At 37.5% G+C, this 72,089-nt stretch overlaps 1 protein-coding gene across 4 annotated transcripts; it reads left to right on the top strand.

Moving 5' to 3' along the window:
• Positions 1 to 13,476: 13,476 nt before the first annotated feature.
• On the top strand, positions 13,477 to 49,888 carry LOC100813099 (protein FAM91A1). 4 transcript variants are annotated; one of them, XR_420436.4, is made up of 12 exons: positions 13,477 to 13,707; positions 13,820 to 13,985; positions 18,907 to 19,024; positions 19,863 to 19,959; positions 22,473 to 22,579; positions 22,895 to 23,017; positions 23,150 to 23,303; positions 26,863 to 26,923; positions 27,018 to 27,379; positions 45,895 to 47,503; positions 49,083 to 49,445; positions 49,745 to 49,888. XR_420436.4 is itself a non-coding variant. In XM_003556887.5 (11 exons), the coding sequence occupies exons 2-11, from the start codon at positions 13,858 to 13,860 to the stop codon at positions 49,327 to 49,329; spliced, it is 3,006 nt and encodes a 1,001-aa protein (XP_003556935.1). In that variant the 5' UTR covers positions 13,477 to 13,707; positions 13,820 to 13,857; the 3' UTR covers positions 49,330 to 49,610. The 4 variants fall into 4 exon arrangements, 1 of the variants encoding a protein (XP_003556935.1); XR_420435.4 differs by having other exon boundaries at positions 49,719 to 49,888; XM_003556887.5 differs by lacking the exon at positions 49,745 to 49,888 and having other exon boundaries at positions 49,083 to 49,610.
• Positions 49,889 to 72,089: the final 22,201 nt, after the last annotated feature.

The following is a 72,089-nucleotide window of genomic DNA, read 5'->3' as shown; positions in this document are numbered from 1 at the left end:
AATAAGCAACAATAAATAAAAGAGTTTAAGGGAAGATAAAGTGAAAACACAGTTTTTATACTGGTTTGACAAAGTCTGTTGCCTACGACCAGTCCCCAAGAAATCCGCTTGGGAGTTCCACTATGTCACAAATCCTTTACACCTTCTGAAACACACAAGGACAACCCTTCCTTTGTGCTCAGATTCTTTACAACAAGAGACTCACAGTCTCTTAGCCCTTTTTCAGAAGTAAGAAGAAGAAGAAGAAGAAATGATCTCTCTTGAAAGAGACAGATGTTACAATGAAGCCCTCAATTCCTTATTGAATAGCACAAGTGTTTGGCCAAGGAATGTTTGAAGATAAGATATTTTTGTTTGAGAGGATTATGTCTTTTGTGAACAGTGAAAACTCTAAAGAAAATTCGTGCCCAAGTCACCTATTTAAATTCCTTTGATGGCTATTCAAAAATCTAATGAAAAGTTGTGACTGTTGGCAGATTTTCTCGAAAATCCTCTCTAGTAATCGATTACAGCTTTGGCGTAATCGATTACACAGTTAATTTTATTCAAAATTCAAATGTCCAATGTTCAAAATCTCTGGTAATCGATTACATATGATGTGTAATCGATTACACACTTACAAAATTATTTTTAACCATTTTAAAGCATTGGTAATCGATTACATAGTTTTGGTAATCGATTACAGCTTTGAAAAACTTTGAAAATAACTTTGAAAACATTTCCAGAAAGCTTTGTGGCTACTGGTAATCGATTACAACCTCTGGTAATCGATTACCATAGAGTAAAATGCTTGGAAAAGTTTTTGTTAAGATAGAAACTAACTTGGCCAATCATTTGTGCTTTTCAAAAACTTTTCTAAGAGTCTGTCTTAATTCTTATCTTGAGATCTTTGCTTTGCTTGACATCTTGCTTTCTTCATCCTTGAAATTCATCTTGAATGATCTTTGAAATTCCTTGACATCATCAAAATAATTCTTGAAGCTTTGCTTCTACAATCTCCCCCTTTTTGATGATGACAAGTCCTGAAATCAAGATAGTAGTATATACAAATACTCCCCCTTTCTTTTGGAGATTATACTCCCCCTTTCTTTAAGCTCTCTTGATTTCTAAGTTCTTGAATTTTTCTCCCCCTTTGGCAACATCAAAAAGCCAAAGTGCGGGGCAACATCAAACTCAAGCAATCAGTAAACACGAATGTTTCAATTAACCAATCAATCCTTATTTGTCCAAATCACTAACATCTAAGAGGCCTAATTCTCTCCTAATGGCAAAGAATGTTTCCTTAGGGAGAGGTTTTGTAAAGATATCAGCAAACCGATTCTTTGTATCGACAAATTCTAGAACATAATCTCCCTTCAGAACATGATCTCTTAAGAAATGGTGTCTAATTTCTATATGCTTGGTTCTAGAGTGTTGAATTGGATTTTTGGATAGATTGATTGCACTTGTATTGTCACACCTAATAGGTATATGATCAAGAAGGATTCCATAGTCAGATAGTTGTTGCTTCATCCATAAAATTTGGGCACAGCAACTGCCAGCATAAATATATTTTGCTTCAGCAGTAGATAAAGCAACACTATTTTGTTTCTTACTATGCCATGATACAAGAGCAAATCCAATAAATTGACATGTCCCACTTGTGCTCTTTCTATCAGTTTTGGATCCGGCAAAGTCAGAATCAGAGTATCCTATTAAGTTACATGTTGAGTTCTTAGGATACCATAATCCTAAATTGATTGTTCCTAATAGGTATCTTATGATCCTTTTTACTGCACTCAAATGTGATTGTTTGGGGTTGGATTGGAACCTAGCACACATGCATACACTAAACATGATATCCGGTCTACTAACAGATAAATAGAGAAGAGATCCAATCATACCTCGATATTGTTTCATGTCTATAGACTGACCAGATTCATCTTTATCTAAGTAACAATTAGTGCTCATCGGTGTAGACATGTGTTTTGCACTATCCATCCCAAATCTTTTGATCAATTCCTTGCAGTATTTGGATTGATTGACGAATATACCTTCTTTAGTTTTCTTGATTTGTAACCCCAAGAAGTGGTTTAGTTCTCCCATCATTGACATTTCAAATTCACTTTGCATATCAAGAGAGAACTCCTTGCACAGTGAATCATTAGTGGATCCAAAGATTATATCATCAACATATATTTGAACTAACAGAATATCATCATGTTTTCTCTTTATGAACAGTGTGGTATCCACTTTTCCTCTAGAAAAATATTTCTCTGAAAGAAATTTGCTTAGACGTTCATACCATGCCCTAGGGGCTTGTTTCAAACCATATAAAGCCTTTTTCAATCTATAAACATGATTTGGCTTATCTGACATCTCAAAACCTGGGGTTGTTCAACATATACTTCTTCTTGAATTAAGCCATTTAGAAAAGCACTTTTAACATCCATTTGATAAAGCTTAAAATTCATTATGGATGCATAAGCTAAAAGCATTCTAATGGCTTCTAATCTTGCAACTGGAGCATATGTTTCTTTGTAATCTATTCCCTCTTCTTGATTATATCCTTTTGCAAGTAATCTTGCCTTGTTCCTAATGATTATGCCATGTTCATCTAACTTATTCCTAAATACCCATTTTGTTCCTATGATGGGGTAGTTTTCAGGTTTCTCTACTAGTTCCCGCACATTGTTTCTCTCAAACTGATTTAGTTCTTCTTGCATAGCAACTATCCAATGATCATCTATTATGGCTTCATCTAAATTTTTAGGTTCAATCATAGACACAAAAGTCATATTATTGCATAAATCTTTAAGAGAATGTCTAGTTGTTACCCCTTTTGAGATATCACCAATAATGTTGTCAAGGGGACGATCTCTTGAAGCTTTCCATTCTCTTGGAAGTTCATAATTTGATTTGGCTTCTTCTGGAGGATCTTCATTGCTTCCTTTCCCTTTTCCTTTAGAATCTTGTCCATAAATATGCATTTGTTCTAAAGATTCTGCAATATCATCTAAAATATCCTTTCTTGGGGGAATGGCATTAAACTCATCAAAGGAAACATGAATAGATTCTTCAATAGTCATAGTTCTCTTATTATATATTCTATAAGCTTTACTATGCAAGGAATAACCAAGAAAAATTCCTTCATCTAACTTAGCATCAAACTTTCCTAAGTTTTCTTTTCCATTGTTTAATACAAAGCATTTGCAACCAAAAACATGAAGGTGTGAAATGTTAGGCTTTCTACCATTAAACAGTTCATATGGAGTTTTCTTTAAAATGGGTCTTATTAAAGCCCTATTCATGATATAGCATGCCGTATTAACGGCTTCTACCCAAAAATATTTTGGAAGAGGAGTGTCATTTAATAAGGTTTTAGCAATTTCTTCCAAAGATCTATTTTTCCTTTCAACAACTCCATTTTGTTGAGGGATTCTAGGTACTGAAAATTTATGTTCAATGTCATGCTTATCACAAAATAATTCAAATTCTTTATTTTCAAATTCACCCCCATGATCACTCCTAATAGATATAATTTTGAGATTTTTCTTGTTTTGAATCATTTTTGCAAGTTTCCTAAATGCTTGAAATGCATCATTCTTATGAGTGATAAATAGTGTCCAAGTGTATCTAGAATAGTCATCAACTATAACAAGGGCATAGTAACTTCCTCCAAGACTCATGATTCTAGAAGGGCCAAACAAATCCATGTGTAGTAATTGTAAAGGTTGAGTAGTTGAAACAATGTTTTTGGATTTGAATGAAACTTTAGTTTGTTTTCCCTTTTGGCATGCATCACATAGTCTATCTTTTTCAAATTTTAGTTTTGGCAAACCAACAACTAAATCTTTTGAAATTAATTTGTTTAAGTGTTCCATGTTAATGTGAGCAATTCTTTTATACCATAGCCATGGATCATTATCTTTGCTAAGAAAACATTGATTATTACCTATTTTTTGACTTAAGTCTATCATGTAAACATTATTGACTCTAAACCCTATATGCTTTATATTTGTATCATGTCCATGTTCAATGACACATTTTTGAGAATCAAATGATACTTGATAGCCTTTATCACACAATTCACTAACACTAATCAGGTTGTGCTTAAGACCTTCAACTAGTAGAACATTTTCAATGGAGGTTGAAGAATTTGTACCTATTTTTCCAACTCCAAGAATTCTACCTTTGTTGTTGTCACCATAGGTTACATGCCCGCTTTTCTTGGGAGAGATATGTGTGACCTTTGATGCATCTCCCGTCATATGTTTTGAGCACCCGCTATCTATGTACCACTTTTTCTTCAAGGGTTCCTACAAGATCAATATTGTGACTTAGGTACCCAATCTTTATTGGGTCCTTGAGTGTTATTGTGAACAATGGATCCTTTTGGGACCCAAATCATTTTAATATTGTTGCAATTTTTCCTAAAATAGCATTTAGATATGCCATGCCCTTTTCTTCCACAATAAAAACATGTAATGAAAGGAGAATTATATTTTTGTGTGGAAGAAAAGAAATTTTTATAAAACTTTTGTCATTTTTCTGGTTTATATCCAATCCCTGCTTTATCAAAAATACATCTTTATTTTCCTAATATAATATCTAGGTTGTTTTTGCCACTTGAGAATTTGGCAAGTGAGTTTTTCATATTTTTAATTTCTTCTACATATTTACTACAACATTCACATGAATTTTCTTTTTCAATAGTCATAGTAGAAGCATGAACTTTATCACTTGATTTAGAGATTGACACTTCAGACTTAAGATGATCTAACTCTTTATTTAACTTTGAAATCTCTTTCTCTAAATCTGAAATTGTTTTCTAAGATGAAGAAACAAGTTTTGTAAGTTTAATAGATTCGCTATGTAATTCAGCAAATGCATCTTGTAACTCATCAAAAGAAATAGATTTGTTAGAAGATGTTACCTCTTCGTCACTTTCATAGTTTTTTCCCATTAGACATAGGTTAATCACTTCTTTTTCAGAATCATTAGATGATTCTAAGTCGTTATCATCCCATGTGATGTAGGCCTTCTTTGCCTTCTTTTCTCCAATGTTTTTGTTCTCGGATTTCTCCATTCTTTTCTTAAAGATTGGACAATCAACCCTCAGATGTCCAAGTTGATTGCACTCATAGCATCTTGGAGTTTGAGATGATTCTTCAATCCTTCTTTTAGGTTTGAAGTTTTGTCTTCTTTGAGTTTCTCTCATCCTAAGAAATTTGTTGAATCTTTTGACAAAGAGACTAAGTTATTCATCATTATCCAAGTCAATTGAATCTTCCATATCACTTTCTTCTTGGATTGAAGATGAGGCTTTAAGAGAAATTCCCTTCTTCTTCTTATCATTTTCTTCATGTTGATTTAGTCTTTGCAACTCCATTTCATGTTCTTGTAATTTTCCAAATAATGTAGCAAGAGACATACTAGATAAATCTCGAGATTCTGTGATGGTTGTTACCTTGGGTTGCAATTCTCTACTTAGACATCTCAAAACTTTATTTATTAGATCCTCATTTGGAAATATTTTTCCTAAAGATGCAAGATGATTAACTATGTGTGTGAACCTCTTTTGCATGTCTTGTATACTTTCATTTGCATTCATCCTAAATAGTTCATATTCATGAGTTAATGTGTTTATCCTATATCTTTTAACATTTGTTGTGCCTTCATGTGTTACTTGTAGGGTATCCCACATATCCTTTGCACTTTTACAATTTGATACCCTAAAGTATTCATCCATTCCTAGGGCAGATGTAATTATGTTTTTGGCATTTAAGTTATATTGTACTAGTCTTCTTTCTTCTGTGGAAGCAAAGCTTCATGATGAATCAACAATGATTCAAAGGTGTTTTGATGATAACAATGATGACAACAAAAGATGATGACAAAGGTGATGAACAAAAAGCTCAAAAGATCAAAGAACAACTCAAGTGAATCAAAGAACATCTCAAGTGAATCAAGAACAAGTCAAGAGTTCAAGAATCAAGAAGAATTCAAGACTCAAGAAGAAAGCCTACAATCAAGAATCAAGACTCAAGATCTCAAGAATCAAGATCAAGATTCAAGACTCAAGATTCAAGAATGAAGAAAAGACTCAATCAAGATAAGTATTAAAAAGTTTTTTCAAAACTTTGAATAGCACATGAGTTTTTGACAAAACCTTTACTAAAGAGTTTTTACTCTCTGGTAATCGATTACCATATTGTTGTAATCGATTACCAGTAGCAAAATGAGTTTGAAAAAGTTTTCAAACTGAATTTACAACGTTCCAAATATTTTCAAAAGGCTGTAATCGATTACAATGTTTTGGTAATCGATTACCAGTGCCCTTGAACGTTGAAATTCAAATTTAAATGTGAAGAGTCACATCCTTTCACTCAAAAGCTTTGTGTAATCGATTACACTTATTTGGTAATTGATTACCAGTGTTTGTTTCTGAAAAATCTAAAGATGTAACTCTTAAAAAAGGTTTTGACTTTTTCAAATGGGTTTTAAGTTTTTCTAAAAAGTTATAACTCTTCTGAATGGCCTTCTTGATCAGACATGAAGAGTCTATAAAAGCAAGGCTTTGTTTTGCATTTTCAATCAATCTTTCAAACAACAATCTTGAATACTTTTGCTTTTCCAATCAATCCTTTACAAGCCTTGAAATCTCTTTGAAGTTATTCTTCTTCTTCTTTTGTACCAAAAGCTTTCTGAAGTTTTCTGGTTTTCTAAACCTTGAAAACTTGTGCTATTCATCTTTTCATTCTCTTCTCCCTTTGCCAAAAAGAATTCGCCAAGGACTAACCGCCTGAATTCTTTTTGTGTCTCTCTTCTCCCTTTTCCAAAAGAACAAAGGACTAACCGCCTGAATTATTTTGTGTCTCCCTTCTCCCTTGTCAAAGAATTCAAAACGACACAGTCTGAGAATTCTTTTGATTCTTCCCATTCCCTAATACAAAAGTGTTCAAAGGACTAACCGCTTGAGAATTCTTTTGTATCCCCATTCACAAAGTATCAAAGGTTTAACAGCCTAAGATCTTTGTCTTAACACATTGGAGGGTACATCCTTTGTGGTACAAGTAGAGGGTACATCTACTTGGGTTTGACTGAGAACAAGAGAGGGTACATCTCTTGTGGATCAGTTCTAGTGGAGGGTACATCCACTAGGTTCAAAGAGAACAAGGGAGGGTACATCCCTTGTGGATCTTTGCTTGTAAAAGGATTTTTACAAGGTTGAAAGAAATCTCAAGGACCGCAGGTCGCTTGGGGACTGGAGGTAGGCACGGGTTGTTGCCGAACCAGTATAAAAACTCTTGTGTGTTGGTTTCCTTCTTCCCTACTCTTTTACTTTCCGCTGTGCATTTAATTTTCGCTTTTACTTTTTGTTAAGTTTCTCTTCTACTCCATATTCTCTTAACAACAAAAGTAAAAGCCTTAAAAGAGTAATTTTTAATTGGTAAAGTTTTAGGAATAATTAACTCAACCCCCCCCCCCTTCTTAATTATTCTGAGGCCACTCGATCCAACATCTTCCTCACTCCAATCTCCCTAGGCTTTTCTATTGTTGTATTTCCAGCAACCATGGTGGGAATATAAGGCCCTATTTCTATGGCTTCCCAAATGTTTAAATCTATAGCCTCTATGAAGATTTGCATGCGGATTTTCCAATAGTGGTAACCCACTCCATTAAAAATGGGAAGCCTATTAATTGAATTGCCTTCGGGGAACAAGTAGTTTGATGAGGCCATTAATTCTTGAAGCTTCTAAACTTTGTACAAGAATGAAGCTCTGATACCACTTGTTGGACAAGTGGCCTCAGATATCTTAAGAAGGGGGGGTTGAATTAAGATATCACAAACTATTCCCCAATTAAAAATTCTACATTGATTTTAACCCAAGTCCCAAGATTCCTTTTAAAATGAATTCCTAAATAATTCAAATTAAACTTACTGAATAGAAACAATAAGCAACAATAAATAAAAGAGTTTAAGGAAAGAGAAAGTGCAAACACAGTTTTTATACTGGTTTGGCAAAGTCCATTGCCTACGTCCAATCCCCAAGAAATCTGCTTGGGAGTTCCACTATCTCACAAATCCTTTACACCTTCTGAAACACACAAGGACAACCCTTCCTTTGTGCTCAGATGCTTTACAACAAGAGACTCACAGTCTCTTAGCCCTTTCTCAGAAATAAGAAGAAGAAGAAGAAATGATCTCTCTTGAAAGAGACAGCTGTTACAATGAAGCCCTCAATTCCTTATTGAATAACACAAGTGTTTGGCCAAGGAATGTTTGAAGATAAGATATTTTTGTTTGAGAGGATTATGTCTTTTGTGAACAGTGAAAACTCTAAAGAAAATTCGTGCCCAAGTCACCTATTTAAATGCCTTTGATGGCTATTCAAAAATCTAATGAAAAGTTGTGATTGTTGGCAGATTTTCTCGAAAATCCTCTCTAGTAATCGATTACAGCATTGGCATAATCGATTACACAGTTAATTTTATTCAAAATTCAAATGCCCAACGTTCAAAAGCTCTGGTAATCGATTACATATGATGTGTAATCGATTACACACTTACAAAATTATTTTTAACCGTTTTAAAGCATTGGTAATCGATTACATAGTTTTGGTAATCGATTACAGCTTTGAAAAACTTTGAAAATAGCTTTGTGGCTACTGGTAATCGATTACAACCTCTGGTAATCGATTACTAGAGAGTAAAATGCTTGGAAAAGTTTTTGTTAAGATAGAAACACACTTGGCCAATCATTTGTGCTTTTCAAAAACTTTTCTAAGAGTCTATCTTAATTCTTATCTTGAGATCTTTGCTTTGCTTAACATCTTGCTTTCTTCATCCTTGAAATTAATCTTGAATGATCTTTGAAATTCCTTGGCATCATCAAAATAATTCTTGAAGCTTTGCTTCTACATTCCAAAAACAAGGTTAATAACAATATTCGGAGTCAAATACCCCTGTCAAAACATAAAGGGTTGAGGGGTGTTTTCGGATTCTACTAAAAGGAGACGTCATTTTAAAATTCCTATCACGCCAATGTGACGGGAGTTCAGTGAAGGTCACAAAAATAACATCAATGTTATAAAAAGATAACTTTTAGAATGTCTCATTCTCAAGGGTTTTTCAAAGGAAGTGTAAAAACACCCTATTACAGTACCCAAAGCACAAGAGACACTAAGAGAAACTCAAACTAAATAGGAGAAAGGCTTAGAAGTCAAGATTACCTCAGAGAAGCTACAAAAGGAGGGATTGAGGGAGTTTTCTCCACCGAATCCTTGAGGAGGATTTTGAGGATTCCAGTCCGATTACAAGGTTCTTCTCGGTCTGGACGTTTGGCGGCAAGCAACGATGGCTCGTGGTGGCCACCGATGGTCGTGGGTGGTGGAAAAGAAGGCGTTAGGGTTTGGGTGGGCGTTTGGAGAAGAGGAGAGTGAAAAATCATGATTTTCACGCCGAGGAACGTATTTATAATCTGCAGATCTCGCTTAGCGAGAGCTCGTCTCGCTAAGCGGGAGTCTACTTTTCACGCTTAGCGCGAGAATTCGCACTTAGTGCAACTCCCTCTACCTTAAGTCTCGCTCAGTGCAATTCCCTCTTGGGTTGAAATTGCGCTTAGCATGCCCCTTCTCGCTCAGTGCAATTCTCTCAGGTTGGAATTGCACTTAGCGCGTCCTTTTCACTTAGAGAGACATCAAAATTTATTAGTTTAAAAATCCCAACGGTCAGACTGTGGAGATGTGTCTTAGGAAACTCTAGTAAAAATTTGAAGAAGATCCAACGGTTAACAAATTCGGGATTGTGATTTTAGTGAAATAGGTTTAGGTAAAATTTGAAATCTCATCATTTCAACTTAGCTCAACAAAACTCCACATAACTCAACATCCACATCAAGAAATTCATACATGACTAATTCAAGCCCTACCTCAACTCATTCAAGTCAACCATATGTTCAAATAACACGATAAATACAATTAAACATCGTTTTATAATTAGTAATATTTTAGGGTATTACACTAAAGGTATGGCCATAGATATCTATGATGGTCCTCCTCCATCCTAGGAGTATGTGTGTTTACTTGAAGAAGCATTGCTCAAGACTCAGGAAGGCTTGCTGAAGCTCTTCATGACAGAGCTCACGTTGAAAGAGAAGCCAAGAGGTGGAAAATCTTTTGGAATTAATTCTTTAAGAAGTGTACTGAAGTATGACAAAGAAAATGAAAGAAAAAGTTGCCAAGCAAAAAGGGGAGGAAACTCTTTTGGAATTAATTCTCCTCTGATGACAACTCTAGTGATGAGTTATTTAGCAAGATCGAAGAGAAAGAAAAAGTTGCCAAACAAAAGGGGGAAGAGAATTAATAGTTGGGGAGAGCTATGCAAAGCATAAGAAGTGATAGTTGAAGGGGAGCTATGCAAAGTAGTAGAAGAAGAAAATACAAATATTAAGGGGGAGCTAACCATCATCTGATGGGAAGATTTCCAAAATCTTTAAACTCTTATTCATCTCAATTCTTTATGTAATATATGTCTGATGAATAAATCAATAGCTTTCTAATTGGAAGGACTTTATCTCAAAGTCTTATGATGCATATTGTGTTTTATAATTGTTTTGTTGCATTTGATAAGACTGACATTGCATTTAATTGTCATATCATGTATCATATATATGTCTTCAAGTTTTACATTTGTATTTGTTTGACATCATAAAAAAGGGGAGCTTGTTAAGTCAAAAGACATTTATGTCTTAAAAATGAATTAGGATTCCTAATTATTTTTATTAGATGTAAATAAATACAAATGATAAAAGTTGTGTCTGATGTGTTATTAGATCATGGTCAATATCTTTGGGTCTGATGTTTCAGACAATACATCCATCTAAGATGATGTGACATAACATTAAGTAATTCATTTAAGACCTTCATTTAATATTTTGTGTCTGAGATTCTTTGTTGTAGAAAAAATTCTCCAAGGATTTGTCAAAATCCTATCAAGAATAAATGATGTCTAGGTTCTAGAAGTACTGATTTTCATCAAAATGTGTGTTCTGTTGTGTAGACTTGCTTTGATGGAAGAAGTGACTTTCTACTGAAGTGTAAGACACGCCAACCTATTAGCATAGACTCTACATGAAGAAGGGATGTGCATTTAATCTTCAACGACCACACGACTTTCGACGAAGAATCACAGTGAAGAATCCATCTGTTAAGAAACAATTAATACTTGAAGATAAAGGTTATAAATAGAAGAAGTTTTGAAAATACAAAATACAAATCAACTCGCGCGAAAACATTCTTTCATTCTTTTTGTAAATTTTTTGTAGATACAAAGCTCTCAAAGCACCTGGTAAACCTAGAGAGAAAAGACTAAAAGTGTTGAGTGATATCTTCGTCTGTAAGTCGACCATATCTTAGTCATTGTGCAAACTTCCAACAAATTTTGTTGATTTGTTTAGAGCCAACAGTGTCTTAGTAGGACAAAGAATACTAGGTTAAAGTCAAGTTTGGAGTAAAGGTTGTCTTTGAAAGAGCTAGAAGTGACAGTGAAGAATACTCGTAACTTTTGATAAGTTAGTGAAACTTGGTAGGTTGCCAAGAACTAGACGTAGTCTCGGTGGTAGAGATGAACCACTATAAATTCTTATGTGTTATTCTTCACTACTTTTCTTTGTGTTTGATTGATAAAGGGTTTGAATTTATTTTTAGATCTTTTTTTATCTGATAAAGAAAACCATCATCTAATAAAACTCTTCTCAACATCCTTTATTTGTTTTCTGTAAAACCTATATCAAACGATAAACATGTTTTTGGTTAAAGAAAAAGTTTAAAATTTCTACTAACACAATTCAACCCCTTTCTTGTGTTATTTGCTTCTACAATATTTAAGTCCATAATTAATTAATATTGCTTTGTGGCACTTAATTTTCTACTGGTCAAAAACCTCCTAAAAAATGTTTGGCTGAAGTGTTTAAAGGGTATGAAACAATTTCTAAGGGTTAGAAAACTACCAAAAGTTGCTTCACTAGTGTTTCAATCTTCACTTATCTCTTTTCCCTCTTTTTTGTTGCAAGTGAGCACTGATTGATCAACAAAGTCCAAACCATGCACACATGAATCCAAATCAGGATTTTCTTCCTGCACCTAACATATTTACTTATATATACACCCAACAGTGAGAGGAAAAATAAAAAATACCCTAACGTATAGCCCATACGGATGGGGCTTACAGATTATGGATTGACCATACATTATTAGATCAAAATTAATTATTACAAAATTTATTATGTGAATTTATATGTATTAAATATATATTAGAAATTTTAGTATTATATATAGTGACATTAATTTTTTTTTACATAATTGACCTATTAGTTCATTTGATTAGAGTATTGTGTTAATAACGCGAAGATCACACGTTTGAGACCTAACAAAGAGAGCCTGTGTGAGTGTTGTTCTCGATCTTGTAGTGTCGAGATCGTGATCCTTACGAATAGAAACAACAACATAATCTCGAGCACCACCACTGGAAACATTGTCCGGACCGAAATTCAGCGACCAAAGTCAACTCTATTTTCACCATTGTTGACTTTACCGATCCCTTTTCGTTGCCAGTGTTGTCGTTGTTTGATATTGTCACTCTCTTTATTCTTTTTTTGATACGATTCTATGAATCAATCCAACTCCTCCCTCTCAAATCCATGATTTAGAGAGAGAAAAATACGCGTGTGTGCGATGTTGTTGATGACTTAGTGTTTTCTTTTGAGGAATGCAAGTGAGAACTGAGGTTGTCGATCTTCAATGAGGGAGATAAAGGTGACAACGGAGGAGGGCAAGGCAAAGGTGGAGGTTGAGGAGGCCAAGACAACAACAACAATGGGTGAAAAGATTATTTGTGAATGGTTTAGTTCCTTTCGTAGGTTTGTGAATGCTATTTCAATGAATGGGAAAACAAAATTTCCATACATGCATTTGAGTTTAGAAACTCTCCCACTTGTATTATGGTTGTTTCTAGATAATGGAAAACATTGATTCAAGAATTAGAATGAAAACAATTTTTTGGGTTTAACCTATTCTAAACAAGTCATCCAAGTATTTTATGGGTTTTTATCTGCTAGGAAATTAACTGTTGCAATAAATAAAATAAATTTACATGTGTCATACCCTATGAGTGTCACCTCATCATTTAACATCATACTTGACGATAACGACTAAAAACAGAAACTAAGAGAAACTTTAGGGCCCGCTTGGGTGGTTTTTAAATTTGAGTTTCAAAATTTTTAAAAATAATGAGTTTTTTGGTTTAGTTTCAAAAAATTTTAAACCAATTTTTAAAAAATGATTAGTTTGAAATAAACTCATTTTGAAAGTTTCATATCGTATTAAAATTTGTTTAAGAGTACTTTTATGTGGTGATGTTAGTAACAATGTGAATGATAGAAATTTCACTGATGGTTGAAGAATAGAAACTTAGTTAATGGCAAGAAAAAACACGTTAATTGAAAACCCGAATGTGTAATGAATGATGAAAAGTAAAACGGGTAGCACCGACCACAATAACGGAAACCACGATCTCTGACCGACTGACTGACTACCACGATCTCTGACTGACTGACTATTCTCACTTTCCACCGAATCGAATTCTCTCTCATTCGAAGAAAAACGAACTCAACTGTGTCTGCGAGAACTCCAATTCCTAAACCCTAGCTTGAATCCAACGATTCAGGTTCCGATCATTCTCTTTGGCTTTTGGAGTAAACGTGATCGATTCGTTTCGGATCTTGTTTGATCTTTGTTTTGTTTTGTACGATTTTCTTTAATTGGTTTCGATTTTGCAGTTTCGCTGTTGACTTTTGTGGTGTTTGGGGAGTGAGAAATGCAGCGTGCTCCGGTGACAGTTGAGGAACAGTTGTTACAAAAAGCGATTAAGGAAGAGTGTACATGGGAGAACCTTCCGAAGCGTATTCAAGCTACTCTTTCTTCTAAAGAAGAATGGCACAGAAGGTTAGAGAAAGTGGCTTCTCGTCTGATTCTCGACCCAATTGTACTCTTATTCTCTATTTTGTCACTCTACTTTAAACCGGTTTAAAGGCTTAGAAAGCATATTGGTCATGAAAGCTAAATTGCCCACTTTCTGTTACAAGTAAAAACCTCAAACTTTTCTGTAAGATTTTTAAATAAAAATACATGATTCAAACTGTACCACCCTTTAATGGATTCTTTTCATCCTCTACATGCCATGTGTGTTAGGAGGTAGGATTACACATTATAAGTTGCATCAATGGTACTAAGCAGGCCACTCTATAAAATTTTCATATCTATACCATGCTTTACAGTTAGTATGATATAATGACCCTTTAATCCCCAAGTATGTGTTCTTATGCCCTTTTAGGTGAAAACCTAGTTGTTTGAGGAGGGAGGGTAGGTGATCTAGTGAAGGATCTCTAACATTGTCATCTTAACCCAGACTAAGTGACTGGAACAGGGTCTAGAGTGCTAGTTGAGTTTCAAATTTGTTGGCAAACATATTTTCTTAAAGTAGAGTAGAATAAAATAAATAATTTTTCTTTAGAATGAGGAGATTTTTTAATTTTATTTTGAGAGGCTATTGTGCCTTTAGTGATAGAACAGAAATCTATCCTCATTCCTCAGGAAACAATAAATTTTGAAGGCAAATTCTCATTTAGAAATAATTTTGTTTTTCAAGATTATCACAGTTTGCTACATTCCACTTATTTCAAGGCTCATGTGTCCTTGAATATATATTTTGAAATACATAATCTTTGTCGAGAGGAAAACAAATGAGATAATATTATTCATACTGAAAGTATTCACAAAGATTTACAATTACCCTAATTACTGTAATTACATAGTACTGTATAACTGCCATAACGTCAACAAAAGTCGTATCGTCTACAAACAAGGTGAGATTGACTATATGTATTAGAATAAATGTATAAAAATAACTGTTATAAACAGTTATTGCAGGACAGTTAGTTGTTATAGACAGTTACTATAGGACAGTTAGTTTAAGCTAACTACTTTTCTTTCACTAACAGAATTCTGTTAGTTTATGATTAGCTTAAGCTCTAGAGGTTTATAAATACCTCTCTTGTAACTGTATTGAAAACTAACTTTTCTAAATCGATAATATCAGTTTACTATTCTCTGTTTTGTTCAATGTCCCTGTTCTTGAACTCTGATATGGTATCAGAGCTTGTCTTTGCGTAAAATCCCCTCTTCTGAGTTTATCGAGCTTCATCTTCACGATCATGGCTTCCACATCTCAAGGTTTTAGTTCGCATTCATTTCTGACGACGATAGTGGAAAAACTGGATGATTCCAATTATCTACATTGGTGACAACGCATCGAGCAAATCATCAAATCGCATAAGCTATAGAGATTCGTGGTTAATCCAATCGTTCTGCCCCAATTTCTCACAGAGGATGATTGGATCATGGATCGCGTTAATCTTGAATATGAAGCCTGGGAAGTGCAGGACCAAACGCTACTTGTTTCGCTTCAGTCGACACTCTCGAAATCTGTCCTTTCACGCGTGCTAGGCTCGAATCACTCCTATTAGGTGTGGGAGAAGATTCACAAGCGTTTTAGTCTTCACACCAAGTCTAGGGCACGTCAATTGCGAACTGTGATGCGTGCTGTCTCACTCGAAGGGAAAACGATGGACGAGTACCTTCATAAAATCAAAAATTACGTTGACGAGCTTGGCGGTGTTGGAGTTCCAGTTCGCCATGAGGAGCATGTTGATGCTATTCTTGAAGGTTTACCATTGGATTACGCACCAGTGATTTCCGTGATTGAAAGCAAAAAAACATGCCATCCATTGCAGAGATTGAGGCTCTACTTTATGGCCATGAAACTCGCCTCATTCGATGCAATCGGGACACTCAAATGCTTGTATCTCCATCCGTTAATTACACTCAAGGCTATTCATATGGAAGTTCGCCCAAAGCTAATGATTCCGGTGGTTCCAGAGGAAGTTATGGAAGAAGTAATGGTGGTCGCAACTTGTTGTTTGATTGAGGTGGTGGTTGCTGTGGTTCTGGAAGAGGCCGTGGTGGAGGTAGGTTTGCTAATTTTCAATGTCAAATCTGCCTCAAGTATGGTCACACTGCTAATATGTGCCATTTTTGTTTTGATATGAATTTTCAACCTCACGAGTCACTCACCTTTGTTGATCCAACTACACTCCAATCAATCCCATATTCAGTTGGCCCGGGTAGGACCTCAAACACTTGGGTTAATCCTAACTCCAAATCAGTTGCTCAGCCGACTAGTCAGCCTAGTGTAATGCTTACCAATTCGACACCCCAGGTAATGGCTCAATTAATAGGTACAAAGCTAGACTAGTGGCTAAGGGGTTTCATCAAGTTCATGACTTTGACTTTCATGAAACATTTTCTCCTGTGGTAAAACCAGTTACAATTCGGGTAATTCTAACTCTTGCTCTCTCACAAGGCTGGGAATTATTTCAGCTTGATGTCAACAATGCATTTCAGCTTGACTTTCATGAAACATTTTCTCCTGTGGTAAAACAAGTTACAATTCAGGTAATTCTAACTCTTGCTCTCTCACAAGGCTGGGAATTATTTCAGCTTGATGCAGTGTTGTTAAATGGTGACGCCATGGCTGCTATAGCGTAATGGCATGGTGGATTTTTTGCCAACCGCCATAGTCAATTTGTGAAGGGAAGTCTGCCATGGCAGCACGATAGGTCGCAATGGCATGTTTATATGGCGGAATTATGGCCTTCCGCCATATTCAGCCGTTTGCCACTGATAACATTGGCTTGATGTCAACAATGCATTTCTAAATGGGTTACTTGAGGAGTCAGTCTATATGACTCAACCTGCAGGCTTTGAGGTTGAGGGAAAATCTTTGGTTTGTAAGCTCAACAAGGCTCTCGATGGGTTAAAGCAAGCTCCAAGGCAGTGGTTTGACAGGTTAAGAACAACAATAACACAGATTGGGTTTGTAGGAAGCAAGTGTGATCCTTCTTTGTTCATTTATACACATCAACAACATAATGTTTCAATTATATATATATAATTCATTTATTTTGCTGATCAGAAAAAAAAACATAATGTCTACATTCTAGTTTATGTAGATGACATCATCATCACAGGAAGTTCTATCTCTCTCATTCAACAACTAACTTCTAAATTGAATACAGCCTTTTCTCTCAAACAGCTGGGTCACTTGGACTATTTCTTGGGGTTGGAGATCAAGTATCTTCCTAACAGATCTATTTTAATATCTCAAAGCAAGTATGTCAGAGATCTGCTTCGTAAAACTCAAATGGCTGAGGCACATTCTATCTCTACTCCTATGGTTACAAACTGCAAATTGTCTAAACATGGAGCTGATCTATTCCTTGATCCAACTCTCTATAGGTCAGTAGTGGGTGCCCTGCAGTATGCTACCCTTACTAGACCGGAGATTAGTTATGCTGTTAATAAGGTTTGTCAGTATATGGCTAATCCATTGGACTCTCATTGGGCTGTGGTTAAAAGGATACTAAGATATCTCAAGGGTACTCTATCTCATGGTTTATTCCTTCAACCTGCTTCCGTTTCAAAACCTATGGCACTCTATGCCTTCTGTGATGCTGATTGGGCATCAGACGTTGATGACAGATGTTCCACATCAGGAGCAGCCATCTTTCTTGGCTCAAACTTGATATCCTGGTGGTCTAGAAAGAAGAAATTCATAGCAAGGTCCAGCACTGAAGCTGAATATCGCAGCTTGGCTCAAACATCTACTGAATTGACCTGGATTCGAACCCTTCTAACAAAATTACATGTTTCTTTTAAAACTCCTGTGATTTATTGTGATAATCAAAGTGCAGTGCCCATAGCTCACAATCCAGTGTTCCATAGTAGAACAAAGCATATGGTAGTTGATGTTTTTTTGCGAGAGAACAAGTTTTGGCCAAACAGCTCTCAGTTGTGCATCTCCCTGCCTTAGATCAATGGGCAAATGTCTTAACCAAGCCACTTTCCTCGACAAGATTTGAAGAATAAAGGGAAAAACTCAATGTGAAGCATTTTTCTTCTGAAAAACCTTCCCCTTGAGTTTGGGGGGGGGGGGGGGGGGGGGGTATTAGAATAAATGTATAAAAATAACTGTTATAAACAGTTATTGTAGGATAGTTAGTTGTTATAGAAAGTTACTGTAGGACAGTTAGTTTAAGCTAACTACTTTTCTTTCACTAACACAATTCTGTTAGTTAGTTTGTGATTAGCTTCAAGGTCTAGTGGTTTATAAATACCTCTCTTGTAACTGTATTGAAAACTAACTTTTCTAAACCAATAATATCAATCTACTATTCTCTGGTTTGTTCAATCTCCCTCTTCTTGAACTCTGATAATATGGATCACACGAAGCCATTGGGTTCAATTACAGACCAAATTCTCAAGGATATTGTTCACCATGACTCTTTTGTCTAGAGAGGAAAACAAATGAGAGAATATTATTCATACCGAAAGTATTCACAAAGATTTACAGATAACCTAATTACTGTAATTACTAATTACACAGTACTGTATAACTGCCATAACATCAACAAAATTCTTATCCTCCACAAACAAGGTGACGTTGACTATATGGATTACACAAAGCCATTGGGTTCAATTAAAGACCAAATTCTCAAGGATATTTTTCACCACGAGATCTCTTTTAACAATTTTCTCCAATGTCCTTCTTGGTGTTCTTCTACCCCCTTTCACGGTGTTAAAAACCATGCAATTTACTCTCCACACCTGTGTTTCTGGTAACCTTCTTTGCAGCTGTCCAAACCACCTACATAGCACTGTATGCGTAATTATCCAATTTACTTTCTTTTTGATAATGACAATCTTAATGTTGCCTTTTATTTTTGTTGGCAATGAAAATTTTGTGCAGGATAATTGAAATTTGCATAAAGAAGAGACTTCAATGGAATGGTTGTTTTGCTCGTAAAGTTTGTAAAGAAAGTGAATATTATGAAGAGATGATGCGTTACTTGCGAAAGAATCTTGCTGTATGTCCTGTACTGAATGCTATTTGATTCTGAAACTGTATTTTGAATACAATTATAACATTGTTTTACATGTTCACTAACCAGAAAAATTCGTTGCTAGAATTTTTTTTGGCTAAAATAGATAATTGGTCCCTTATCTACATTTTAAGTTTCAGTTTTGTCCTTTAAGTTTAATAAGTTTCACTTTGGTCCCTTAAAGTTTTTCTATCAGAACAAATTGGTCCTTCGGTTGGTTAGTTTATCACGCTAATTCGGTCAACTTTGTGACCCACGGCAAACTGTGGGGATGCCATGCCAGCCAAAATTGACACTGTTAGTGCCAAAAGCTGATGGAAGGACCAATTTGGTCTAACAAAGACACCAGAAAGGACCAAAGTGGAATTTTTTAAACATAAAGTACCAAATTGAAACCTAAAATATAGATAAGGGACCAAAATTACATTTTAGACAAATTTTTGTGGGAGAAAATTGAAGTTTTAATGCCTCAAAACAAAAATTGCAACATTGTAATTGAAAACTGGACTTTGTTTCTCTTTTGTTTAGGATCAATTTTAGTTAAGACTAAATAATTTAACTATATTAACTTGTTCTTTTGTAAAAGAAAAAAAACTCTCATCTGTGTACTTGGATTGATGAATGCCAGATATAGCTACTACACTACCACTTCCAGGATGTGGGGCATTTCTTTTATCATCAATTTTTTTTTAAATAGAGTTTAAGGGTTACTCTAACCCAATAAGACAAGAAATTCAGAACCTGGATATTAAGCAGTGAGCTCATCTTCTGCTTTTGTTGCAATGTATCTGCATTTAATATGCTTGTTTTTTTTCACTTGCAGCTATTTCCTTATCATCTGGCTGAGTATATTTGCCGTGTAATGAGAGTATCGCCTTTCAGATATTATTGTGATATGATTTTTGAAGTAATGAGAAATGGTAACTTTTACTTGCTTGTTGCATTTCTCAAATGCATTATCTCTTCATGATGAGACCTGATTAATATTGGCTGCATATAGCTTAGCTTGCAATTGAGTGACTTATTTGTAAAATCATGCCTTCTTAACCAGATTGTTGACTACCAAATGAATAGTATTTGTAAGAATATTTTTTACTGTGGGTTCTTTTGTAATTGAATGGTTGGAACTGGAAGAGTTGGTAATTTACTTTGATCTTGAATTGAAAATTATGTTCATAATACAGATTGATTTAGTAAGAAGCATAATGTTGACTTGTAAAAGCTTTTCTATTGGATATAATGTTCTTGGTAAGCCCTTGAAGTGAGGGAAATTGTCTCTGAAATGGTAAAACTCCTTCCCCCTGTTCATAGGAAAATGTTACCTTGTCTAAATTGTGGGTGCAAACTCATCCTACAGGATGAAGTGTGATTAGTAGTGATTATGTATGGTATAGTAGACAGAAAGCCAAATAATATGTGTGTAAACTTGGGGATGAAGTCTGTGCACAATATTTATTAAACCTGATGTGGATCTAAAAGCCAATTTGGTCAGAGCAACTGTTGTTGAGCATTGGCTTTCAGGATTTGTGGTCTTTCTGGGTATGCTCTTGGAAATAAATTAAATATTTGTGTTAGAAGAAAGATAGTGGAGGGGTGTAAGAAGACCACTGTAAGAGGGATGACTAATTGTTGGAAGAAATAAAATAATCATGGAATTAAGGTGGTGTTCCAGATTCTCGGTAATTTGGCAGTGAATAGTGATGGGATAGGCTATAGAGTGTGGTAGCACTTTGATATCATATTGAAATATAAGGTTTTTAGGTGAGGGAGGAGAAGAGAAAATAGAGACCTTATAATTTGAAATTGATTAGTGTTAGGGTTAATCTCAATCTCAATCACAACCAATGTTGTTAATGGCGGATGACGGTTCATGGTGGAAAGCCAAAAATCCGCCATAAAAATATGGTGGATGACATAGCGGCGAATGGCGGACAAAATATATATATATATACATAAATATTAACAAAACAATAGATAAAAAATAAACATAAATAAAAAATTAAAAAAAAATGGATTGCATTCAAATAAACTAAAAAAGTTTCATGAGTTCACACAACCAACACCAAATAAACTCATTCAAGAGTTCAAAATAACAAAAGGATAAAAGCATAATGCAAAGTGCAAAGTAAAGGTTGCAACATTAGATGATGGTTGCTGCCATTGTAATTAGTAGAAGAGGGCTGAACAGAAAAAAAAAAGCAGAACCAAAAATTAAAAAAGAGTGTCAAACAGAAAAAAAAAACAGAACCAAAAATTAAAAAAGAGTGTCAAGCAGAAAAAAAAACAGAACCAGGGTGTTGCCGTCGCAGTCTGTAGCCGTTGCCGTTGCCGTCCGTTGCTCGTGTGTGTGGTGCGTGGTGCTGTCGTCAACTTCGGGTGAGACCGTGAGAGAACTCGCGCTAGTGCATGGTGCTGTCGTCGCTGGTGCGTGCTGCCTGCTGCCTGCTGCTCGCGCTGGTGTGTGCTGCTCGTGCTGGCGCTGGAGTTCGCGTGCTGCGTGCTGCTCATCCCATTTTGATTCGAAAACCGGGTTTAGGGTTGGGTCGAGTCAGCCCAAGACGACCCAATCTGTAATTTTGGAAAAATTTTCAAAGAAAAAAAGTTTCTTCCGCCATAACCGCCATTCCGCCACCACTGTTAAGCCTATGGCAGCCACCATGGTGCCGCCATTTGAAACCCGCAACGCCATTGCTATTTGGTGGCATTTTTTCAAAAAACCGCCACGCCATACCGCCATGGAGCCGCCATAACCGCCATTTGACAACACTGATCACAACAATCTTAGTGTGATGATTGAGGAGATGGTGATAAAAAAAAATTGGATTCAGAGAGTGTGTAAAACCCCTTATTTATATTTATTACTAACAATAGAATACCTAATTAAATAAGGAAACAGATGATGAAATATAACAAAATATGAAAACCACTCCTAAGAGTTCATTTAAGATACTCTAAGATATTCTGACTAAATAATAATATTTATGATATTTTGTATATATTAATTGAGACTAATATTTGATAATAATAGTGTCTCACACACAGCTGAAGTATATTTATATATTAAGAGTTAAAATACAAGCTGTCTCTCTATTACAGATGACTACAGCAGAGAGAGAACACACAATATACAATAATATAAAAACTACATATAATCTAACAATATTCAAACTGCTTATGCTTTTGGGATTTTCGTAAGCTACACAGTTGTGTTAGTGTAGAGGACAATATTCCTATTGGGTTTTATTTAGTTTTTTATTATTGTATTTACATCATAAATACTTAGTCTATGGGAGTTTATATTTTCTTCCTGATCAAAACTCCATCTAGTACTTGTTCACTTGTGTGCTATAGGTTAATTAAGATGCAGAATAATAAACATTTGCTTGCAAATGAGCTGGCCTAAAAATTTTCTGCATGTCTTAATTATTTGCAGAGCAACCTTATGACAGCATCCCAAATTTTAGTGCAGCAGATGCTTTAAGACTTACAGGAATTGGGAGAAATGAATTTATTGATATAATGAACAAGTGCAGATCTAAGGTACTGGATAGATTTTCCCAGACTGTACTAAAATTTGTTTGATTCTTCGATTGTAGTGCCAATATTACCTTTTTAAACTTGCTTTCACGTAATCAGGCAAGGTATTGCTTCTAGAGATGTTAAACTGAATAATATACCTTAATAATTATCTTCATCATTTGACACTTCTTAATTATATGCTTTTGACCAGACTTTCATTTTGTTTCTCATAAATTTGAATTTCATATCGAAGACTTTGTTGCTCCTTGTCTTAAACTGGATAATGATTTTATATATTCTTGCCTTACTCGTCATTTATGCTTTTGGAGTATCCAGAAAATTATGTGGAAACTGAACAAGTCAATTGCAAAAGAACTTTTACCAACACAACCTGTGGATTTTCCTATTGAACCTTGGTGGGGAGTTTGTCTGGTGAACTTTACTTTGGAAGAATTTAAGGTGAGGTCTGCATTTCACCCTTATTAATGAAGGAAGGTTCATTTACAGTAATGTTGTTCATTGTGTTAATTTGGAAATAAGAAGAAATTTAGGTATTCACTTTTTTTTTTGTGTTGTCTTCTGCCTTTATAGAAACTTTCAGAAGAGGAAATGGCCATGATAGATAAAGTATGTAAGGAGGAAGCAAATTCATTTATCCTGTTTGATCCTGATGTTGTAAAGGGTCTTTATAGCCGGGGATTGATCTATTTTGATGTTCCTGTATATCCTGATGATCGGTTTAAAGGTGTGTTTTGGTTCTATTTTTTGCTTACTGGGCTTTACTTTCAAAATATCATTTTCAAAGCTATGGTTCCAAAGCATTCTAAATTTAAAGCTTCTTATTTGGAATACTTCATACCATAATACATTATAATCTAAGGTATGCCTTGGGGGAGGTATGGCTTACAATGTATAGTTGTTCATCAGTTCAATTTGTTCTGTTTAGAGGCATCTGCATTCTAAAATTGAAACTAAACAGTTTGTGGTTTCGCAACTGAATGATACCAAATCTAATAGGATATTGTTTGTTAGCTTATTAGTTCCAATGTGGCTGAATTGCTTGTTTCAGATTTGGTTTTGCACACAAATAGATCATCCATTCATTAGTGAAATGACTAAAAACTTGTCCAAATCAATCAAAACTCAGCACAGGATGCTTGATATTTGATTTTCTAATCATATGCATAACACATTTGGCTAGAATTAAACACAACATACCTAACATCAATATAATATAGCCATATCATCAAGAAAACTCCAAATTAGCCCTTATTAGATTTCATTTCAATTGGGCTAGAAAGCCCTGTAGAAGACCTAAAAGCTGCTAGAGACAATTTAGTTGCTTGAGCACTAGTCAAAAGTGACGAAGTTATCAGCATCAAAACATTTCCTATTATGTCAACTGCATAGAAAAGGTGGAGATTGGAGAGACAAAGTGCTTATTGGTGCAAACTTGGGTGGATGACGATTTTTGGTAAGCGGAGCTAAGAGAAACACAACAACAAGGAGGAATAGCAAGTGTTGCCACTTGCAAATTTGATGTTTTAATTGCAGCAGATTAGTATGGGATTATGCCCATTATTACTAATTATTTTGTAAACCTCATTCAATATAGATGAGAGTATTTCGTGTGGTCTAATACACACAACAGTAAATAATTCTTACATGGTATTAGAGCAGGTTATTCTTGATAGAGGAATAATGAAAATCGTGCTCCACTGGGGACCTACTGTCCTTGGTGGACCTTTTTGCTTGTCGCCCGTCTTCTAGTGATCGGTTTCCGCATTCTAGTGGACCTTTCTGCTCACCATCCCTCTTTTTGACGATTTTTTTCCTTTTTCGGAAGTCGCTCATCCGGCGACCTTTCTGTCTAATGACCCCATCACAGGCATCGCCGTCCACTGATCTACATGATGGTGGTGACAGCAACCTCATCGGAGCTTTGACACTCTCTCATGGGCCCTTCCTTTGCGCGCCAAACTGCATTTGAGCCCCCCCACTATTCCGGCGCGTTTGATTACATTTCCAGCCTTTGTTTTCAATGCTGTTCTCTGAATTGAGGCGCACAAAGTCTAGTCAGTTTCGGGTCATTCTGGGACTGTTTCATTTGCGGGACCTTATTTCCGCCCTTTTTTTGGTTTGCATTTTGTGTTTCTGTTTTCGTTCATCATGGCTTCTGCTGCTTCTTCCCCTCTTTGTGGTGAACAGTGCTGCGCGGATGCTTTGCCCTTGTTTGGCGGACATCCTACACCTTTTCGTCGCCCCTCACCTTCGACCACTGTCGGCCATAGCCGAAGACTGCCACACTGTCCAAGTGTGCAGCCAACACACTGCTGCACGCACCCCACACAGGTCCCCTTTTTCGGCGCTGTGTGGGGCGCATGCAGCAGTGTGTAGGTGCTGCCAATTCTGTTTGCCGGTTAAAAAAGGCTTTATATGGGTTGAAACAATCCCCTCGGGCATGGTTTGTGAGATTCACTAAGGTCAAGATAGCCTTAGGATACAAACAAAGCCAAGGAGACCACACTTTATTCATCAAACACTTGACCTTAAGGGGAGTGACTATATTGTTAGTATATGTGGATGATATCATTGTCAACATCTAGCAAAGAAGTTTGAGATGAAAACTCTTGGGAGGCTGAAATATTTTTTGGAAATTGAAGTGTCCCACTCTAAGAAAGGTATTTTCATATCCCAACAGAAATATGTGCCACAGATTTGCTGAAGGAGACAGGTATGACAGCTTGTAAACCTCTAAGTACTCCCATAGATTCAAACCTTAAATTGGGTAATGAAGATGACAGTGCAGAAGTGGATAAGGAGATGTATCAACGTCTAGTTGGAAAATTCATTTACTTGTCTCACACAAGGCTTGATATTACTTTTGCTGATAGTTTGGTGAGCCAATTAATGCACTGTCCAAGAGAAGTCCACTTACAAGCTACCTATATAATTCTCCATTACCTTAAGAGGACACCAGGAAGAGGAATTTTGTACAAAATAAATGGGAATAGAATACTTGAAGCTTATATAGATGTTGACTATGCAGGATCAATAACTGATAGGAGATCCACTTTCGGATATTGTACCTTTCAAGGAGGAAACTTGGTAACTTGGAGAAGTAAAAAACAAGATGTTGTAGCGCGATCTAGTGCTGAAGCTGAATTTTAGGCTATGGCACAAGTTATTTGTGAATTGATTTGGTTAAAATTCATCTTAGAATAGTTGAAGATTATATGGGAGGGACTCAATTGTGATAATAAGTCAGCAATCAACATAGCCCATAATCCTGTACCACATGATTGAACAAAACACATTGAAGTGGATAGACATTTTATCAAGGAAAAGTTGGATAGTGGTTTGATTTGTATTCCATCTGTGCCTTCACTAGGTCAACTTGCAGATATTCATACCAAAGGATTACGCACTCCAAATTTTGATAGAATAATATGCAAACTGGGACTGGATAACATCTATTCTTCAGCTTGAGGGGAAGTGTTGGAAAGTGGAGCATTTAATTATAATTTCCTTTCCAAGTAGCTTAGTTAATAGTTAACTGGGTTCAATGTATCTTAGGAAGTTGTGATATTTTAATTGTTCTCTTGAAATCAGAATTAGTTATTTATTATCCTTGTAATCATTCTGATTATAAATAAATCAATATGCTGGATGGAAGATTAACCCAGAAAGGCATATTCAAAATAGCTTTTCTTCTCTCACTCTCTTAACAAATAATTTTTCTACTTTCTTCTCCTTTTGCATGCTATCGGTCTTTGGACGCTTATGTCTTGGTTGCACTTGTTGATTAGTATCTCTCTTATGCTCAACACAATTACATATTTCTTTTGCTCATAAGAAAATATTATTTTATATTAATTTTTTTTATATGCAAGGGTAAGGCTGCGTACAATATCCCTCCCCCATACCTTCGCATAGCGAAGAGCCTCTGGGCAATGGGGTACGAAGTTTTATTAATTTTTTTTATAAATGTCATACATGTAAAATTTGGAATATTTTTTCTAAGTCATGATTTTTTTTATATTGGCCCCGTTATATAAGAATCCTGGCTCAGCCAGCCCCTGCCAAATACGTTAACAAAAAATTGGGTGATCACCAGAATTATTTGGAAATCCCAATAAACTAGGAACAAGAACTACAACTAAGTAATTGACTTGATTAATTTTTATACAAGACACCTCCTTATATAATCAGAGCGTGCTTTGTATCTCATGATTTTTGGGATATTTTTTCCCTTGTTTGCTCAACTGACTTGATTAATTTTTATATTTATGGTGCTGGTTCAGTTTCCATGCTTGAAGGTTTTGTTTCCAACAGGGAGCAGTCTTATGAAGATCCTATTGAAGAGTAATGCATTTATTTCAGTCTGTTTCCATCCTTTTTCTTTTCAGATGTTTCCATAAAGTGAGACCATAAGTAACATTGTATCGTTTTTATCTAGGTTATTATACGCAGTTTTTGTTGTTTCAAATGAAAATGCATCTGTTGCTGAATTGGCAACAACCCTACAGGCTGACTTGTCACAACTGCAGGCTGCTGCGTCTTTTGTTTGTCGATTGGGATGGGCGACAAAAGTAATTGATCCAGCATCTATTCTTCAAGATACAAAGATACCCGGGTCTCCTAAAAGTGCAGTCAGTGATGAAGATACTTCTATTGCTAGTCATGGTTTTGATAATATGCTTATTGATAATGATAACAATCAAGGCGATGCCTATGGTCCTCATTCTTCCTATACTCGTGTTGCTTTCATAGTTGATGCTAATATAACATCATATCTTATGATGGGTTCTGTTTCACCAGGTATATACCTTTCTCATTTCCTAAAGCTTAAATTCATTTACTAGACTTTTTTGAAAATTATGTTTTTTACTTTTATTGTAAAGTCTGATATGCTGACATTTGTCAGAATGTGTTTGGAGTCGGTGGTGCTAGTTAAAAAAAAACATATTTGAATAAATTTTTTTTACAATTGTCTGTCACTTTTGTTGGTAGGTGTTATAAAAGTAATTTTAAGGCTTAACTATGTTTTCATACTTGTAATATACCTCTTTTTAAGATTGCTACCTATTAATTTTTTGTTTTGATTTTGCTACCTGACCTTTTGAGATTTTTTCCTATGGTACCTGTCGTTACTCCTAGACCGATAAGTGATGAGGTAACACACAGAATGTCATGTCATCAGTGCCACATCACGCTAAATTTGCTTAGTTGTAATCCTTTATTTTTCCTCATCATTTAACCTGGCGATGGTTTTTGTTCATTAATAGTGGCGGTTAAACCGCCGCTATGTTTAATATTACTTTTAAATTAAAAGTATAATAAAATAAAGTTTTTTGTTCACCTGTTCCAGTAGTTGTGCTTCTCACCGTCCACCCACTGCTATGGCAACCACACCGCACCTCCCTCATTGTCCACAAGATCCTACAACAACCACTACCCGTTTCCAATTCTCTTTCCTTCACCATCAATCCTTGCATATTTCCCCTCAGCAACACCACCACCTCTCTCTCTCTTTGATAAACTGAGAGAGAGTAAGAGAGAAAATTTAGAGAGAACTGATATTATTTTAATCTGAACAAGTTAGTTAGTGTTAGTTACAAAAAAGGTATATATAGACCTTTGAACCTCTGAACTAACAATAACAGAAAACTAACGGCCTAACACCAGGGAGGTGCTGTTAGCAAAAGCTAACAGCCCTTACAAGCATATTACCAGCTGCCCAACACTAGAGAGGTGCTGTTAGCTTTACAAATATACTACAAAAAGACTACAAAACTGTTTTCATAGTTATACAAACACATTCTAATCCCCCCCTCCCCCTCAAACTCAAGAGGAAGAGTTTTCGGAAGAGACATTCTTCACATTGAGTTTGCCCTTGAGAACTTCAAATCTTGTTGAAGAAAGAGGCTTGGTCAGCACATCAGCCCACTAATCTAGAGCTGGGATATGCACAATTGAAAGCTGCTTGGCCAGAATTTTTTCTCTAACGAAGAAGACATCAATTTTCATGTGTTTCGTATGACTGTGAAGCACAGGATTATGAGCAATGGATACAACACTCTGGTTGTCACAAAAAAGAACAGGAACACTCTGGCTGTCACAAAAAAGAACAGGAGTAGTGAAGGGAACTTGCAGTTCTGTTAGAAGAGCATGAATCCATGTTAACTAAGTGGAAGTTTGAGCTAAAGGTTGTCACAAAAAAGAACAGGAGTAGTTAAGGGAACTTGTAGTTCTGTTAGAAGAGCATGAATCCATGTTAACTAAGTGGAAGTTTGAGCTAAACTATGATACTCGGCTTCAGTGCTGGACTTGGCTGTGACATTTTGTTTGCAAGATCACCAAGATATTAAGTTTGGGCCAAGAAAGATGGCAGCCCCTGAGGTGGAAGGCTTGTCATCCATGTCGGATGCCCAATAAACATCACAGAACACGGGAAGAACCAAGGGCTTTGTAATAAGAGCAGGCTGAAGAAGTAGTCCATGAAACAAAGTACCCTTGAGATACCTTAAGATTCTTTTAACTATTGCCCAGTGAGAGTCTAGAGGTGCAGCCATAAATTGACAAACTTTATTGATAGCAAAGCTGATTTCAGACCAACCATTGATCTGTATAGAGTTGGATCATGAAAGACATCAGCACCATGTTGAGATAGCTTGCAATTAGAGACAATGGGGGAAGAAATAAAATGAGCTTCAGCCATGTGAGTTTTGTGGAGTAAATCACAAATATATTTACTTTGAGTCATCAGTATAGAGTTATTAGGTAGATACTTGACCCAAAAAATAATCTGAATAACCAAGTTGCTTGAGAGAGAAGGCAGTGTGCAGTTTGGTTGTGAGCTGTTGAATAAGAGAGGTAGAGCTACCCGTGATGATGATATCATCCACATAGACTAAAAGGCAGAGACAATATGCACCTGTTGCCTTTAAATGAAGAGAGAAGAATCACATTTGCTCCCCCACAAAACCAAACTGAAGTAGAGTAGATTTCAGCCTATCAAACCACTGCCTTGGAGCTTGTTTCAAGCCACAGAGGGCTCTGTCGAGCTTGCAGACTAGGGACCTATCTGCAACTTCAAAACCAGAAGGTTGTGTCATAAATACAGATTTTTCAAGAATCCCATTTAGAAAAGCATTATTCACATCAAGCTGAAATAATTCCCACCCATGTGAGAGAGCAAGTGTGAGAACAATACGAATGGTGATGGGCTTGACCACTGGGGAAAAAGTCTCATGAAAGTCAAAGCCATAAACTTGATGAAAACCCTTGGCTACCAACCTTGCTTTGAACTTGTTGATGGAACCATCAACATTTTCCTTTTCTCTGAAAATCCACTTACACCCAATAGCCTGTCAATTAGAAGGCAAGGGAACTAAGTCCCAAGTTTTGTTTTTCAGCAAAGCATCATACTATTGTTGCATGGCAGCAAGCCAATCTGCATTTTCCAGGGCCTGTTTCATAGCTTTGGGTTCAGAATGAGCAAGAAATAAAGAAGGATGTAGTCTAGGATTGTGAAATCCAGACTTGGACCTTGTCTGCATAGGGTGAGTGTTAATTGGGATAGAGTTAGGTGCTGGAACAGACTCAGAAGAGGGTTCACTAAGGGTTGTGGACTCTGGAGTTTGAGGATGAACAGATATAGACTCAAAAGAAGTGCAGAAGGAGAATGAAAATAAGACAATTGAGAAGATTGAGATGTAGGAGACAGGTTAGGATTAGGACTGAAATAGGAATCAAGATTCTTGATTGACTTAGAAGAGGAGGGAAATAAGTCAGAATAAGAGAGCCTCAATTCATTAAACAGAACATCTTTGGAAATATAAATTTTGGCAGTTGAAGACAAACATCTGTAGCCTGTGAGAGGAGAAATACCCCAAAAATTAAGTTTGTGTGCATGGTAAGGCCTCAGCAAAGGAAAACAGGCCCAACCAAAGGTTTTAAGAAATTCAAAATCAGGATCCTTGTTGAAAAGGGTAACAAAGGGAATGGAAAAATTGAGGGAAGCAATGGGAAGTCTATTAATCAGATAGACAGCAGTAGTAAAAGCATAGTCCCAAAACTGTAAGGGTAAAGAAGCATGATTTAACAATGTAAGGCCCAAGTCAACTATATGTCTGTGTTTTCTTTCAACCACACCATTTTGTTGATGAGTGTGGGGACAAATGAGTCTGTGAGAGATGCCATAGGAGGTTAGGAGAGCAGAGAAAGGTCTGTATTCACCCCCCCCCCCCCCCCCCCAAAATCAGATTGAACACTCTTGATTTTAGTATTAAGTTGTAGTTCAACCATTGACTTAAAAGCTTGAAAAACAGAAAGAGTTTCATCCTTAGATTTAATAGGAAATATCCAAGTGTACCTGGAAAAGGCATCAATAAAGGATACACAGTATTTATGACCAGCATAGGAAGTCAAAGGTCCCCACAAATCTGTGAAGATAAGCTCCAAAGGAGAGTAAACAGAAATAGAAGTGTGAGGTGGTAATCTATGAGATTTTTCCATCAGCAGGAAGAACAAAAATCAGAAAATATTTTAGTAGTTGTGGGAAATATTACAATGATTGAAGACTAGCTTCATTACATGACTATTAGGATGAGCTAACCTAGCATGCCAGAGACTAGCAATACTAGGAGAAGAAACAACAGAATTGGAAACCACAGTAGAGTTTTCATTAACCGTAGCAGCTGTAATAGACAAGCCAGTATCTGAAATTGAAGTAGACAACAGCAGGGGAGAGTTGTCTTGAAACTTGAGGTTATGAAAGGAGTAAAGACCATCAACACCAACAACTACTTGAAGAAGGACTTTATTGATCCCCTGAGATTTTACAAGACACAAATGAGGGTGAAATTCAAAGAAAACAGAGTTATCTTTAGCAAACTGACTCACACTTAACAAATTTTTTGATATTGAAGGAACATGTAATAACTTGTGAAGTTTAAATGTTATGTGAGAATCATTGGGGGACACAAAAGAAGAGGAACCAGCACCAAAGATACTCAAACCTTCACCATTGCCTATGAAGATTTGATCAGGTCCATGAAAGTGAGTGAACTGCTTGTTCTGTGATTCACCACCAGTCACATGGAAGCTGACACCAGAGTCTGGAATCCAGGTGGAGCTAGCATGACCATTTCCATGAGAGGAGAAATTGGAAAGCATAGCACTGGGTTGATTGGATGCTGGAACAGCAGTCTTGGAATTGAGATTAATCTAGGTATTGGAAGTCCTGGCAGAACCAGAGGAGTAGGGAATTGGTTGAAGTGTGGTGGATCAAGAAAGGTGAGTGATTCATGGGACTGAAAACTCATATCAAACCGAAAGTGACATTGGCAGTATGTCCGTACTTAAGGCAAATTTGACACTGAAAGTTGGCAAATTGGCCACCACCACGACCTCTACCAGAGCCACCACCACTACGTCCGGCATCGCGATCAGGAAAATCGCCACACGACCACCACTTCCACGACCATACAATCCCCTAGTACCACCAGGATCACCAGATTTGTGGGAATTAGAGTGAGAATAGCCTTGAGTGTAATTCAAGGATGGAGAACTCAGCACCCAAGCTTCTTTATTATAGTGAGTAAGGCGAGTTTCATGACCGTAAAGCAAGGCCTCAATCTCAGCGATGGATGGAGTATGCTTCTTGCTCTCAATGATAGAGATCATCAGCGCATAATCGGACGAGAGTCCTTCAAGAAGCGCGTTAACGTATTCCTCATGACGGACCGAAATTCCAACACCAGCAAGCTCATCCTGCCTAGGTTAGCTTTGCTATTCTTAGCCGGTCCCAAGCCCGGATAAAAGGAGAGGGTTGTGTTAGGCTTTCGACAGCCAACGTAAAACTTTGTCGAATCTCTATGACATGGATCAATTACGTAATAATGTGAATGCTAGGTCGTTGTCCGGAAGCAACGCGCTGTATGGCTCGAGTACAGTGTCAAAAGAGCAAGGGCCGCTGCATCGTCGCCCGGATGTAGTGAAAAGTAAGCAAGGGTTCCCACATTTTCGTGAACGGGTGTGGGTAAAGAAGCTAGTTCATGACAGGAGGATTCGCTTTGGTACATGGAATATAGGCACACTTACTGGAAAATCTATGGAAATAGTGGATGTTATGGTGAGGAGGAAGATCAATTTTATGTGCCTACAAGAAACTAAGTGGACAGGTGAAAAAGCGAAAGAATTAGACAACTCGGGATTTAAGCTGTGGTATACGGGAAAAATCAAATCAAGAAATGGGGTAGGGATTATTGTGGACAAGGAGTGGAAGAAGGATGTCGTGGATGTAAGAAGAGTAGGAGATCGTATCATAGCCTTAAAATTGGTAGTGGGACAGGACACCTTTAATGTTATTAGTGGGTACGCACCTCAGGTTGGGTTAGCAGAACACTTTAAGGTAAAATTTTGGGAGGATCTAGAAGGGGTACTTCAGGATATACCCCAAGGAGAGAAAGTTTTCCTAGGAGGGGATCTCAATGGACATGTAGGTAGCGTGGCTAGAGGTTTTGAGGGGTTGCATGAGGGTTTTGGCCTAGGGGAGATGAATGGGGAGGGTAAATCCATCTTGGAGTTTTCGGAGGCTTTGGATCTTTCTATAGCCAATACATGGTTTAAGAAAAGAGAGGAACATCTTATCACTTACAAAAGTGGAGGGACATGTTCTCAGATAGATTTCTTCCTTATCAGGAAGTCTGATAGGAAGTATTGCTTGAACTGTAAAGTTATCCCGAGAGAGAGCCTGACTACCCAACATAGAGTTTTGGTTATGGATGTAAGAATTAGAGAAAGGGCAAAGAGAAGAAGTCCTATGGTAGCACCAAGGATCAAATGGTGGCACTTGAAGGGTGAGAAACAAGGAATCTTCCAACAAAAGATATGGGAGGGATGGTGTGGACAATCACAAGGAAGTGCAAATGATCTGTGGAACAAGATGTCCCAAGAGATTATTAAAGTGGCTAAAGAGACGTTGGGTGAATCTAGAGGTTTTGGACCTAGGGGTAAAGAATCGTGGTGGTGGAATGAAAGTGTTCAGAGCAAAGTTAGAGTAAAAAAGGAGTGTTTCAAGGAGTGGTCTAGGTGTAGAAATTCTGAAACTTGGGATAAGTATAAGATAGCTAGAAATGAAACCAAAAAGGCGGTGAGTGAGGCAAGAGTCCAAGCTTTTGACGGACTATACCAAGCTCTAGGAACCAGGGACGGAGAAAGATCTATATATATGCTTGCTAAGGGTAGAGAGAGGAAGACTAGAGATCTGGATCAAGTAAAGTGTGTTAAGGATGAAGAAGGCAAAGTCTTAGTGCATGAAAAAGATATCAAGGAAAGGTGGAAGGCGTATTTCCACAACTTATTTAATGATGGATATGGATATGACTCTAGCAGTCTAGACACAAGAGAAGAGGACCGGAACTATAAGTACTATCGTCGGATTCAGAAACAGGAAGTAAAGGAAGCGTTGAAAAGAATGAGTAACGGTAAGGCGGTGGGGGCAGACAACATACCTATTGAAGTGTGGAAAACTCTTGGAGATAGAGGTCTTGAGTGGCTCACCAAACTCTTTAATGAAATTATGAGGTCAAAACGCATGCCGGAGGAATGGAGAAGCACGTTAGTGCCAATCTATAAGAACAAGGGGGATATACAAAATTGTGCAAATTATAGGGGAATCAAGCTCATGAGTCATACCATGAAATTATGGGAAAGAGTGATCGAACGGAGATTAAGAAAGGAGACTCAAGTTACTGAGAATCAATTTGGTTTCATGCCGGGAAGGTCGACCATGGAAGCGATTTATTTATTACGGCGGGTGATGGAGCAATATCGCATGGACCAACAAGACTTGCACTTGATTTTTATTGATTTGGAGAAAGCGTATGATAGCGTGCCTAGAGAGATTTTGTGGAAAGCTCTAGAGAAGAAAGGGGTTAGGGTTGCATATATTCGAGCTATCCAAGATATGTATGATAGGGTATCGACTAGTGTTAGGACACAGGGTGGAGAGTCAGACGATTTTCCCATCACAATTGGTTTGCATCAAGGGTCAACCCTTAGCTCCTACCTTTTTACCTTAATTCTGGATGTCCTCACGGAACAAATCCAAGAGATAGCGCCGAGATGCATGCTTTTTGCAGATGACATAGTCCTCCTTGGAGAGTCGAGGGAGGAGTTGAATGAGAGGTTGGAAACTTGGAGACGAGCTCTAGAAACACATGGCTTTCGCCTAAGCAGAAGCAAATCGGAGTATATGGAATGTAAGTTCAACAAAAGAAGGAGGGTTTCTAACTCAGAGGTGAAAATAGGAGACCATATTATTCCTCAAGTCACACGGTTTAAATATCTTGGGTCTGTAATACAGGATGATGGAGAAATTGAAGGGGATGTGAATCATCGCATTCAAGCAGGATGGATGAAATGGAGAAAAGCATCGGGGGTGTTATGTGATGCAAAGGTACCGATCAAGCTAAAGGGAAAGTTTTATCGGACTGCGGTAAGACCGGCGATTTTGTACGGAACAAAATGTTGGGCGGTCAAGAGCCAACATGAGAATAAAGTAGGTGTAGCGGAGATGAGGATGTTGCGGTGGATGTGTGGTAAGACTCGACAGGATAAAATTAGAAACGAAGCTATTAGAGAGAGGGTTGGAGTAGCGCCTATTGTAGAGAAGATGGTGGAAAATAGACTTAGGTGGTTTGGGCATGTAGAGAGAAGACCGGTAGACTCTGTAGTGAGGAGAGTAGACCAGATGGAGAGAAGGCAAACAATTCGAGGCAGAGGAAGACCCAAAAAGACTATAAGAGAGGTTATCAAAAAGGATCTCGAACTTAATGATTTGGATAGAAGTATGGTACTTGATAGAACATTATGGCGGAAGTTGATCCATGTAGCCGACCCCACCTAGTGGGATAAGGCGTTGTTGTTGTTGTTGTATTCATCAATTGATTTACTTTCAAGTGAAACCGTGCGCATCACAATTCACAGTTGTCAAGCACGAGATTTTGTATGGAGGCTAAAATACTCATGAATCTTTTCCCAAACCTGATAAGAATGATTCGAGCCAAGGACGCTTAGCAAAACTGATTTCGAGAGAGTGGATTGGAGCCAACCAAGAAGCATTTGGTCCTGAACTTCCCAAGCTTCCTACTTAGGATTCACACGATCAACAATGTGATCATCTTCCATGTGATAGCAAGGCGGAACAACGGGATTGACAACGAAACGCTATAGTGTATACAATTTGATAACCGGTTCTACATGTTGTCACCAGTGGAGATAGCTCGAATCGTCGAGCTTCTCGGTGATGGAGTTTGGAAAGGATTGAGAGACGAAATTCAAAGGAGCGAAAGCTATGGATGAATGGATCTGGAACTTGTGAAGGCACAATAACTACAAAAGGTTGGCTCTAGATACCATCTTTGACAAAGTGAGAGAGAGTAAGAGAGAAAATTTAGAGAGAACTGATATTATTTAATTTGAACAAATTAGTTACAAAAAAAAGTATATATAGACCTTCAAACCTTTGAACTAACAATAACAGAAAAGTAACCGCCTAACACCAGTGAGGTGCTGTTAGCAAAAGCTAACAGCCCTTACAAGCATATTACCAGCTGTCTAACACTAGAGAGGTGTTGTTAGCAAAAGCTAACAACCCTTACATACATACTACAAAACTGTTTTCACAGTTATGCAAAAACATACTCTAGTACTCTCTCACCGCTTCCATTGAACAACTGAACCCCACCTCCTTCTATGCAACTCAAACCTGCAAAAGATCACACTTGATGCATGTGAAATTATAGAACTACCCCCAATACAAAAACTAGTCTAGGTGCTCTAAAATACAAGACCTGAAAAATCCTACATTACTAAGATACCCTCCCTACACTATAGAGTCCTAAATATAAGGCCCAAAAATAATGAAACCCTAATCTAATATGTACAAAGATGAGTTCATACTTAGCTCATGAGTCCAATATCTATGCTAAGGCTCATGAGAATCCTAGGGCCTTCTGCATTTTTGGCTCAATCTTCTTAGAGTCTTCTATCCAATGTCCTTGGGGGTATAATTGCATCACCTGTCCTCTTCTAATGTTTTTCTGTAGTCCCGCCAAGAAATATCCCATCACTTGATCCTTCGGTATAGATGATGAGCCACCTAGAGTTCAAATTCACTTACATAATACTGTGTCGCGACCATTTTCCTCGAATCTTTGCAGCAACGCTGTACAAAAATCCATCCAAGAAGGATTCTTGAATTTCTTGCGCCAAAATTGGAAGTAGTGCACTGCATTCCCTTCCATGTTGATGAAAGCCAACTGGAGCTTCTCTAAAGGTTTGACTTGCTTCACTTTGAAGAACTTTTCCGCCCTCGCTATCTAGCTCAATGGTTCGATCCCCTCGAAAGTGGGTAATTCCACCTTTTTCATCCAAGCATGAGGCAGCGTGCCTTCCTCCTCGTCAGTACCATAACTTTTAGTTTCTGCATCCTCGAAGACATGATTCTTGTTGACTGAGTGGTTATCTCCATCCTCGGAGACATGATTCTTGAACTGGTGATGATGCTGGTTCAGGGTCTTTGTCATTCTTTGTAGGAGTGGAATCCTGCAACAAGGGAAAACAGGACAACTCAGGAATCTCAACTTCTAGATCTCCCTGAAGCGAAGGACTAGTGAAGAAAGACTCTGTTTCATGAAAAGTGACATCCTTGGAAACAATGACACGACGATTTTGAGAGTGATAACATTCAAACCCCTTTTTGTTTGAGGCATAACCTATGAAGACACATTTGATAGCCCGAGGATCTAACTTTTTCCAATGGGGACCATGAACATGAACAAAGACATAACATCCAAAGACACGATTCTAAAGACTGGTCATAAGGGGAACAGACAGATAAAATGTGATCATGAGTTGAGTAGGACTAACACCATTTAAAACACAAAAGGGTAACCTATTTATTAAGTAGCGGTTAGAGCAACTTCCCCCTAGTAAGACTTAGGAACAGACATTTGGAAGAGTAAAGCTCTAACAACCTCAAGGAGATGTTGATTTTTCCTTTCTGCAACCCCATTTTGTTGAGGGGTATCCACACAATTTAACTCATGAACAACACCGTTATCTTTGAGAAAATTGGAAAGGTTTTGATTCACATACTCTCTCCCATTATCAGAACGCAATTTTTTAATTGGGCTCCCAAATTGTGTTTGAATTATACGGTAAAAATTTACAAACAATTGGAAAACTTCAGATTTGTCTTTCATGAGAAATATCCAGGTAACCCGAGTGCAGTCATCAATAAAAAAAACAAACCACTTTGCACCAAAAGTATTACTGATAGGTGCAGGTCCCCACACATCCGAATGAGCAAGATCAAAAGGTTTAGAACTTTTATTAGTACTTGGAAGAAAAGTTGTTCGATAGTGTTTAGCAAACTCACAAACATCACAATGAAAAGAATGGACTGACATTTTTGTAATCAAAAAAGGAAATAAAGAATTAAGGACACTAAACGGAGGATGACCTAGACGCCTATGATGAAGCCATATTTGGGAGAATGACCAAGGTTATGAACTTGTCTGATTATTGGAAGTGAGAGCATTTTATTTGATGCACTCTGTATTGTCCTCATGTTGCAAGTAGTATAACCCACCCTGTTTTTTAGCAATTTCAATCGTCCTCCTCGTGGCAAGATCCTGGAAAACGCAATGAAAGTTGAAAAATGTCACAACACAGTTTAAGTCCTGGGTGATTTTATGAATAGACAAGAGGTTATTAGATAGTTTGAGAACATGGAGCACATTGTTCAAATGAAGGGAAGATTGAAGTTGAATGTTACCACAATCAGTAATGGGGGTATGAGAACCATTAGCGACAGTGATGTGTTGGTTACCAGTTAAAAAGGTGTAGGATGAAAAATAAGAAGAGTGAGGTGTCATATCAGTAGCACTAGAGCCTATAATGCAAATATTTTCAGTACCATAAGCATTAAAGGATAGGAAGCTAGAACTCTTACCAGTCATGGTTAGGGAACAAGAACTAGATGTCTTACTAAGAGAATTCACAAGGGCCCGTAGACGTTCCAATTTGCTTTTGGCTGTCCATTTGGTCTGTAGCAAGTGAATCTTCGTCCCACAAAAGGCACATCCTCAACCTCTAAATCTACAATCCATACATTAAATTCCTTCATAATACCCTCATCTTGCATCCTTTGACAAGTGCCTATTCTTTCTAAGGGTCTTCTAATACAATTGAAATCTCCTATTATGCACCATAAGCCCCCCATGTTTGCATGCCTTATCTGTCTGATCTTTTTCCACAAATTTCTTTTCAAAACTACATCACATGGCGAGTATATATTCACCATCACGATTTTGCCACCATCCGCTTTCCATATCCCTTCTAGGTAAATGAAACCATCGCCAATCAACATGTTTTTTAGTCTGAATGTCTCCTCATTCCATATACATAGTAATCCTCTAGCACTATTACATACTGGTTGTACCTCCCATCCAGCCTCAGGATCCTCCCATAAAGCTTGGCATACCTTATTGTCTATCACTTCCCTCTTAGTCTCTTTTTTTTTTTTTTTGATCAACAAAAATATTAATATATTGATAGAAGTACCAGATGTACTAAGTACAAAAAATTAGGTCCATACTCATGGTTCCAAAATAAAACTAAAGTAGTTTGAAAATGAACCATAGTATGGCTACATAATAAGGTATCTAAATATCTGCTACAACTCCTACTCAGAGCTACTGAAAGCTAATACAAAAATCCCTCTTTGATGTGACTTGACCATTGGTTAAAGTGAAGTTTGAAATCTTTGTCCAAATTGGTGACCCATGTCCAAGCTAAAAATACTGCATCGTCGAAGAGCTTGCTACCACTAAAAGATTCATTGGAGAAGATAATTCTGTTCCGCATCTTCCATATAGACCAAACAACAGCCGTCCACCAACTTTGCCACCTCTTGCTTCTTATACCTTCCACTTGCACAAAAGAATGCTGAAGAAAATGCTGTACAGGATTGGAAGGAAACACACTACTGATATTCATCCAGGATATAGTCTCCCACCAAATAGGCCGAATCTTTGTGCAGTGGAAAAATAAGTGGGAAACCTCCTCATCCATACCTCCACAGAAAGGGCATGATGCATCCATGATCTGCACTTGCCTTCTTTGCAAATTAGTTTTTGTTGGCAGTCTGTCTTGAAATAATCTCCACGCGAATATAGCTATTTTACTGGGAATCTTCAATTTCCATAATTCCACAAAGACTTCCTCCTTACTTGCAGCTGGTCCCCCTTCCCTTAACATCTGATATGCAGAATGAGTAGAATAGATACCTGATGGGTGTCCAATCCATTCCCAACCATCTTCACCTTGATGCTGGATGATCTTTCCTTCTACCTCTCCAAGGAAGTTGACAGCCAACTCTATTTCACTGTCAAACAGATTTCTCCTCCAAGTAAAATGCCACTCCCACCCATGATCTTTGTGTTCTCCCATCTGTCTAATAGTGTGATGTTGCTGCAATGAAATAAGGTAAAGCCTAGGATACTTTTCTGCTAGTGATATATCTTGGCTTATCCATCTATCCTCCCAAAAATTGATTCTATGACCAGCACCAACCTTCCATCTAAATCCTTCTTGTATTCTCCTTCCTTGGTATGGTTGACAAACGACCCTTTTTAAGTCCCTCCACCATAACGACTGGCTGGCTGCCCTATCCCTTTCCTCCAAACCCCTCCACCCTCCATATTTAGACTCCACTACTTTAATCCAAAGTTCCTGTTGATGGTTTAAGAGATGCCACTTCCATTTGCCTAACTAGGCAATATTAAAAGCGTTGACATCCTTGATACCAAGCCCTCCTCTTTCTTTTGGTAAGCAAACTTTCTCCCAGCTTATCCAAGCAATCTTATTTTGATCATGCCCACCTCCCCAAAGGAATCTACGCTGGATCTTTACTAATTTGGCAGCCACTGATTGAGGTACCCTGAAAAAAGAAAAGAGATAGATAGTAATGGATGTTAGTACGGATTGAATCAGTGTCACTCTCCCCCCAAATGAGATATACCTTTGTTTCCATTTTGAGAGTTTTCTCTCGCATTTGTGAATAATAGAATCCCACATCCTACCCCGCCTCGGATTGGCCCCGATGGGAATACCCAGATAAACAAAAGGAAAAGCCATCAAGCTACAATTCAAATAATTGGCCGCAAGTTGCTTCCATTGATCTGTTACTCTGAAAGCACCAAAGGAGCTCTTAGCAAAATTGATCTTCAATCCTGATACCAACTCAAAAGACCTTAGCATAACATTTATTGCTTCAACATTCTCCATACATGCTTCTCCGAAAAAAATGGTGTCATCCGCATACTGCAAGATGCTGATAGGCACATTGTTAGCACCAACCAGATAGCCTTTGTACAGGTTTTCCTCCAAAGCCCTCCTCATTAGCCCATTCAATCCTTCTGCGACAATATTAAAAAGAAAGGGTGCTAATGGATCCCCTTGCTGTAGACCCCTTTGAGGTAAGAATTCTGAAGTCGGACTTCCATTCACCAAAATAGAAATAGAGGCGGATTTCACACATCCTTCAATCCACTTGACCCATTGTGGACTAAAACCTGTTCTCTTCAACATATAGAACAAAAAGCTCCTAGATACCGAATCATATGCCTTTTCATAATCCACTTTGAAAACAAGGCAGGATCTATTGCTTCTCTTGGCTTCATCAATTACCTAGTTTGCTATGATTACACTATGAAGAAGCTGTCTCCCTTCAATGAAGGCAGATTGGGACTCATTGATGATAGAAGACATCACCTTCTTCAATCTCTTAGCCAACAATTTAGCTACTATCTTATACATGCACCCAATAAGAGATATGTATGGGTCTGTAATCGTTTAAAATTTGGGGATCAAGCACCTTTGGGATTAACGCTAAGAAAGATGCGTTACAACCCCTTGGGAACACTCCATTTGCATGAAACTCATCCAAAAAGCGAAGCACATCAGGTTTAAGCAGCTCCCAGAATTGCTTTATAAATTTGAAATTGAAGCCATCCGGCCCTGGGCTTCTTTGACTCCCACAGTCCCAAATAGCTTCCCTAATTTCCTCCTCCTGAAAAGGGGCCACCAGTATATTGTTTTGATGCTGACTGATGGTTTGAAAAGAGATGCCATCCAATGTAGGTCTACTGAATACCGGTTCTTGAAATCTTTGTGAGAAAAAATTCCTGACTTCCTCCTTCACCTTCTGTGGCTCATCAATCCATGCCCCATCAATTCTGACCCCTTTAATATAATTATTTCTGCGGTGAGCATTCATCAAGAGGTGAAAGTAACGTGAATTACAATCACCCTCCTTGATCCATCTAGTCCTTGCTTTCTGCCTCAACAACGATTCATGAGCATTTGCTGTTGCCCATAGAGCTTCCTGTAAATGCTTTCTCTTGATATCTTCTTGGGAAGATAGCTGCCTCTGCATTGAATTTTCCTCCAGCTTATTTAATTCAGACTCAATCATTTTGATCTTTTTGAACGTGTCACCATACTCTTCCTTGTTCCAAATCTGCACCCTCTGTTTTAATCTCTTAAATTTTTCCTTGAGCACGAAACCTCCCCAGCCTGGTTGCAAATGAGAGTTCCAGCACTGCTGAACAATTTTCTTAAAGGAGTTATCCGAGAGCCAACAATCCAGGACCCTAAATGGCTGAGGGCCCCAATCAACAGCCTTTGATCGAAGAAGAAGTGGGCAATGATCTGAAAAGTTCCTAGCAAGTGTAATTTGGACACTTGCAGGCCATCTATGCAGCCACTCCGGGGAAACCAAGCACCTATCCAGCCTACTCCTAGACGCACCATTTGGTCTGATCCAGGTAAACTTCCTGCCCAGCCAAGGAACCTCGAGCATCTCCATTTCATGTATCCACTCATTGAATTCGTTGATGCTGTTGTCTATGAGTGTCCTTTGGCTGCTACCAAATCTTTCTTCAGGGTCCCTAATTGAGTTAAAGTCACCCAATATACACCAGAACACCCCTGCTGCTGCTTCTTTTAGATGTTTTACTGCCTCCCATAACGATCTCTTACCATGAATGTCACATGGTGAGTAAATCGTAATTATGTTGATCTGTTGAGCTTCTCTAACCAATTCCCCTTCCAAAAAAATAAAACCATTACCTATAACTTTCCTCTGAAGTCTAAATGAGTTTTCACACCACATGCACAAAATACTCCCTGCTGTATTAGTAGCAGGCTGCATCTCCCATGACACCTCTGCATCCCCCCAAATCGCCTGACACATAGCTTTGTCTATGAATTCTTTCTTCGTTTCTTGAAGACAGATCATATCTGGTCCCTCCAATTTTCTTAATCTTCTTATTGCTGCCCACTTTATGCCCCTCCCCAAACCCCTTACATTATATGAGAGAATATTCATTAAAACCTTGTGCTGACATCCCTCTTAGTCTCTTGTAGACATAACATATCTATTCTTTCTTTTTTGACTAGTTATCTGATGGAGGCCCACTTTAACCCCCTCCCTAGCCCCTTATATTGTATGTTATAATCTTCATTAATCCTCTGCACTATTTCCCTTCCTCTGCCCCTCTCCCTTATCCCTTTCTTCCATGCTCATCATTTTGCATACCATTATGTCCTCCTGATTACAGCATTTGACTCCCAAATATTTTGCCATATCCCAATTACTTGCAGCTTCTTTTACCAACTCACATTTTGTAGGGCTCCTAGCTGACTTTAAAATAGCTGTTTTGTAATCATCATCGTGCCTTTCCTCCCAGCTTATAATTTCTTTCAGTCCGCTACCCCTTAGCAATTTTGGGGATGTCTCGTGGTTAGTTTTGCTGGAAGTGAGCTCCTTTCCTAAGCTGCTATTTTGTTGCTGTTGCTGATCATTTTGGGGCCCAATTATTTCTTTGGGTCCATTTGTCTCTTTGGGTCCAGCTTCCTTTTTGCACCACCTGTTCTGCTGCTGTTGCTGATTATTTTGAGGCCCAATTATTGTTTTGGGTCCATTTGTCTCTTTGGGTCCAACTTCCTTTTTGCATCACCTATTTCTAGAGTATACCTTCCACTTAGGGTCAGGCCCATTTATGTTACAGCCCACCATTTGATATCTGTCCCTTTCTTTCCTCATTTTTTTGTTTGTGGGCCCTGTAGTAGACAGAGCTTCTTTTCTGTCCTCTGAACCAGCACGTGCCTGTTCCCCCTTTAATTCAAAATTCTGGGTTAGTTGTGGGCCCCTTTCTTCTCTATTTTTTCCTTTGTTACCTCTGTTTCTGTTCTTCTCTTCAACAACCACAGTACCATTCACCATTCCTGCGTCAACCTCTGCTGCCCCTACCTCCTGACATCTATCATCTTTTCCATATCTGTCCTTATCACCAAGCTGGCTTGCCAGAGTGGGTGTGTCGTCCGCCAGCATCACATAGAGACTCAACCCCATGGCTGGTACTGTTGTCGCTAGGCCTAATGTTGATTGGTCTACTTGGCAGAGGGTCCTGACTAATATCCAGGGGTCTTTGTTTAATACATTGACCATCGGACAATAGATTCTCCCCTTAGCTTCTGTGCTGGTAACTCTCTGATGCTCCCACGTCCATGGCTGCTGCCAAAGACTCACCAACATACGTTTTGTATTCCGACATCAGGCTCTGCCCCGTGTCACTCTCGTCTGACGATATTTCCTTTGAGGATCCTGTGAAGTTGTCCCCATTGCATTTACATTTACAGGGGCTGTAGCATGTCTCCTCCACGATATTAATGATGTATTAGACCTCGTTAATGGACGCCAGCACCTTGGGGTTAATTGTGGGGTGCCATGATGTCTTAATGAGCACTCTTGCCTTATCTAGGCGTTAGAGGTCTACAGCGTCGTCATCAATCTTGACCACTTCACCCACCACCCCCGCAATCTTTTTGATATTTTCCATGTTCCATGCGTGTAACGGGACTCCCCAGCATAGGACCCAAACCAACCTGAAACCAGACTTCATGGTTGGGCTCCATTTCTCCAATGTATGAAACATGGACAAACCACTTTCGTCTTCTTCCCTGCACAAATCTTCTGCTCTGGTATCACTAAGGCCCATGAGTAGTACCATATCACCACCAAGGTACTTAGGCCTAACGTCCTCACCTCTGTCCCACATCAGTTCTTCCTCTAATCTATCGACCGCCGTCAGGTTTCATAACCTGCCAACCCATGCGTCACTGAACCATGTCCTCTGTTTGATGGGTATCATTAGCTGTATTGACGAGTGGGATGGTTGCATCATCGCCTGTTTATGTGTCGGGATCGATCTCTTTGTTGTCATCTTGCTGCCTGTCGCAACCGCTTCTGCGTACGAAACGGTTAATGTATTTCGTTGAGGATATTGATTCCAAGCTCCTCTATTCCACATTGTTTGTGTTGTTTTCATCCTGCCTATGTTCTCGTCTCGCTTTGCTAGCTTATCCCTTTGATGTCCCTTGTTGTATTGATCAGTGATGTTGGTTTTCCTTGTCAGCTTTCGTTCCCTTCCATGTTGCTCTAACTGCCTCTCAAGTTTTCGAACATCTTCAACCCCTTTGAATGGCACGAAACCGTATCTCCTCCCACTTCCGTTTCTATTTTTTGCGATGAATATCTCCCTGACGTCGCCCCATTTTTTAAATTCGAACCATAAATCCTTTTCCCCCATATCTTCTGGAAATCACGTGAAGTAGAAGGAAGACACATCTAATGTGTCCCTCCAGTTTTTCTGCCTCCCCTCACCTGGTCGTGCCACCACTATCGCCACATCGCGTCGATCGTACCCTTTCTCAACATAGCTGAGACATGGTCGCTCTCTTACCCACTCGCTGTTTTGCTCCTTCAGCCTCTCTCTCTCTCTCTCTCTCTCTCTCTCTAGACTCTCTAGACATATCGCTAAATTTAACACCTCAAGTATGCATGCTTGATATGCATATAACTAACTCAAGGAGCTCCCAATTAAGGAAAGAAATACAATGGAACAAAATCTGTACAAATCAAAATACAATGGAACAAAATCTGTACAAATAAAAAAAATCAAATCTGTACTAATTAAAAAATGAAATCTGTGCTAATTATGGAATGTATCACAACACTAAGATTACTGATTAGTGATTAATAAATCTGTGTTTTAGTTCTATTTCAAAGTTGTAAAATTTTCTTTTTGGTCTATCTATTGTGAGCATGTTTGTCTTCTATCTTCTGTGTCTGAGAATTTATTCGTATGTCTATGTCTATAGTCTAACCAAAATCATTCTTCCTGCGGAACTGTCAGGCCTGAAATCTCATGCTGTTACACTCTATGAAGCGGGTAAATTGGGTCATGCCAGTATTGCTGATCTTTGCAAGGATCTTAGCACTCTGGAAGGTGCCAAATTTGAGGGAGAACTGCAGGAATTTGCAAATCATGCATTTAGCTTGCGTTGTGTATTAGAATGTCTACAATCAGGTGGAGTTGCTTCTGATGCAAAAGTGGGTGAAGATAAGATGAATTTGGTTACTGTAAGCAATGATGAGCCTAGTTCTCCAATATCTGAAATCTCTCTGACTGACAAATCAGGAGAATCTGGTATTACAGAAGCTGGGATGAATAATTATGATATATTAAGTTCAGATTTAGAGAAGTTAGTAGAGGCTCTTGCTTCCACTGAAGCTGCTCCTAGTAATATGGTTGGTGGAACCTGTTCTATTCCTTTTGAAGGTGATGGTAGTCATGTACAGGAAGCCAATGAAGATGGAAATCTCCAGAATAATGACAAACTTATGGTAGAAGAGTCAGATGTTGGAACTGAAATGTTAAAAAGAAAAAAGAAATATCGTGTAGACATTCTCCGCTGTGAAAGCTTGGCTTCTCTTGCACCGGCAACCCTTGATCGATTGTTTGTTCGTGATTATGATGTAGTTGTGTCCATAGTGCCTCTTCCTTTTTCATCAGTTCTTCCTGGATCCACAGGTCTGGTTCATTTTGGTCCCCCCTCGTATTCTTTTATGACTCCTTGGATGAAATTGGTATTGTATTCAACTGTAGCTAGTGGGCCTCTATCAGTTGTTCTGATGAAAGGACAGTGTCTGCGCTTCCTTCCTGCTCCATTGGCTGGTTGTGAGAAAGCTCTAATATGGTCTTGGGATGGTTCCACAGTAGGAGGGTTGGGAGGGAAGCATGAAGGAAATTTAGTAAAGGGAAGTATACTCCTACATTGTTTAAATTCACTTCTTAAACATTCAGCTGTGCTGGTGCAGCCTCTAAGTAGGTTTGACCTTGATGAATCTAGTAAGGTGATTACAGTGGATATCCCTTTGCCCTTAAAGAATTCTGATGGATCAATTATCTCTGTTGGAAAAGAGTTAGGATTATGTGAAGGGGAAAGTTCAAAACTGAAGTCTCTCCTGACTAATTTGGCAAACAAGATGGAACTGTGGACAGTTGGGTATATTCGCCTACTGAAATTATATAATGTACGAGAATCAAACCAGTTCTCACCTGAAGAGAAGTATGAATGGGTTCCGTTGAGTATTGAATTTGGGATGCCACTATTCAGTCCAAAGGTGTGTAATAATATATGTCAAAGGGTTGTTTCTTCTGAGTTACTTCAATCTGACTCATTTGAAGAACACCGTCATGCAATGCAAAACTTAAGGAAAAACTTGTGTGACATTTGTGCTGAGTACCAAGCAACAGGTCCTGCTGCAAAGGTTCTTTACCAGAAGGAGAAAGCTAAGGAATCCTCACGACAACTTATGAATTATGCTAGTGGAAGGTGGAATCCGCTCATGGACCCTTCTTCTCCAATTTCAGGGGCCTCAAGTGAACATCAAAGGTTAAAACTGGCAAATCGACAACGCTGCCGAACTGAAGTTTTAAGCTTTGATGGCAGCATTCTTAGGTTTGTTAACTTCTAAATATTTAATTCTTGAAGATTACTGAATTTTCTTATCAGATTAATGAATGGATTCTTCTAGCATTTTTAGACAAACATAAAATCAGTTACTTTGTCATAAATAATCACCTAGCTTCTTCTGTAATCTAATCCATTGATTGTAAACATTTTTTGTGATACATTCTAAATTAAGAGTACAAAATTTACAACTGTGGTGGTGGCGCAATGAAGGTGAATAGAATATCATCAATAGTTAGATGTTTTTTTGTAGCATATCATACGTGGTGACGGTACGGGGGCTGCCTGCCTAGATACAGTTTAATCCCCTAATCATATTGTTCTTGTAATTCTTAAGATGGTGTTAGAGCATTTTTCAACCCATCTCTCCCATCAAAATCCTAAATCTGCTGTCCCACTGCTCAATGACAAATCCTTCATCATTGCTTGTCAATGCTAGTGAGAGTCTGCCTTTATATGACCCTTTCTGATGGGTTTTCACTGTAAATAAACTTTCCAGCAACAGCAAATTTCAATCTGGTCTGGTAACCCCTGGATCAGAATTGCCTTCTCTTGACACCAAACTCAGTTTTGCTGCTGTCCTCTCCATGTCCTACTGCTTTTTGGTACTTATCTTGGCTATTTCAAATTGCTGGTCCCATGATTTTTGTGTATATTGTGCACATATCATCGTGTGCACAGTTTAATATTCCATGTGTTTCTCTCATTTTTGTTAATTTTTCTTTGACTCAGCATAATTTGAGATGTTTCCAGTGTCCTGGGTTTCTGAGGCTGTTCCCGCATATTCTGCTGCCTAAAATCTCAGCAATATCGGCATTTATAACTGTTCCGGGGTAAATATTCATTTCACTTATAAAGCAATGTCGACTTGGGTTTCTGAGGCTGTTCCCGCATATTCTGCTGCCTAAAATCTTAGCAATATCGGCATTTATAACTGTTCCGGGGTAAATATTCATTTCACTTATAAAGCAATGTCAACTTGGGGGCAACTATTCCGGGATAAATATTGACTTATCGCCTCCTAAGGGTCACCCTAAGTCGGAAATCTGAATAAGAACCGACTTAAGGCGTGTTACCCATAAGACGACAGAGCCGAAATCACCACTGAACCTAAGAGAGTAAGGATCCAAATACAAACTAGTAGTCTGACACGTGGCAAAGGAGGACCTTGCTAATCACTCTATAAATACACAATTTGTAACCGAATACAACTAACACACCCATTTCATACTGAATCATAGAGATACTCTTTCTCAAACTCTCTCGATCTCCTTACTCTTTTGAATCTCATTCTCTGTACCCTGTGTGACCCACACCATAACAATAACCGTGCAGTGGTTTTATGTTATTGGTATCCATTGGTTGTTTCCTTGTTCTTTTTTTTCTTTTTATTATGTGTGTGAATATGGTTGGAGTAGTTTAAAATTAAAATGGGGATATTTTATACAAACTCAAGTCATTAATAAACCTGGTATAATTCCTTCCATCTGTTCATTATAGCTCATAATTTTGGTTTCGTAATCATTCAAATTCTCAGAAACTATATACTTTTGGATGGTGCATGCAGATCTTATGCTTTAACTCCTGTTTATGAAGCTGCTACAAGGCCCATTGAAGAAGCTACTCAAGCCAACACAATAAAAGCTGAAACAGATGAGTGTGATAGTAAAGAAGTAATCCTTCCTGGAGTAAATCTTATTTTTGACGGTTCTGAGTTGCATCCGTTTGATATAGGTGCCTGCCTCCAGGCACGTCAACCTATTTCTTTAATAGCAGAGGCAACAGCTGGCTCAGCATCTTTAGCAACCAAATAGTTCTGCAGTTAACATAGGTTACACCACTTCGAAGTGCATGAATGGTAATGCTACTGTTTGGTTTGTTACCATCTTCGAAATTCTTCGTTGCCCTTATAGTTGGGCTCTGATTGAAGGTAAGTTTCACATTTTCCCTGTTGTAACACTGTTTTAGTTGTTAAAAACTACCAACCTTGTCGAAGTGCCACCAGCAACCTCTTAAGTCTTTGAAACAAAAATGTATAATATGATTCCCTAACAGATTTCCAGAACTTGCAAATAAAATTTCTGTTTCCAAGGAATTCCTTTCTAATTGCTCTGCATTTTCTACAATTTAATCCTAATCATTTAATTTTTTGTGTCAATTTCATGCTTTTAAATTAGATTGTATGATCTTTTAATAAATGCAGGCTGCATTTGTTTTGGGTTTTGCTAGATCAAGAAATTCACGTCAGTTAGAGGCAAGAACTGAAGAACTGTGTAACCGTTGTTAATCAAGTTCATAGATGTACAACAATATTATTTTTACATGCTTGCAGCAAACGGACATTGAGCCACCGTAATTCATATTGGAGAAAAATATGGCCTACGAAACATCATTATTGCGTTCCGTTTTTAAAAATGTGAATTCAGGAAAAATATCGAGCCTGATTAATCTTTTTGCGACACGTCCGTTGCAGATAAGAACTATTGCTTGTCCTGACCGAGAACGTCAAGATCATTCAAAGATTAAAATTAGAACGGCCAGCCAAGTGTTAGATATTCTTTTATTTTCCAAGACCTTTTAGCAACCCAAATTGATTCTTCTAAGAGATACATTGAATATCAAGTTGGTCATTTTACAAATTCAGAAATGAGGCTAGTTCAATGTTTATAGATTCTGATTTCTTTCGAGACTACCTAAATTAGACTGATACTAGAATGTTTTGTAGAGCGTACTCATAAAATTCACTAATTAGAATGAGAATACCTACAAAAGAAAGAGCCAATACAACGCATGGTCATCCAAAACATAAAAATGCAAATAGAATGTGTTGCGTGAAATAATTAGCCAACATGATCCCAAAATCGATCAATTGATTTGGTAGTTGGTGCCGAGGAGAATTTGCTTTTCAAGAGATGGGTTTCTAAGTTACTAAAATAAACACTGGCAGGTTAAAAAATGAAGAAATTGAGATTTGCAAAAAAAAAAAAAGAGTAAAGAGTAAAGACAAAGCTATAAAAGTGGTATAGATAAATTACAAGATGAATTACCAAGGTGTCTAATTCAATTGGTTAAGCAAGGTGTATGATTGTTGTAAATCTTTAAGGTGTATGATTGTTGTAAATCTTTTGGTCCTGTGTTCAATTCCTACGGATAAAAAAAAATTTGTTGTAAAAAAAATAAATTGTAAGATAACATGAGTTTGAATTGGATTGATTGTGTTGTTCAAAATTAAGTCCAAGGACTATTCGACTAAAAACTAGATATTCTACTCGGTAACTGACGGTTGGAACTTCATGAAATTGACTTTACATTGATTCAATTTATTCTAGTGAGTTCAACTAATTGTTGCATACTAATCCTCTAGTAACTGCTCATAATTGCTTCACTTGAAATCAAAGTATGTTCTTCATCTTTTGAAATACATTAGATTTGTGTTATGAATTTTAAACAAGTGGTAGACGATTCCTATTTTTAAAGAGCACACCTTTTAATTACTTTTAATTGTTGTTTCTAATATTTAAATTAAAAAAAAAAGCTTCTGGAATCATGCACAACCACCTTATCGTCATTGAATCATGCACAATTTAAAAAAAGGGTTAATTAAGTTTAGTCCCTAAACATTTACGAAATTCGGTTTTTAGTACCTAAACGCTTGTTTGATTGGTCAGTGTCCCTCAACTTTTTCTCAAATTGACTGCTTCAGAAATAGGATGGTGCAATCCTACCCCGCAAGGGCATTGCATAGAAGCCTCCAAGTAGATTGGGCCAGAGATGTAAGAGAAGGCTCTAGGGTTCTCATGAACGTTAGGGTAGATTTCGGGCCTATGGGCTAAGTATGAGTCTGCTTATCTTTGTACATATTAGATTAAGGTTTCATTAATTTTGGGCCTTGTATTTAGGGCTGCATAATATAGGTAAGGTACCCTAGAAATGTAGAATTTTTCGGCCCTTATATTTTAGGGCACCTAGACTAGTTTTTGTATTAGGGGTAGTTTTGTAATTTCACATGCATTAAGTGAATATTTGATGTGTGTGGTTGGAAATAAATTTAATAGAATTGGGAGAAGTCCAATCCAATTAAATTTTAGAGGGGGAGGTGAGCATTTGCTTGCTACACCCCATTACCACATCATATAGTCACACTTTGTGCATGTCCTTCATGCTTTACATGCCTCATGACACCTAAGCACACTTAGTGAAGAATCTTGGACTTGATCTTGGACTAGGAGGCTCCAAAATTTGGCTCCACAAATTCAAGTGAAATTTGAATAGAAATTCAAATTTCCCTCCAATTTTGTGTGACACTTAGGCTATAAATAGAAGCCATGTGTGTGCATTTTTTTCAACTTTGATCATTTGAAAATTAAACTTCAGATTTCAGAGCTCTTTTAGAGCACAAAATTTCGTGCTCTTCCTTCCTCTCCCTTCATTCATCTCCTTCTTCCTCCAAGCTCTTATCCATGGCCTCCTATGGTGGTGAGCTTCTTCTAGACTCATCTTCTCCTTGAAGTGGCGTCTCCTCTCTCTCTTCCTTCTCCATTCCGCTGTCATTCATCTTCCAAGAAACAAATGAATCCATTGATGAAGAAGATCCTAGGCCTACAAGCTTCAATGGAGCTTACATCATGTGGTATCAAGAGCATATTCATCTAGGTGATGTTCTTTTGCTTCCTCTATCTTTTTGTTCGGTGAATTCTCTTTAATTCCTTTTTCTTCATCTTATTCTTCATGTATATCCTCCATTGTCTAGTGGTTTGGTGCTGTTTAGAGTAGATTCAAAAAAAATAAACCGATTAAATCTTAGATTTACACTTGTTCTTGCATTTCTATGGTTTAAATTTTGTAGATCTACTCTTGAATCATGTTTTTGTGTTGATTTTAGGTTCTATCACTTTTCATTCATAATATTCTTGTGCTGAACCTTAGATCTAAATTTTATTCCAAAATATTGATTAGAAAAAAAACACAAAAATATAAGTGTAAATCACTTAATCCATGTTGTCTTAGAGTCATGTTTAGTCTTAGTAATTGTCACATTATGTTCTAAGTTTGTGTTGAATTTTAGATACATTTGTTCATGTATTCTTGTCATTCTTAGCCTTTCTTTTGAATTTTGAGTCTAATTCATGCATGTTATTTAGTTCATAACATGTTCTAAATCAATTCCTAGATGTAGTCTTGTTGTTGAACTCTTTTTTTTTTTGTTTTCTAAGTTTCCTACATGATGCCTATAATGAAGTTGAGTTGTGGTGCTGAGTTGTGGCTGGATTTGTGAATCAAAATAAGTCTTAAGCTCTCTTTAATTGTGTTATTCAAGATAATTGAGCATAAGCAAACACAAATTGTAACTATCCAAGCCTTAAGCAACATAAACACTACTCTTGATTTCTAGGTTGAAATCGCTGGTGCTGACAACTTGAACATACAAACTTGTATAAATTACTAGGAATTGGTCACTATGTTTTTTGAGCTGAAATTTTTACTGAATTTTCTAGACATCTGGAAACAAATTATGAATAAAAAACCAAGCAATTTGGATTAAAGGAAAAAATAATAAAAATCACACAAGTTGGCTGAAAAATAAGTGTCCAGGAAAAAAAAGTGAAAGGGAAGTGTGCTTGTTGTTTTGGCTCAAAATTTGTTCTATAATTAGTGCCTATTTTATACCAATCCTAGTTCTGAAATTTCAATTGAAAATTAGTGTGAAAAAAAAAGTGTCAAAACTAGAGGTTTCTTGAATCTTTTTGTTTTTTAGTTTTTCTAGTCTACCCTAAAGCCATTCTAGGTTTCTCTTTGAGTCCTATCTTGCTTTTGTGTGTTTTTTATTGCTTTAATTGTTGAATAATCCTTGAAAATTTGTCTTGTTAAATATCTATTGGTTTAGCTTTCATTTCATTTTTTTTGTCATTGGTTATTGATTGTCTCTTTGTTTCCTTGCTTGTGAGTTGCCATATAGGGAATTGGAAAGGAGGATTGGTGTCAGACCTTGAAGAATTTGGGTCAAGAAGCAAGGGGCCAACCACCTTAAGAGCTATTGGACTAAGAATCACTCCAAATTGAGTGAAACACCAAAGAGAGAATAGCCACCACAATTGAGGACATTTTTTTGTAATTTTGTAATTGGCAATTTGCTTTGGTTTCAAATTTTGTAACAAAAGGGCCTTTCATTGGAAGTAAGTTGGGAGCCTCCAATAGGTCACCCCACTTCCATTTGTGTGTAATAATTTTAGGCAATTTTCCCTTAGGATAGTGAGTGTTTTGTTGGGAACCTTAAATGAGATCATCCAAACACTCTTAGGATCCACCTAGTTTGCATTTCTTGCACTTTAGTTTCTTGCTTACTTTCAGAGCTTATTACCTTTATGTTCCATTGTCAAACCACCTAGATAGCTTGCCTTTTACCAATTAGTTTTTACCTTATCTTTCACACCTCTTTTAGTGTTTATTTTGGCTAGTTTCAACCATAGGTTCTTTGACCTTTTGTTTTCAAACCCCCAACAAGAAAGAACCACAACTTAGGAACCAACATGAGTCTTCATTCTTCATCTAGTGTTAATGGTGAGGGTTCTACTCCTAAGGACCCCTTGTATAAGATATTAGATGAGTTGAGATCCCTTAAGTTGTGGAAAGAAAGACAAGAGAGAAAAGAAAAAGGAAAAAAAAAGAGTGAAAGAAATAAGTCAAGATGAAAGAGAGAAAATAAGAGAGGAAGAAAGAAGAAAAATAATGAAAGAAATGAAAAGAGAAAAACATGCCTCCTATAGTAGTCATAACTCTTGCAAGAGCCTAAGTGAAGAACTTCGTGACTATTATGAAGGAAGGCATAAGTCACATCTTAGACCTCACTCCCATAGGAGAGAAAATGAAAGAAAACCTCAAGAGGCTAACATTAACCTCCCATACTTCCATGGGAAGGACAATGTAGAGGCTTACTTGGATTGGGAAATAAGGATAGAGCAAAAACTTAAAAGAAAGTCTACTTTAAAATCTTATGGATCTCATTCTTATCCAAAGAAAGACCAAGGTCTAGGCATCTTAGGGGCAGCACCTTCTAAGCCCAAAGATGATAAGGGGAAGACAATAGAAAAACAACCCCCTAAGGCTAGTATGCAAGAAAAGACTAGCTCTATAAAGTGCTTTAAATGTCTTGGAAGAGGACACATTACTTCTCAATGCCCCACCAAGAAAACCATGATTATGAGGAGCCAATACATTTATAGTAGCCAAGATGAGGCTACTACTTCACCTTCCTCTAGTGAAAGTGAAGAAGCAAAAGGGGAAGAATCTAGTGAAGAAATCTACCTCCAAGAAGGACAACCTTTAATGGTTAAGGAGGAGTGTAAAGAGGTAAGTGTCTCCTCCAAGAGGTTAACTAAGAAGGAAAGATATTTTGAAATAAAGACAAATATTAAAGAAATTTCCCCTCTTAGACAACCTCCACATTTTCTCCTTTGTAAAAAGACACTTGTTAGCATTGCCACACCTCTTAGGCTTGAGTTTATTCCTCAAGTAAAGGAGTTGTTGAATGAGGGTTTGGTTTGCAAGAGCTTAAATCCTTGTGCTTTGTTGGTGTCCAAAATAGGTATTATTAGGCACCAAATTTCTAAAATAGGTGGTATGATGAATGTTTTGAGTGGTGCAACCCTCTTTTGTAAAATCACTCGTGCACCCAACATCTTCATGATTTGTGTACATAGGACTCATTAGGTAGGTTTCTTCTTATTTTTAGTTTCAATACAAACTTAGGTACTCATATGGGACACCTTAGGTTTGTCATACTTTTTGGTAGGAATAATCAACATGAAAATACAGAAAAAGGTATGTTTTATTGTATTACTGATCGAGGCCGTACCCGAATCAAATAAACATTAAAATGCAGTAACTATGAAGTGATCCTAGGTCGTTTCCCAACGAGCAATGACTAACCAAATGTTCATAATATGCTTCGTTATAATAGTAACAATTGAGGGGGGGGGGGGGTTGTTTGTTTTGTGAATTAAAGAACAAGCGAACTGGAATACGAAATTAATAGTATTAAAAACGTGTTGTTTCCTCTAATTCAGAAGCCATTCTCTTGTCCTAGGTTATGAAGAATTCGTCCATAACAGTTAACCACTTAATCCAACCCTATGTTAATTGACTAAGCAAAAATCAACTTAGGGTTGTCAATACGTGATTAGGCAACACATACACCAATTAGCCCTTTGTTCATTAAGCATGAACGTAAGTTAAGCACAGAGGCAATTAATCGAACACGAAGCGTGCATAGATTAACATTAACGAATGTGAGTTAATTGGTGAAGGGAAAATTGCTAGGAACCTACATTATAAACAAAACCTCGAAGAGAGTTAAGCTTTGTCCTCAAAAGGAAACAACATCATAAATTTAGCCTTCCATAATTTCAACAAAAGCAGAAAACGTAAATGAAACTAGAAGCAGAAACCTAAATGAAGCTAAAGGCATAAAACGTAAATGAAAGCAGAAGAAGGAACAAGAAACGAAATTGCAATAAGAAGCAGAAAAATGGAAAATGCATTCACGTGAACAGTAACATTAAGCTCAAAATGTAAAACCCTAAAACTATGCTTTGAATTATAGAATCCCCCTTACACGAATCCCAAGGCTTCTATTTATAAGGGTCACTCAGAGTCACTGGGCCCTATTACATTATTCTGGCCCAAAACGAAATAAACACTGAACATCATAAAAAATAAAATTGCAATCTCCTAATTAGAAATTAACTAAGGTAAACGTTGCTTTATTTGCCCTCTTTAAGTCCACAACCAAAATCCGGATTAAGCTCAATGCTTCATTAATTCCTGAAATTAGATTAAAAACATCAAATTAGCTGAATGAGCCCAAATAATAAAACTGCCTAATTAATTTGACAATTAAGACTAATCAGTAATTAAAATGGTGCACAAAGGTTTAAGAAATAGGAGAAAATAATGGCACATCAATTACTTTTCTTAATTTTTTAAATAGTGATCAAGGGGTTCCCATAAACCCTAAGAGAATAAAGGTCATTCCTGAGTGGCCCACTCCACTAAGTATAAGAAAAATTTGGGGCTTTCATGACTTAACAAACTTTTACAAAAGGTTTGTCCCATATTTTATTATACTTGTAACACCACTCATTGAGTTGGTGAGGAACCATGTTCCTTCATGGGAAGATGCCCAGGAAATGGGTTTTCAGACCTTACCTTACTTCAACATACCAAACACCACTAATATATATGTTTTTGTTCTTTTTACAGGTGTTGAGGAAAAAAGCCTGGAGTTTCAAGAACCTCGGGATTTGAGGTCAAATCCTTTTCAAGGGGGAGGGAATGATGCAATCCTACCCCGCAAGGGCATTGGATAGAAGACTCCAAGTAGATTGGGCCAGAGATGCAAGAGAAGGCCCTAGGGTTCTCATGAACCTTAGGGTAGATTTCGGGCCCATGGGCTAAGTATGAGCCAGCTTATCTTTGTACATATTAGATTAAGGTTTCATTATTTTTGAGCCTTGTATTTAGGGCTGCATAATATAGGTAAGGTACCCTAGAAATGTAGGATTTTTCAGCCCTTGTATTTTAGGGCACCTAGACTAGTTTTTGTATTAGGGGTAGTTTTGTAATTTCACATGCATTAAGTGAATATTTGATGTGTGTGGTTGGAAATAAATTTAATTGAATTGGGAGAAGCCCAATCCAATTAAATTTCAGAGGGGGAGGTGAGCATTTTCTTGCTACACCCCATTGCCACATCATATAGTCACACTTTGTGCATGTCCTTCTTGCTTTACATGCCTCATGACACCTAAGCACACTTAGTGGAGAATCTTGGACTTGATCTTGGATTAGTGGGCTAAACCCTAGCTAAAATTCACTAATCATAATTATGAAATTTTGGATCCAAAATTTGGCTCCACAAATTCAAGTGAAATTTGAATAGAAATTCAAATTTCCCTCCAATTTTGTGTGACACTTAGGCTATAAATAGAAGCCATGTGTGTGCATTTTTTTCAACTTTGATCATTTGAAAATTAAACTTCAGATTTCAGAGCTCTTTTAGAGCACAAAATTTCGTGCTCTTCTCTTCCTCTTCCTTCGTTCATTTCCTTCTTCCTCCAAGCTCTTATCCATGGCCTCCTATGGTGGTGAGCTTCTTCTAGACTCATCTTCTCCTTGAAGTGGCGTCTCCTCTCTCTCTTCCTTCTCCATTCCACTTCCATTCATCTTCCAAGAAGAAAATGAATCCATTGATGAAGAAGATCCTAGGCCTACAAGCTCTAATGATGCTTACATCATAGGATGAGCAAGTAGAGGTTCAACATCAACTTCATCTTCAGTTGTGATTGGACGAGGTTGAAGAGGTGCAACCCCAAGGTTTGTTTCAATGGAATCATTTTTAGTAGAAACATCAAACCCTTGCAATGATACTTTAATTACAAATTGAGCATTGCAGCATCTAGAGCCTCCCTTTCTTCCGCAACTATCTTTTCTTGCTCTATAGCTAGTTGGAGCTCTACGTCTCCTTTAGTAAAGGCTACCGAAAATATCTCATTTTGAAAGCTAATTGGATTCTTTCATCCAACTTAGCCTTTAGCAGTTCCTCTTCAAAAGTAGCTTTAACAACCTCAAGCACCTCTTCAGGTGCTTAGTCACTTATAGCTACATTTCTAAGCTCTTCTTCCTCTATCGAGGTCTTCAAAGATTCTTTTGGAATTTCCTCTAATGCTTGTCCTTCAAGGGCAACAACTTGCTTTGCTACTTCTTCTTCCTCAACAAGACCTTTTCAACTCTTGCCTTCTCCTTAGCGTCTATGAGAGAACGTTGTCTTGGCAATGACAACAACCTTAGCATTACCTGGAAGAGGTGATGCAAATTTGGGTGTTGTTTGAGCAGGTTAAGGAGAGGGTGGTGCAGGTGTACATGATGGTTGGGTATGGAATGGTTTGATTCTAACGGTAGGCTTTTTAGGTTTGGGTGCATAGTCTAAGTTAGAGTCTGAACCCTTTATCTTTTTGGGGTTAGATGACAGTTGGGTTTTAAGTGTTTTGGCTAAGGTTCAGTGGTTTAGGGTCAAAAGATGGGGAGGGTGGTCTTTTCTTTTGGTTGGTAGCTTGTGTCTGGGTAGGCTTGGCTTGCCCCCCCTACATCTGTTGAGGAGAAGCTCCAGACTCAAGATCCAAAGGATTAGCTTGAGTTCCAATAGTATGATCAACATAAGATGACAGAGCCTCAATCACCTCCTTCTTCACTTTCTTCTTAATGTGACTTTGCACATATTATGGGAAATGCTTAGTTATTCCCATCTTGACTAAAGTTTCCCTCTTCAGCGAAGTGGCTCCAGATGATGGCTCCTTTGAAGAGACATCCACTCCAGCTAGTCTCCTGATTCGAATAAAGAGCATTCCATAAGGAATAAAGTTCTTCTTCACCTTGGGGTTCAAATTGCCTTTAAACGCCTGCATCCACTAAAAGAAGATGATCTTAGGAAAATTCACCTTCTCTCCTATCGTGATCTTATACATGCAAAAATGGTCTCTGTCACTAACATAGTCCCTTGATCCTACTCTTGGCATGACTATGATGAAGAACACGCTATGAATCATCTTGCACATGTAAGTCAGGTTTCTAGTCCTTAAGAAGTTGTTGAGAACCTGATGCAATCCTACCCCCCAATGACATTGGATAGAAACTCCAAGAAGATTGGGCCAGAGATGCAACAGAAGGCCCTAGGGTTCTCATGAACCTTAGGGTAGATTTCGGACCCATGGGTTAAGTATAAGCCCACTTATCTTTGTACATATTAGATTAAGGTTTCATTATTTTTGGGCCTTGTATTTTGGGCTCCATAATGTAGGTTGGGTACCCTAGAAATGTAGGATTTTTCAGCCCTTGTATTTTAGGGCACCTAGACTAGTTTTTGTATGAGGGGTAGTTTTGTAATTTCACATGCATTAAGTAAATATTTGATGTGTGTTGGGAAATAAATTTAATTGAATTGGGAGAAGCCCAATCCAATTAAATTTTAGAGGAGGAGGTGAGAATTTGCTTGCTACACCCCATTGCCACATCATATACTCACACTTTGTGATGTCCTTCATGCTTTACATGCCTCATGACACCTAAGCACACTTAGTGGAGAATCTTGGACTTGATCTTGGATTAGTGGGCTGAACCATAGCTAAAATTCATTAATCAATTAGTGAAATTTTAGCTCCACAAATTCAATTTCCAATTCAAGTGAAATTTGAATAGAAATTCAATTTTCCCTCCAATTTTGTGACACTTAGGCGATAAATAGAGGCCATGTGTGTGCATTTTTTTCAACTTTGATCATTTGAGAATTACACTTCAAAGTTCAGACCTCATTTGAGGCACGAAATTTCGTGCTCCTTCTCTCCCTCTCCCTCCACTCATCTTCTCCTACCTTCAAGCTCTTATCCATGGCTTCCTATGGTGGTGAGCTTCTTCTTGACTCATCTTCTCCTTGAAGTGGCGTCTCCAATCATCTTTCTTCCATCTCCTTTCTGCTGCCATTGATCTTCAAGAAGCAAAGGACTCCATTGATGAAGAAGATCCAAGGCCTACATGCTCCACATGGATTGGGCTTCTCCCAATTCAACTAAATTTATTTCCAAACACACACATCAAATATTCACTTAATGCATATGAAATTACAAAACTACCCCTAATACAAAAACTAGTCTAGGTGCCCAAAAATACAATGGCTGAAAAATCTTACATTTCTCGGGTACCCTACCTACATTATGGAGCCCTAAATACAAGGCCCAAAAATAATGAAACCTTAATTTAATATGTACAAAGATAAGTGGGCTCATACTTAGCCCATAGGCCCGAAATCTACCCTAAGGCTCATGAGAACCCTAGGGCCTTCTCTTGCATCTTTGGTGCAATTGTCTTGGAGTCTTCTATCCAATGCCTTTAGGGGGTAGGATTGCATTAGAACCTTCTTATCACCTTCGTCAAGGCGAGGCTTTTTGTAAAGCAACATATCTACGGTCTCTTGGGTTATCTCTTTCTCCTAGTCCTTACTCATGGTCATACCATCCAGAGAATATTCAGACACAACAACAATGGTGGTTGGAGAGATCACCACTTGAGTACCATCAATAGCTCCTTTGATGCTGACTCCATCCTACTTGACAGTTCCCTAGAAGAAAGCGTATGAGCCATAGTTCTAGGTGCTGAACTTCTCAAGAAAAGGTGTCTAACCCACCCTGTCAAATAGTCCCTTCATGTCAAACCCTTCTTCCTTCATGCTTTGGAAGTTTATCCAATTTCCAGGGATGAACCAATCTTTAGGAAAGGTTTGAGTTGCCTCTTCAACAAGCTTTAAGTTTCCACTTCTTTAAGTGCACATTTATCTTTTATAATTTTTTTAAAAAGAAGGAGAGAGAGAGAGAGAGAGAGAGAGAGAGAGATTGATGTAACGACTCAAATCTCATTAAAATTTTTTCGAAAACTATTTTTCAATCATGGCAAAAATTATGACGCACATTTCTCAATAAAAACTGAAATGTTTTTGTCTTTTTGAACACGTCCCTCCTTCTGTCTATACACTTCAACAAACATTAGTCCCAACTGATTAATGAAAATAAAGTAAGATGATGCTATCGTCTAAAAAGAAATCTCTTTAATCCGATAAACTAGTCATATTTAAATGTTCCCTTATATAGACGAACCATTTTTCAAGCAAAGGCTTAGTGAAGATACCAAAAACATCTTTTTGCACATAATCATGAATGAAATGATATCTTATCTCAATATGCTTAGCCTTTAAATGTTGTATGCAATTTTTATATAGGTTGGTTGCACTAGTGTTGTCACAATACACTGGATATTGTTTTCAAAACTAGAGTAATCTTTGTTGACTCTAGCTGCGTCCAAGCCTCATTGGACTATATCAAGCAATTACATCCCTAAGGTTTTAATGTTACCAAAGTATAAATTTTATGTACTAACCTTTCATGCTCAAGTTACAGATTATTTTATCTCTATGAGATACAAGCAGAAAAGCATGAACAAAAAGGTTTTGGACGACAAACAAAGTATCAATCACTGGACAATACTGCTTCTGCGTCCAGCCTGAGAAGACAAGTGCTTTTGCATTTGGCTCACAATGCAAAAGAATTGGAACAATTACTCGATCTTCGAGAACTAAAAAATAATCACAAGAAAGTAACACTCACATGCTCAATAAGAAACTCGTGCTATAGCGCACAAAAGGGAAGATTTAAATTGTCTTGTCTTGATATTCTTAATTCCTTTTGTCTTATGTTGTTAACATTTCTTTCAATCTATATGCTGAATGTCAGCTCTAAATATATGCTGCAGAAAGCATTTATGGTCCCCACTATCTCTCTCTCTTTGCACAATAACGACCTCATGTCAAGTGCCAAAGCTATTAGACAACAGCTAGCTAGGATCTCTCAACGGATCGAACCTTTGAAGTCTATATAAAGCTTGAAGATGTTTTTGTTATGGTTGTCGAAAAATAAGAGAATATTCTAAGATAAAATGAACAAGTGTTGTAATGTTGTCAGTCCACTGGACGAAGGAAACTTGATAAAATTGAGTGAATCTTGTGGAAGCAATGCCTTCAAAGGTTATTATGATGATGCCAAAGAATCAAGAGTCAAGCAAATTCCAAAGAGTCAAGAATGAAGTTTTCAGGAATCAAGTTTCAAGAATCAAGATTCAAGAATAATCAAGATCAAGATTCAAGAATCAAGAGAAGAATCAATCAAGATAAGTATTAAAAAGTTTTTCAAAACATTGAGTAGCACATGAAGTTTTCACAAAATCTTTTACCAAAGAGTTTTACTCTTTGGTAATCAATTACCAGAAGGTAGTAATCGATTACCAGTAGCTAGCATTGTTTTTCAAACTGATTTACAAAGTTGTAATCGATTACCATAAACATATAATTGATTACCAGTGTTTTAAAACGTTAAGATTTTCAAAATTCAAAATGAAGAGTCACATATGTTGATGTGTAATCGATTACACCCTAATGGTAACCGATTACCAGTGACTGTTTTCGAAAAATTCATTTCTAAAAGTCACAATTCTTCAAGTGACTTGTTTATGAAGATTCTTTCAAAAGTCATAACTTTTTAAGTAATTAGTTTTAAAGGAATTGCCAAGAGTTACAAGTTTTGACTTGAGTCATCAAGAAATTATAAATATGTGACCTTGGCATGAAACATTCATTCATTGATCTTACTCATCTCTTTCAATCAATATCTTTCAATATTTTCTTTCATCTCTTTCAACAGATTTTTTCTATTTCATTTTCTCTTCATCTTTCTAAAAGTTTTTGTTCAAAACTTTCTCTTCCAAGAAAAGTTCTTTGTCCAAAAACTTGTGCTATTCATCTTTTTCATTCCCTTCTCCCTTTGCCAAAAAGAATTCGCCAATGACTAATTGCCTGAATTCTTTTTGTGTCTCTCTTCTCCTTTTTCCAAAAGAACAAAGGACTAACCGCCTGAATTCTTTTGTGTCTCCCTTCTCCCTTGTCAAATAATTCAAAACGACACAGTCTGAGAATTCTTTTGATTCTTCCCTTTCCTATACACAAAAGATTTCAAAGGACTAACCGCCTGATAATTCTTTTGTTTCTCCATTCACAAAGTTTCAAAGGACTAACCGCCTGAGAACTTTGTCTTAACACATTGGAAGGTACATCCTTTGTGGTACAAGTAGAGGGTACATCTACTTGGGTTGTTGTGACTGAAAACAAGAGAGGGTACATCTCTTGTGGATCAGTTCTAGTGGAGGGTACATCCACTAGGTTGTTCAAAGAGAACAAGGGAGGGTACATCCCTTGTGGATCTTTGCTTGTAATGGAATTTACAAGGTTGAAAAGAAATCTCAAGGACCGCAGGTCGCTTGGGTTCTGGATGTAGGCACGGGTTGTTGCCGAACCAATATAAAACTCTTGTGTGTTTGTCTTCTTCTTCCTTACTCTTTTAATTTCCGCTGTGCACTTTAATTACCACTTTTACTTTTGGTTAAGTTTATATTTTCGTTCTTTACTTTCTTAACTACATAGTAAAAGCCTAAGAAGGGTAAATTTTAATTAGTAAAGGTTCATTAATAATTAATTCAACCCCCCCCCCTTCTTAATTATTCTGAGGCCACTTGATCCAACAATTCTTAGCTTTTCTAAGTTAGCAAGTTTCATTGTATTCAAGCTTATTGTGTAAACACTCATTGAGTGATTAGAATACATTTTTCTATTTAACATATATTGTTTGTGAAAGCCAGGAGTGACTTAGTGACAAAGAATACTTGGGTCTTAATCTTAGGGGGAGATTAGGTGTAGTGTCAGGAGTGGCTTAGGGAATACTCACTGTAACCAAAAGTGGCATAGAGAATACTTTGTTGTAATCAAAGATTTGATTAGTGGAACCCTTCAAGGTTTGAAAGATAATTTGATGTAGCCCAAGAGTTGGGGTGAACTAGTATAAAATCTTTGTGTTTTCATTACTGCTTCTATATAACTAGTTCTTTTCTTTAAGTCACTTCTACGCTATCTTATCGAAGTTTTGTCAATTGGTTTTCTAAGAACAAATTTATTTCAAACCCCATGGAGGAAACCTTTTGTCCATTAATATTTTTTTTGAGAAAACCATTTTATAGTTTTCAAAAGACAAAGTTTTATCCATCACACTATTCAACCCCCTTTCTAGTGTGTTTCAGGTACTTCAATCTTGCAGCTACCCATAGTAGTTGAGAATAACCGCTTGCAGTAGACACATACTCAGCCTCAGTTGTGGATAGAGCAATGGAGTTCTGCTTCTTGCTTTCCCAAGATATTAGAAAAGGTCCAATATAATGGCATCATCCACTTGTGTTATTTTTTTTCTACTTTATCTTCTGCATAGTCTGAATGATAGTATCCTACTAACCTGAAATCATGATTTTTCTTATGAAACAAACATTGGTTAGTGTTACCTACTAGATAATGTAAGATCCTTTTCACATTTTTCAAATGTGATTCATGAGGATCAAACTGAAATCTAACACACAAACATACATTAGTCATAATATCAAGTCTACTAGTAGTCAAATATAGAAGTGACCCAATCATACCTCTATAGATTTTGTAATCTACTGGTTTACCTGATTTGTCTTAATTCAAAAGATTGGAAGCATGCATTGGAGTTTTCATAGGCTTAGCATCTTCCATTTTAAACTTTTTCAGAAGTTCCAAAGTGCAATTCTTTTTTGTGGATATAGTTTTCATAGGCTTAGTATTCGATTTTTGTGTTAACTTCTTTTATAATAAACTCACCCCTCGCAATTTTTGTACCATGTGGTTGGTACCTGTGATGATCGCAAACCTTTGTTCGTGGGAGCAGAATGACAACAACAGAGTATGAGAAGTGAGATTTTTTGTGGAGCCGCCAAGCCGACGTGATGACGCTGGGATTATTTTGGGAGAGAGTGGTGTTTTGTTAATCAACTCCTCCGTAGCTGGTTACATCATAATTCTTTTTATTGAATTGAGGATGTAAATCACAAATTTAATTATATGTATGAACAAATTTACTTTCCATTATGCGAATGATGTGTACTGAGTTACTATATATATATATATATATATATATATATATATATATATATATATATATATATATATATATATATATGTATGTATTCACTTAATTAATGGTGCGTTGTTTGGTGAATCTATGATGTAAGCTCCATTGGAGCTTGTAGGCCTAGGATCTTCTTCATCAATGGATTCCTTTGCTTCTTGGAAGATAAATGGTAGTGGAATGGAGAAGGAAGAGAGAGAGGAGATGCCACTTCAAGGAGAAGATGAGTCTAGAAGAAGCTCACCACCATAGGAGGCCATGGATAAGAGCCTGGAGGAAGAAGGTGATGAATGAAGGGAGAGGGAGAGAAGAGCATGAAATTTTGTGCTCTAAAAGAGCTATGAAATCTGAAGTTAATATTCAAATGATCAAAGTTAAAAAAAATGCACACACATGACCTCTATTTATAGCCTAAGTGTCACACAAAATTGGAGGGAAATATGAATTTCAATTCAAATTTCACTTGAATTTGAAATTGAATTTGTGGAGCCAAACTTTGGAGCCAAAATTTCACTAATTATGATTAGTGAATTTTAGTTATGGTTCAACCCACTAACCCAAGATCAATTCCAAGATTCTCCACTAAGTGTGCTTAGGTGTCATGAGGCATGTAAAGCATGAAGGACATGCACAAAGTGTAACTATATGATGTGGCAATGGGGTGTAGTAAGCAAATGCTCACCTCCCCCTCTAAAATTTAATTGGATTGGGCTTCTACCAATTCAATTAAATTTATTTCCAACCACACACATCAAATATTCACTTAGTGCATGTGAAATTACAAAACTACCCCTAATACAAAACTAGTCTAGGTGCCCTAAAATACAAGGGCTAAAAAATCCTATATTTCTAGGGTACCCTACCTACAATATGGAGCCCTACATACAAGGATCAAATATAATGACATCCTAGTCTAATATGTACAAAGAGAATTGGACCCAAACTTGGCCCATGGGCTCAGAAATCTACCTTAAGGTTAATGAGAACCCTAGGGCCTTCTTCAACAGCTCTAGCCCAATCCTCTTGGAGCCTCTTGCTCATGGCTCTAGTGGCTGGTCCCTTCCTAAGGAGGATTGCATCATCCCCTTCCCCTTGAAAAGGATTTGACCTCAAATCTGTTAGTTCCTCCTCCTCAATATCAGCTCCACCTACAAAAGGAATTAAATCAGAAATGTTAAAAGTGGCTGACTCCATACTCTTCTGGGAGGTCCAACCTATAGGCATTGTTATTGATCCTCTCCAAAACCTGAAAAGGTCCATCCCCTCTAGGGCTAAGCTTGGATTTTCTTTTAGTAGGGAATCTATCCTTCCTAAGATGGAGCCAAACCCAGTCACCCTTATTAAGAACTAGCTCTTTTCTTCCTCTATTGCCTTTAGTTGAATACACCTTTGTTTGGTTCTCTATTTGGTTCTTAACCCTCTCATGCAACTTCTTTACAAACTCTGACCTAGATTCCCCTTCTTTATGTATAAAAGAAGTGTCCAGTGGGAGGGGAATGAGGTCTAACGGTGTTAGGGGATTGAACCCATAGACAACCTCAAAAGGGGACTACTTGGTGGTTCTATGAACCCCCCTGTTGTAGGCAAATTCTACATGAGGAAGATACTCATTCCAAGACTTATGGTTGCCTTTCAGAAGAATCCTTAAAAGGGTGGATAAAGACCTATTCACTACCTCTGTTTGCCCATCAGTTTATGGATGACAAGTGGTAGAGAAAAGAAGTTTAGTTCCTAGCTTAACCCATAGGGTTTTCCAAAAGTGCCTAAGGAACTTAGCATCTGTATCTGACACAATGGTCCTAGGCAAACCATGGAGTCTCGCAACTTCCCTAAAAAAGAGTTTTGAGATATGGGAAGCATCATCCACCTTGTGGCATGGTATAAAGTGTGCCATCTTGCTAAACCTATCCACCACCACAAAGATATAGTCTACACCTCTTTGGGTTCTAGGAAGTCCAAGGACAAAGTCCATACTAATGTCTACCCAAGGTGCAGATGGGATGGGTAAGGGTGTGTATAGCCCATGAGGCATCACCCTAGACTTGGCTTGTAAACAAGCCACACATCTAGTGCAATGCTTATGGACATCTTTCTTCATATGGGGCCAATAAAACTTTTCTTTGAGTAAGACAAGGGCCTTGTCTATCCCAAAGTGGCCCATGAGCCCACCCTCATGGCTCTCTTTCACAAGTAATTTCCTAATGGATCCTTGGGGTATGCAAAGCTTTCCCTCTTTGAACAAATATCCCTCAGCCAAATAGAATCCATCTTGGGCCTTTTTCCCACAACTCTCGTAAATGGGAGAGAAATGGTCATCTAAAGCATACAGGTCCCTAATATTATCAAATCCTTAAATTTGATCTCCTAGGGAGCAAAACAATGTGTGTCTCCTAGAGAGGGCATCAGCTACCACATTTGTTTTTCCCTTTTTGTATTTGATAACATATGGAAATTTCTCTAGGTACTCTACCCATTTTGCATGCCTCTTGTTTAACTTGCTTTGCCCTCTAATGTACTTAAGTGATTGATGATCACTATGAATGACAAATTCCTTAGAAACAAGGTAATGTTCCCAAGTTTGGAGGGCTCTTATTAAGGCATAAAGCTCTTTATCATAGGTGGGGTAGTTAAGGGTGGCACTATGAAGTTTTTCACTAAAATAAGAAATAGGGTGCCCACCTTGTAACAATACAACTCCAACTCCCACTCCCACTACAGAAGCATCACATTCTAGCTCAAAAGTTTTAGAAAAGTCAGGAAGAGCTAGAACAGGTGCCTTAGTAAGCTTTTCTTTGAGCAAAGCAAAGGCTTGTTGTTGTTTTTCACCCCAGGTAAATGCCACATTCTTCTTCACCAGCTCATTGAGAGGTGATGCAATTGTAGAGAAATTAGGAACGAACCTTCTATAGAAGCTTGCTAACCCATGGAAGCTCCTAATATCTCCCACACTTTTTGGGGTGGGCCATTCTTGGATGGCCTTGATTTTCTCAGGGTCCACTTGGACCCCATTTCTACCAACTACAAAACCTAAGAAGACTATATTATCTACACAAAAGGTACACTTCTCTATATTTGCATAGAGGGTGTTTTTCCTAAGGACTGAAAGAACTTGCCTGAGATGTCCTAAGTGATCATCTAGGCTCCTACTGTACACTAAAATATCATCAAAATAAACAACTACAAATCTACCTATGAAATCCATTAAGACATGATGCATAAGCCTCATAAAGGTGCTTGGTGTGTTAGTGAGCCCAAAAGGCATCACTAGCCATTCATACAAACCAAACTTGGTCTTGAAAGCGGTTTTCCACTCATCACCCTTTTTCATCCTGATTTGGTGATAACCACTTTTAAGATCAATTTTTGAAAAGATATTGGCACCATGCAACTCATCAAGCAACTCATCAAGTCTAGGAATGAGGTGCCTATACTTTACAGTGATGTTGTTGATGGCCCTGCAATCTGTACACATTCTCCACGTACCATCCTTTTTGGGCACCAACAACACTGGCACAACACATGGGCTTAGGCTCTCTTGGACCCAGCCCTTCTCCAACAATTCTTTAACCTGAGACTCTATCTCCTTAGTCTCCTGAGGGTTAGTCCTATAGGCTGGCCTATTAGGAAGGCTTGCTCCTGGGACTAAATCTATTTGGTGTTCTATTCCCCTTAAAGGAGGTAGCCCAGGGGGTATCTCTTTGGGAAATATATCACCAAATTCATGTAAGAGTTCTTGGACCTTTGGGGGTAAGGTCTCAAATGTAGGAATTGTGGCAGTGCTGAGGGATGTTTCCCTTGATAGGAGAAGGTAGAAAGATTGTTTAAGAAGGAGTGCTCTTTTAATATCACCTTTTGTTGCAAAATGATTTTCCTTCTTAACAATCTTCTTGGAGGAATCCTTTTCCTCTTTTTCCTTCCCCCTGGCCTTTGAAGACAAGGCCTTACTATCCTTCTTTTTCTTTTGTTTTTCTAATTTTTCTTTCTCATCCCTCTTATCTTTCATAGTTAGTTGATCTTTGGCCACCTGTGAAGGTGTTTGAGGATGCAACACAAATTTAGTGCCAAGATGGGTGAGGGTAATCTCATTAGTTAGGCCATTATAAATGATCTTCCTATCAAATTGCCACGGCCTTCCTAAAAGAATATGTCCTGCCTCCATGGGAACTATATCACAATTAACTTCATCCTTATATGTCCCAATGGAGAAAGTTACCTTCACTTGTTGGTTAACTATCATTTCCCCTTGCTCATTGAGCCATTGAAGTTTATAAGGTTTTGGGTGGGGAATGATAGTGAGGTTCAACTTGGAAACTAATCTTGTGCTACAACAATTGCAACAAGATCCACTATCCACAATGAGAGAACAAGTTTTATCTAAAATTTTGGATCTTGTATGAAAGATGTTCTCTCTTTGGGATTGAGATAGATCATAAGATTGACCTCCAAGGAGCCTTCTAACCATTAAGAGGTCACCTTCTTCATGGGGGTAGACTTCCTCACTAGACTTTTCACTCCTTACTTCATCTTTACTTCCACTAGAGGAAGGGCAAGAAGTAGTCTCCTCTTGACTACTATAAATGTCTTGACCCCTCATGATCATGGTTTTCTTTGTGGGGCATTGAGAGGCAATGTGACCTCTCCCAAGACATTTGAAGCATTTAATGTTGCTAGTCCTTTCTTGGGAACTAGTCTTAGGGGTGTATTTCTCTATGGTCTTACCCTTATCTTCCTTGGGTTTTGAAGGTGCAACCCCTAAAATTCCATGGGCTTGGTCCTTCCTTGGATAAGAGTGAGAGCCATAAGATTTTGAAGAAGGCTTTCTTTTAAGTTGTTGCTCCACTCTTTGGACTAGCTCATCTAGGTCCCTATATGGAAGGAGTTCAACCTTGTCTGTCGCTTCCATATTATGCTTGTTCTTTCCTCCTCCCTAAGTCCAGCTCTTAAAAGGAGTAGTTCCATTTGTTGTCTATATTCTTCAACACTCATACTCCCTTGTCTAAGCCTTTGGAGCTTGTCCATAAGCTCCCTCTCATAGTAGGAGGGAATGTGTCTCTTCCTAAAGGCACTCTTAAGATCATTCTAATACTCTACTGGAGGATCCCCATGAATCCTTCGTTCCCTAACAAGGGAAATCCACCAATAGAGGGCATACCCTTGAAAGCTAAGGGTAGCAATTGGAACTTTTCTCTCTTCGCTAATATGATGGCAAGCAAAGAGTTGTTCAACCTTCATTTCCCAATCTAAGTAGGCCTCGGCATTATCTTTTCCATGGAAATATGAGAGGCTAATGTTAACCTCTTGAGTCCTTCTATCCTTTTCTCTTCTTTGGGAGTGATGTTTAGTATGTGAACTATGACGCCCTCTATAATAGTCGCTAAGTTCTTCACTTAAACTCTTGCAAGAGTCATGACTACTATAGGAGGCATGTTTTTCTCTTTTCATTTCTTTCATTATTTTTCTTCTTTCTTCCTCTCTTATTTTCTCTCTTTCATCTTGACTTATTTCTTCCACTCTTTTTTTACCTTTTTCTTTTCTTTCTTGTTTTTCTTTCCACAACTTAAGGGATCTCAACTCATCTAATATCTTATACAAGGGGTCCTTAGGAGTAGAACCCTCACCATTAACACTAGATGAAGAATGAAGACTCATGTTGGTTCCTAAGTTATGGTTCTTTCTTGTTGGGGGTTTGAAAAAAAAGGTAAAAGAAACTATGGTTGAAACTAGCCAAAATAAACACTAAAAGAGGTGTGAAAGATAAGGTAAAAACTAATTGGTAAAAGGCAAGCTATCTAGGCAGTTTGACAATGGAGGGTAAAGGAAATAAGCTATGAAAGTAAGCAAGAAATTAAAGTGCAAGAAATGCAAACTAGGCAGATCCTAAGAGTGTTTGGATGACCTCATTTAAGGTTCCCAACAAAACACTCACTATCCTAAGGGAAAATTGCCTAAAATTATTACACACAAATGGAAGTAGGGTGACCTATTGGAGGCTCCCAACTTACTTCCAATGAAAGGCCTTTTTGTTACAAAATTTGAAAGCAAAACAAATTTCCAATTACAAAATTACAAAAAAAAAGTCCTCAATTGTGGTGGCTATTCTCTCTTTAGTGTTTCACTCAATTTGGAGTGCTTCTTATTCCAATAGCTCTTAAGGTGGTTGACCCCTTGCTTCTTTACTCAAATTCTTCGAGATATGACACCAATACTCCTTTCCAATTCCCTATATGACAACTCACAAGCAAGGAAACAAAGAGACAAGCAATAACCAAACACAAAAAAAAATGAAATGAAAGCTAAACCAATAGAGTTTTAACAAGACAAATTTCCAAGGATTATTCAACAATTAAAGCAATGAAAAGCACAAAAAAAGCAAGCTAGGACTCAAAGAGAAACCTAGAATGGCTCTAGAGTAGAGTAGAAAAACAAAAAAAAAAAAAGACTCAAGAAACCTATAGTTTTGGCCTTTGTTTTCACAATAATTTTCAATTGAAATTTCAGAACTAGGATTGGTATAAAATAGGCACCAATTATAGAGCAAATTTTGAGCCAAAACAACAAGCACACTTTCCTTTCACTTTTTTTTTTCCTGGACACTGATTTTTCTGCCAACTTGTGCGATTTTTCTTATTTTTTCCTTTAATCCAAATTGCTTGGTTTTTTATTCATAATTTGTTTCCAGATGTCTAGAAAATTCAGTAAAAATTTCAGCTCAAAAAACGTAGTTACCAATTCCCAGTAATTTATACAAGTTCGTATGTTCAAGCTGCCAGCACCAGCGATTTCAACCTAGAAATCAAGAGTAGTGTTTATGTTGTTTAAGGCTTGGATAGTTACAATTTGTGTTTGCTTATGCTCAATTATCTTGAATAACACAATTCAAGAGAGCTTAAGACTTATTTTGATTCACAAATCCAGCCACAACTCAGCACCACAACTCAAGTTCATCATAGGCA

This window comes from Glycine max, chromosome 20 (assembly GCF_000004515.6).
Source record: "Glycine max cultivar Williams 82 chromosome 20, Glycine_max_v4.0, whole genome shotgun sequence".
Classification (NCBI taxonomy): Eukaryota; Viridiplantae; Streptophyta; class Magnoliopsida; order Fabales; family Fabaceae; genus Glycine; species Glycine max.
This window is presented reverse-complemented; position numbering and strand designations above follow the sequence as displayed.

Bases quoted from the DNA above. Each gene is read 5' to 3' on its own strand.
- LOC100813099 (XM_003556887.5), top strand. From the start codon at position 13,858: ATGCAGCGTGCTCCGGTGACAGTTGAGGAACAGTTGTTACAAAAAGCG. The intron at 19,960-22,472 runs GTAACTTTTACT...AATTATTTGCAG, and splicing joins TTTTGAAGTAATGAGAAATG to AGCAACCTTATGACAGCATC. The intron at 27,380-45,894 runs GTATATACCTTT...CGGAACTGTCAG, and splicing joins GATGGGTTCTGTTTCACCAG to GCCTGAAATCTCATGCTGTT.